The following is a 71,060-nucleotide window of genomic DNA, read 5'->3' on the forward strand; positions in this document are numbered from 1 at the left end:
GGAGACACCTCCTCGCCCCTCTTCCCCGGATCGGGAAGATCCGTGCGGGTCTCCTCTGGTCGGGGCCGTGGGATGTCTCGGGCACTGTTTTTTCTCTCTTCCCCTCGCTTGCAGTGTTTTCGCCGCCCAGCAGCCAGGACTCGGGCCTGGGGTGCCTGTCCAGCAGCGAGAGCACCAAGGGGGACCTGGAGTGCGAGCCCCCCGCGCAGCCCGGCAACTTCGCGGTGAGCCCCGTCCAGGAGGGCGGCGAGTAGTCAGTTGCGGCGGCCCTCGCCCGGGGCAGGGCGGTGCAGCAGCAGCGTTCTCGGTTTGCTTGTTCTGCTTAGGGGTTGCGGGGGGAGGGCGTGGGGGCGTTTGGTTTCTTCTTTCCAGGTGCGGGGCGGGATGACAGCTTCCCCGGGGGCGGCCGTGGGGCACTTCCCGCTGCCGTCCGGGCCGGCTGGCGCATCCCGTGGCCGGGAAGCGGTGCGGAGCCTCCACCGCAGGCCTGCGGGGCGGAGGGCCGCCGTCGGGCAAAGCCGGAGAGAGCGTCGCCGAAATGCGGGCAGGGGCTCAAGGTAGCAGGAGCCGAGATAACCGGGTGTCCTGTGCCAGCCCCTCTCCGCGCAGGGGAGATGACCCATCCCTGGGAAACATCATGCCGTTATGTATTTCTAATGGTTCCTTACAGGCTAGCGCTGCTGCTCGGTCCGGGAGTTTTCTTCTCATGTTGCCAAATTAACATATTTTGCATAATACAGTTGAGTGCCTTGTCTTAGATTGCAGTCTAAACTGTAAGTAAATAAGTCCCTTAAAAGTTGCCACGGATTTTGGTGTTTGTTATTTTGTTAAAAATGGCTTATGGTGTTGTTTTATTGTGTTACCAAAGCCAACCCTAAATGAAACTAGTCTAGAAAAGTTCATTGTTCTCTGTAGTTGCAGCTGTACCTGAAATAAAAATGTTATTGATGACTGAATTTTCTTGTGTGTATATTTGGTGAGCTGTATTAGAACAGGAAAAAAAAATTACTTGTATTTTCTTCGCTCTGTGCTTTGAAAACATCTATTTGATTTCACCCCCATCTGTTGTAATCAATAACCTGACCATCTTGTTTTTTATTAAATGCACTTACTCTTAATTTCATCCACCAGTGGTTTTAGAGAGAATAATGTGGAGTTACCTATATAGGTTTGACATTATAAATCACTTCTTGAGGCTGAATCGTATAGCGGTATCGATTGATCCTGATATATCACAGAAATTTACTGTCACTTCTGTTTTCAATTAAAGATACAATCAGTCAGATAATGACTTAATTGGATTTTACAGAAGATTGAGTTTTATTGCCCAGTGCTTTACGAGTTTAGTTAAGGAAGATCATTTTATCACACTTGTCAGCCTGCTCCCGCGGCTCCGTGCCCTTCTGCCTCTGCCGCCGCCGTGCCGGGGCCTGGCTCCCCGGAGGGCACGGCGGGCAGGACCGGGACGGAGGCGGGTGCGCTATGAAAATTCCTTCCCTGTCAGTCCTCGGGCCTCTACGAAAATACAGTTTCTTAATTTCTGGGAAACGCTTCGCCCCTCTCCCCCCATCCTCCCCGAGCGCAAGGGATCCCGGGGTGGGTACAGTCTGCTGGGGCTGTCTCGCAACCGTCCCGGGCGATGCTCCCGACCCGGGCTTGGTGTGGGGCACCAGGAACGGGTCTGCTCCCGTGCTCGGTGCGCCCTCCGGGAGCGCGGGAGCGAGAGGCTGTCTGGCTACCCCGGGGGAGCGTGTCCCTCGGGAAGGCTCGTGCTGGTGGAGGCTTAGGAGCCGCCTTCGCTGGCGGCCTGGGTCCGATCTGGCTGCAGGGAGCAGCCCTTGGGACAAACGAGTCAGGTTTTGCCCCGCGGTGGCACACGGGGAATGGGGGAGTGGGACAATAAAGCGATGTCCCAGTGTGGGACGTGGTTGGTGACCGGGGCGCTGGGAATAAGTTGTGGGGAGAACAACCAGCATCCTTCAGAAGAGGGGAGAAATCCTACCTGGACCACCAAGTTTTGGGGAATAATGCACATTCAGCATTGAGGGAGCTTGAGAGGAAAAGATCGCCGATGAAGGATGGCTGAGGGACACATGCCACGGCCCGCCAGGAGCGGGGAGATGCGGGGTGATCCTGGCAAGCCTAGGCCCCCTCCTGCGTCAAGGCGGCAGCTCCAGCGACCGGGTGATGGATGCCCGGCGCTGACACGTCGCCCTGGCATGTCCATGGGATCTCTTTATTTGTCCGGCGCCGGACGTTCAGCCCTTTTGACCTCTGGGGCTCCTCCGAGCAGGGCTGATGGGGGTGTGCAGGGAGCCCAGAGAGGTTTCACGGGCTTTTTTGGGTTTTGGGCGGTTTGGGTTGGTTGGTTGGTTTTTGTTTGTGTGTATGTAGTCTTTTTATTGATGCTGTTGGGTTTTGGGTTTTTTGTTTGGGTTGGCTTTTGGAGTTTTTTTGTTTGGGTGCTTTTGGGGTTTTGTGGGGGTTTTCGGGGGGGGGGAGGTAGTTTGGGATTTTTTGTTGGTTTTTTGTTTGGTGGCTTTTTGGTTTTGGTTTTGCTTTTTTTTTGCTTTTTCACCGCACGGCTAGTCCTTTTCTCAAGTATGTTTCCCAAGCTGTTTGGTAATCAGTGACCTTTATTAATGCTATTCCTCTCAAAATGCTCGTTCCTCGCCGCTCACCAGGCAGCTTTGATTGCTAGTTAGCGTGACCCTGTGCGGAATTCGCATTTTCCTCGAAGTCTTCCAAGAAAGTTTCTCGCCAGTCCAGCGCGACGCCCACCAGGCAGCCCAGCACGGCTCCTTTCCCTCCTTACTGTGTGACAGCACAGACGGTCAGAGACACCCAGAGTCACTCTCCGAGTGGGAAATCGTGGATAGTTTAATCCTCTGTCCTTTCCCTGTAACGCGGGCAATGCCTAAAAGCGGTTTGGGCGAGATGTAACTAATTCTGCCGTTCGCACTCGCGCAACGGTAACCAGATTCCCGCAAACGCCCCCGCCCCAAACGCTTACTTTAAAGCTGTGCCAACACCAGTGAACACTCCCCTCCAGCCCGACCCCCGCCCGCGATACCCTGGGAACCGCGGGGCATGCCGGCGGGCAGCCCCGGCGGCCGCAGGTGTCCACCCGGCTGAGACGCAGCTCCCGGCGGGTTGCAGCGGCTGGGAGGCAGCGCCGTATTCTCCGGACGGCTCCGCATCGAAAAGTCGCGAAACACCAGCAGATTCGGGCCGGTTTTGAGTTTCCAGCCAACCTCGCCATCTGCCCGGTCAGTGGCGTTTCCTTGGCACTTTGGCCCAGCCAGGCCCTTTCTGCTAAATGTTATTTGCAGCTTATGTTTCGCAAATTCATTCTCTTTCAGTCTATTCGTCTGGGCACTAACTGCTAACACCTCATAGTCACCTTGAAATTTCCTCTGCTATTTTCCAATTAAAAGCTTAATAGCCCTGGAAACTGGAGTTCATGTGGTGCAGTTTACCATCGCTCCTTCGTCTGAAAAGCTTTCTGCTGGGATCCCATTATGTGCTTGAATAAACCTTTTCGTCGAGCAGAAATGGGAACCGGGGTTGTCAGGTGTTGGGTTACAATGGACTTTCAGGCAGGGGACGTTTTGCTAACATAAATACGAACCTGGCCCTACGGGGAGATGTTGTCAAATACTAAGACATGGAAACCATTTCCATCAAATATAAGAAAAGGATTACAGCACTATATAAATCGGGTATTTCAGCCTAAACGCCCGGCGAGTAGCCAAGCGAGAGGGGCCCCCGGCTCCCAGCCAGCCCACCGCCGCGCCGGGGCACCTCGGCCGTGAACAGGCAGCCGCACGGCCGGCGGCGGTGACGGAGGTGCTCCGCAGGACCTCTCCTGCTAGTGGGGAAGGAACGTTTTCGTCTACCCCTCGCCGGTATTTGCATCCCGCTTCTTCGTTTTGAGGGAACGGATTCCCAAGGGCTGGTGTGCATCACCTTTTACGCGCCCCTTGTAATTTTGTGATAGTGGAGTGTTTGGGTCCACGGAGGCACCGCTTCTTTCTTTTTCTGTCCTGGGCGGGGATCCACGAGTGTGTAAGAGGCCCCGGGCGGGGGGGGGGGATGTCCTGCGAGCTTCAGGGATGTCCGGGTGCAGTGCAGCACAAAAAAGTAGATCCCGCTGGCGCTGCGGAAAGTTCCACTGTTCCCCTCATTTGCTCCGATTCACCTCCCTGCCTCGATTCGGTAAACCGATGGGGTGCTCACCCTCCTCACACCCCGCACACGGAGAAAGATTGCTCTGAATCGCACTTCCCCTAGAAGTAGAAAATTAATAAGAAAAGAGACTAGTATGTAACGTCACGCAAATACCTTCATAGCATACGCCGTGCCTTTTATTCTCTCCAACGAAATAGTTCCCGAGTTTTATATCTAATTTCCTAATTACGTAGCCTCGCTAAATGGGTTATTTCGTGTTGCCGTTACAGTGGAGAGGTGCCTGGAAGAGCAGGGGAGATCGTGAGGCAACGAAATGGGTTCGGGTCCAAGCAGCAGCTCCTGCCAGCCCGCGGACGCTGTGCCGCAGGCAGATAAATGCTTGCATTAAATTTATTTTTCCCCAGCCAATATACCTTTTTTTTCACCAATATATTATATTTGGATTCAAGGTTCTCGCTGCCACATGGGAAATATCCGTGTTTCAGCGAGAAACCTCTCTGCGTCCGGAAATACTGAAGACTACAAGCCCGCCGCCATCAGACACATCGGAGAGGTTTCAAGCAACCTGACTTGCCCTGAATTTCGCGTTCCTTTCTATGGCCATCGTTTGCGTTTAAGCAGCTATCTTGGCGCGGGACGCAGGAGAGGCAGGGACCCCGGAGAGCAGGTGCGCCTGCGGCTGCCCAGCTCCGCGGCGCGATCCCGCGGGGACGCGACCGCAACCCGACTCCGCTCAGCTGCTCTGGGCAACTCTTGGTCCCGAGAAGCTCCTGCTCCGGGCAGCTCTTCGTGGCTGAAAGTTTAGTAAAACTTTGACCTCGACCCACCCCCCTACCCCGCAGCGCTGGGCCGCAAACGGCAGCGACCATTCATCGAACGCAGTGTCCCGTGGGCTTTCGATGCCGGGCCGGTACGGAGCCCGGGGAAACCCAGTCGCCCCCCAGTTCCAGGGGCTTTCGGGCGGGAGGGGTAGTTGGTATCAGCCACACTCCCGGCCCCCTCGGGGACAAACCCCTTCGGCACAGTATGGGCATCGCCGCCGACCCCGACGGCGCGGCAGAGGGCCCCCAGCTTCCCTCCCTTCCTCTCTCCCCCTCCCTTTTTCTCTCTCTCCATCCCCCCGTCGGCGGCGTGGAAGGAGGGTGGCGGTGGGGGCGGGCGGGGGGCGGGGGCAGGCTGAGGGTCTCTGGGCTCAGCGGGGCGGCGCGGGCAGCGGCAGTGTCTCTCGGGCCGGCGGCAGCGCTCTGCCCGTCGGTGTCACCACGGCGGGCGGCGGCGGCTATCCCCGCCGGCCTGGGGCCGGAGCCGCGCCCCCCGCGAAGCTCGCGGGCAGAGCTTCCCGCCTCCTGTCCTCCAGCGCCCCGGCCTCCGCCCGCCCCCGCTGAGCCCTTCTCCGCCCCAGAGCCAGCCGGGCTCCTCCCGCGGGCATGAACGGCTATGGCTCCCCGTACCTCTATATGGGCGGCCCGGTGTCGCAGCCCCCGCGGGCTCCGCTGCAGCGAACGCCCAAGTGCGCCCGGTGCCGCAACCACGGCGTGCTGTCCTGGCTGAAGGGGCACAAGCGCTACTGCCGCTTCAAGGACTGCACCTGCGAGAAGTGCATCCTCATCATCGAGAGGCAGCGGGTGATGGCCGCGCAGGTGGCTCTCCGCCGGCAGCAGGCCAACGAGAGTCTGGAGAGCCTCCTCCCAGACTCCTTGCGCTCCCTCCCGGGGCCGCCGGGCAGCGCCGAGCCCCCCACGCCGCCGCCGGGCCCGCCACCCTGCGCGGCACCGCCGCGGGCCCCCGCCGAGCTGGCCGCCGCCGCCGCCCTGCGCTGGGCCACCGAGCCGCCCCCTGCGCTCCCGGGGCCGCTCCCCAAGGCAGGTGAGGCCGGGCCGGGCAGGGCGCCGCGGTACCGGGGCAGAAGGGAAAGGGAGGGCCGGGACAGACCCCGACGGACGGGTCTTGAGGGGTGGGGCCGGGACGAAGAAAGGCGAGGGCTTTCCCTTCCTCCGGACGGGCGCCGTGGGAAGGGAATGGAGAGGCAACTCGGCGGGTGCACTTTGTCCCTCTATAAAAAGCAAGGAGCCGCTAGGTGCCCGGCCAGGATCGCGGCCGCCGAGACCAGCGGAGGGGGCCGGCGAACGTCGCCGCTGCCAACCGGCTCACCGACGTGCTGCTTTTGATCCCACGTGGATCACAACCGCACGTCCTTCTGCCGCTCCCGGTCCCCTTAGCCGGCTGGAGTCGCTCCCCGGCTTCCCCCACCCCGGACGTCGGGGCTGCGGGGCCTCGTCCAGGACAAAACCTCTAAAGAGTGCCTCGGACCAAAAGCGGCACCGGGAGCCAGAGGATTTCTGTGGAGCAAGGAGGACCGGAAGAAGTGAGGTAGTGGTAGGGGATGAACCGGGCAACCCGGTCCTCCTGCGCTCCGGGTCGCGTCTGGGGCGGCTTGTGGCAGGTCGGGGTTGCTGAAACCACCACCCGCAACCGGCACTTTGTGAGTGCGACCTGTCGGTAACACACACTTCTGGAAGCAAAACTAACGCTCGGGAACTGCTGTCCCATTCCCTGCCCGGTGTCTGAGCGGGAGCCGACAGTCTTTCACGACGGAGATACCCGTCGGACAGGCCGCTGGCAGCCCAAAGCGCTCCGCAGACAAGCGGAGACTGACGAAATTTTACCCGGTGCCCCGGGAGGGAAATGGCGAACCCTGAGCTCCCGCCCACGGGCTGCCGTGTGCGGTATGGAGCCATCCCGGCCACGGAGGCGTCCGTGGGGGCCCCGACACAGGGCTTTGTCCTTCAACACTGGAGGAGACGCAACACCGGCCCCGAGGCGGCGGCACGGCTGAGTCCGTCAGCGTGGCGAGGATGCCGATGGTTTGGGACCCGCTTCTTCTTCTGCGGCCCTTGGCACCGCCTGCCTGCCCTCCGGCCCCCCTGTCCCCTGCACCTCCGCCTGGTCCCGTTCCCCTGGACCGGGCTTTGGGGGTCTTTGCCCAAATTTCCGACTGGCCGTAGCCTCCTACCACCTCGGAGTCTTTTCACCACCCGCATCCGCGGCGGCGCTTCGCCGGGGCCTCCTCCCTGCGTAGAAGTGGGGGCGGTCCAGCCAAGGGACTGGGAAGGGAAGGGGATAAAAAGCCTCCTTGGCTTCTTCCAGAAAGTACAAGTTCCTGTCCGCCAGCACGATATAAATCTGACGGATAGGAACGGTATTTACTTGCACGCCCAACTTTCCTTCCCCTTGATATATGAACTTCCCAGTTTAAAAGATTACAGTAATCACGGAGGAGAGTGTAAATCGAATCTGATAGCAATAACTTTTGGGGAAGGTCAGGCTCAAGTGAAATGTTACCAAGCAACAGGCATTTTGTTTGCAAAATACAATCAAAGCGTATTGATGAGAAATTCTTCCTTGCCAGCCAGTCAGCACTTTCTGCTATACGGAAGAAAAAAAAAGCCAACAAAACAAAAACAAAAACCCAAACATAACGGAGGAGATCTCCATAAATCAAGGCCCTCAGTGCCGCGCCTGCCCCCGCCCCCTCCCGCGGTGAGGCCGGGATGAGGGGACTTGGGCACCCGGCACCGCCGGGGAGCCGTCCTGGTCACCTGCGTGGTTCCCGGTCCCCGACTGTTACAGAGGGTTTTTTCCCCCGCTTTTTATGAACATGTGGATGCGTGACAGCAAAGTGGAAAATGGTTCCTCCTGTCACCACACAACTTGTTTATTTCCAACTATCCTGCATGTTCTGTGCGGCAGGGCTTTCACTTCCTTCTCCCCACTATCTCAATTAAAATCGTCGTCAGAACAGGGGATGTAATTATTTGTTCCCCTTGTTCGTCCCGTCTCTAACATACACACAAACATACACCCACACGCACCCCTTCCACCGCGAGGACATTAATCTCCTGAAAGGTGTTTTTCACTACGGATGGGAAATTTCCCGACGTACGGTAGAATCAGATCCCTCTGCTTTTATTCCTGCCAGAATCGGTCATTTCGATGAGACAGTTGTGAAGTTCTGTTCTGTGCAAATGATGCACATAGAAACTACCCCTGTTGCACCTGCCTCTGCTAACCTGAGATGATCCCTCCTCCTGATACCGTGCTCATGAACTTTCCTCGCCCACGTGAGCACATTTCTCTTAGTAGTAGTTATCCAGGCTTGTAAACAATATAATGCTATATTGGGTCGTCTCTTATTAGCAGAGCCAGCTTCTTAATGCAGCACAGCTGTCTCTGTGTTAGAGAAAAGTGATTAATCTCCTACAAAGTACCTTAGACCTTTGAAGATAGGGATGAAAGTCTGAAGTAATTTAAAAACTCCGACAACCTAAACTAAACTAACATCCCCTTTCCTCCAAACAGATAGCAAAACAAAAAAACCACAACCCAACCAACAAAAAATCCCCCCCAAACAAACAAACCAATAAAAACCCCACCAAAAACCAGCGACCTTAACTTTTCATGTTTTATGCTTGTTCTGGTATAGTCCTTTCTATTAATACAAATAAGGACAACAGCAAATTCTTTTGGGATCCAAGAAAATCTGTCCTAACAATCAAAGAACAAGCTGTTTTAACAGGGAGTCAGCAGTGGGAATATCGAGGAAACAAATTTGTTCCAAAGTATTAGACCAAGTTTTCCAGACAAGTTATTGAATTGAGAACAGCTTCTCTCATCCATATTACTTTTATTTGGCGTCTTTACAAGATTTGACTCACGATCCTTAATGTATAAATAGTCAAGGAGAATTGGGGTATATATTGCTCCAAATTTGTAGCAGCTTTATTTATTAATTTGTATTTTACTGTAAATGCATGCATGATTCTCCCACAGTTCTGTGTTTCATGTGTATCTGTATTTGCACTGCATCTCTGTAGATCTGAGTTTGTATGTGCCTCTGCAAACATATTATTTTATGAATACTTTCCATCGTTTATATCAATAGGAAAACAGTTCCCCTAATTTTCTCCGGGATCACAAAGTGAATACTTGAATGCAGGCAATTTGAAATAGAAGGTGTTGGGGGCAAAAAACCCCAACACACACGGACACACGCACATACACATACACACACACACACACACAGACACACAGAGAGAGAAAAAAGTACAAGCCCCAAAACCAAAGCCACAGAAACATACAAAACCGCCTAAACAAAACCAAAAACCTCACCAAAATCCAGAACAGCCCCCCCAAAAAAACCAATCCGAACCAAACCAACCCACCACCATCAACAAAAAAACCCACAGCAAAAACTCTCAAACCCCAAGCAGAACAAAACACAACACCCAAACCCCACAGACGAAGAATATCCCAGAACGAGATTTCTTTCTTGAAGCCCAGAACATCCTTATGTGAAGCTTACAAGTTATGCAAAAAAAAAAAAAAAAAGCTTTGGTGAAGAGCAGTGGGTTGTACTTTCTAAATACAAAATTATTTTTGTACCTGAAAATATAAACACGTGCTATTAATACACATATGCAATATTCCTACAATTCAGTGCCCACACAAGGACACTTATAATGTGTCTTCCCTAATTTTTGTTTATTTGACGATTGCTATTTTGTGCCAGTTTTAAACAAACGAAAATCGCGGTCGCGGCTGTTCCCGTGAAGGGTTGGGGACAGTCCCCGGAGCGCGCCTTCCACCTGGCCCTCTCCGCGCCCTCAGCGTGTGGCGGACAAGGAGTGTTCCCATGGGGAAAATGCAGTTGGAACACAGCCTGACAGACAGGGAAGCACCGGGGCCGGCCAGGTCGGCGGGAGCTGCCATGCGACCGGCCCCAGCTCCGGGACAAAGCCTCCTGACACCGGCATCCAGAAATGCTCTCAAAAAGGCAGAGGGGAAAAATACAACAGCGTCCATGCTCAGTGTTAGCCAACGGAGCGTAATTCTCCATGCGTTAATAACAGCATTCCGATTTAAATCACCGAAATCTCGTTTTCCAGGTCTGTCCCTGTAAGTCTAACAGCCCTCTAAGATGCGCCGCTATAATCTGTGCTGTACGAGGAGACTGTCCTTGTGCAAAGGCTAAGAATCGGGCTCTGCGCGGTCTCGTGATGATAAAGATGCAAACTTCAGTGGGATGAGTTTTCAGAATTTGGAGAAAATTTTTTAGACAAGCCTCATAAGGATATTTTTAAGAGTACTGAAAATTGAACAAATCTGCAATATCTTGAAAATAATATTTTGTAAGGAACGGGGAATGTATTAGAGAGATCTTATCTGATCTAATTTTTTTTTTTTTATAAAGCAGGTATTTTCTAGTTGTACTTGTTCTTCTGCCACAGAGATACACTGTAAAAATGCGGTAGTTCCGAAATACGGTCTACTTGCATTCAGTTAATTTTGTAATATTGTGTACTACAGTGAAACCTATTGATGTGGAAATTAGGGCTATCATCTCCCCTAACAGCCTCTCTAACTCTGTTAAGACAGGAACCGGTAGTTAGATGTCCTCAGACTGCTCTCTAAGTCTTCAGTGTATAAACTGTGCATTCACTAAGATGTGAATCACTCTTAGTGCCCCTTCTTTTGCAACAAATGCGTAATTATGAACACGTGAAGGGATTAGGAGGGGAAGGTAGTGTGAGCCTCACGTTTTCTCAAATGACGGATGAGCTATGCCGGCATTTTACTTTCTCCTCAAAAGGATGCATGTTACCAGTTTGCCATTGGCAAACAATTCCTGCATTCCACTTTGGCCGCTAAGGCAAGACTGACGCACTGAGCGTATGAGAGAGGATACATACATTGCCTTCTCTGTAATGTAGCAACGTGTAAAGTTATGCTTCTCTGTTTGCATTGGACAAAGAGCATAACCAATATAAAAACAGGTACCAAAACCAGGTTATCCTGCTAAAAGAGATCTTCATTAGGGCGACTGCATTCCTCAGCTACATGCTTATCTTCCACATCCCAAACTACCAGCATCCCACAGCTTTGTAGGATGACCCATCATTTCTGCCAGGTACCACAATCCTCACGAGGAGAACTTTTTGGCATACTCACACTGTTAGGCTGTGCTCTGCCAGGATCTCATTTATAGCTCCCATTCTGGTGAGCAGAGCGGCTTCTGGCTCAGCGTGGGCTTGCTCAGACCTTGACTTCTTTCTCTCTCAAGATGGGAAATTGCATTAATAGACTTTGTCTCAAGCTGATCTGTGAAACACTAAACTTATTCCACTGCATGGGGAGATGCTCTGCCTGTTAATGGGGTGAGAGAGAAGCAGGAGATGGCGAGCAGTAAGGCTAAGGTTCTGGCATACCTCTAACTGGTTCCATCTCACTTGGGCAGGGATGTTCATCAGCACATATTAGGAACCTTAGCTTGCTTCTTATGGCTTCTTTATCTAGTTGGGCTGTTAACCAGGGACTTGGGAAACCAAGAAAATAGTTGCATTGGGGGTTTTTTTTGCAGACAGTTTTTCGCATATGTGTGTTCAAAAGCACTGCCCTGTGCAGTTAAATTAGGCTCTGTCAGCTGCAGCTTGGACAATGATCCTTTCCCCATGCATTGATGCTTCTCAAGGATACCATCATTGTGCTCTATGAGGAAGGCCAGCAGAACTGTGTTCTTGAGAAATAACCGTGAACAATCTCAAGCAATTCTATCCACTCCCTTGTGCATAGGCTGTGAAAGCACTGTCCACCTTTCTTCTTGTTGACAACAATTCTATACTCATGTCAGGCATTACCAAAGTGACCAGAGATGTGGGGCGTCCCCATTTCTAAATATCTACCTGGAGACAGCATGGTCAATGGGCTTGTTTTCAGCCCTGTACTCAGCTCTTATCCTTCTTAGTTTAGCACACAAAAAGCAAGATACCAGGAACAAGCGCTAAGAGAGTTTGTGGGGTCTCTCTCCTTGGAATTATTTAAAACTCATCTAAGCAGGGACATGAGCAACCTGCTCTATATTTTAGGTTGCTTTTGCTTTGAACAGGGTATTGGACCAAATGCCTTCCAGAGGTCCTTCTCAAACCAGATTTTTCTAGAATCTGTGCTGTGGGAGGAACCAATTTCTGCAGAGCCAGAACTTGAATACACTGATTTATTTGCAGACTTTTTATACCTTCAACCAGTAGTCATGATGAAGTGGTTCCACCAATGCTATTGGACTTGCAGAGGGAATTTTGGTCTCCCTAAGTGCCCTCTTCAGCTCACAGACAGTGGGATTGTGCTAGTGAGGAATTATGATGTGAAAGTGCTCAGGTTCCTCTGAGAAAGCTTGCACTTGGCTGGTGTGTTGCTGCCATGTAATCAGTGAGAGACGACTGATACAGTGTATTTGATGCAGCAGAAAAATGACTACAGCTTCTTTCCTTGCACATGTGAAAACGTGACAGATACCTATAAGGCCTAGACCAGGTAACATTATTCTTTTGCAGTTTTATCCTCATGAGATGTTGCAAAGATACCTTAATTTTTACAGTATCTCTGTGAAAAATGCACTTCCTCCCCCCCATTCTTCTTTGTTCACTTTAAGAAGACACTATCCTCAAATTTCTGTAAAAGCTTTTGGCTTCAGTTTTTTATTAACTTCTCTGAATTCTCTTTGCAGACATGAATGAGGAGAGGTTGGGTGATGCCAGTGGAGCAGACAATGCTGAGACCTACAGCGACAAAGACACAGACCAAAGGAGTTCCCCAGATGTGACTAAAGCCAAAAGCTGTTTCACCCCTGAAAGCCCTGAAATTGTTTCAGTGGATGAGGTTGGTTATGCAGTTCAGAAAAATGGTGGGAGCACAGAGAATCATCCAGACAGCCCCAAGTACCACCCAGAGCAGAACCACCTCCTGATAGAAGGTCCTTCTGGGACAGTTTCTTTACCCTTCAGTTTGAAAGCAAACAGACCCCCGCTTGAAGTCTTGAAAAAGATCTTCCCTAATCAAAAGCCAACTGTGCTAGAGTTGATCCTGAAGGGGTGTGGTGGTGATCTGGTGAGTGCTGTGGAGGTTCTCCTGTCTAGTCGGTCTTCAGTGGCCAGTGGGGAGAGAACTTCTGCAGAATCTGATGGTCTTGTTTTGCCTTCCAACGGGCACATTTTTGAACACACGCTGAGTTCCTACCCTATTTCATCCTCCAAGTGGTCTGTGGGCTCAGCATTTAGGGTTCCTGACACACTAAGGTTCTCTGCTGATTCCAGTAATGTCATGCCAAATCCTTTGGCTGTACCTCTGCAACACCCTTTCCCTCAACCACCACGCTACCCGCTGATGTTGAGGAACACTTTGGCAAGAAATCAGTCCAGCCCGTTCCTGCCCAATGATGTCACTCTGTGGAACACCATGACACTGCAGCAGCAGTACCAGCTGCGGTCCCAGTATGTCAGTCCTTTCTCTAGCAACACAACCACAGTTTTCCGAAGCTCACCTGTACTTCCTTCCCGCTCGTCAGAGGATCCTAGGATCTCAATTCCTGATGATGGGTGTCCTATTGTGTCTAAGCAACCAATTTACACAGAAGATGAATATGAGGAAAGGTCTGATTCTTCAGACTCAAGAATACTCAACACATCTTCTTAAACTGACATTTGACGTGTGATAGCTAAGTGATACTCACAGTGCAGCTGAACTACTGGCCCCTAAGAGGAGGGAACATACTCTATGAAACTCTTGCAATTGTTTTAAAAAGTGACTTTGCTTGGTATTATACTATAGCAATAAAGACATAACTTTTTTTAATTTCTTGCACTTCACTGGATAATGCCAAATAGCAATACTCTGGCTTTAGTGCTGAGTCTGTGTTACAAAGGAAGACTTATGGCTATCGGTTATGGGACTCTGGAAGGCTCATAACGGAAACAGAAGCCCAAGGTCTACTTTGTTCCTTAACTCAGAAAAATGGGGATGTTAAACTAGAATACTTGAATGCTGTTTTATAAGAGAGAACTCCTCAGGACATAAGAAATCAAATAAACATAATTCAGTTGCAAATGGACTAAAACAAGGAACTTATAATCTCACGCCAGTGATCACTGTTGCAGTGAAAGAAAAAGAAATATGCACACACAACTAACATGAGCTCCTTCTGTGCCGTTTGAGCTTGGACACTTTTCAGAGAAATGTTATTAAGAGTTATTCTTTTCCCATGGCTAGGTCGAAATGTGTAATGTCAGTGTAAAACCAATTACAGCTGTGAATTGCATGAAGTGTATTGTGAAATGAACACCAGATTAAGCATTGTCAGGTTAATGTAGCATGCTAAGGACTCTAGAAAAATAAACTAAGATCATGATCTTGGTTTATGTCATTTATACTGCGCAAATACATTCTGAAGACAGAGAGCTGATTAATCCTCAGTCAGGGTTAAAATGTCCAGCTCCAGCAACTGCAGTCGAGGGAAGCCTCTTTTTCCAAGTCTGGGTTCTGCTTCCCTGCCTAGTAGCTTGCAACTGAGATTAGGCAAATGTTGTCATCAGGGAAGCTGAGGTCTTGAGTATGTACTGCAGACACTTCCAAGCTCAGCTAAGTAGAGCTTGCTACAGTCACAGAAAGTAGAAAACAAAAGGCTCTCCCAGTGCTTCAGAAGCATCTTTTTTTTCCTATACTGTAGAAGTAGAAAGAAAAGGAAATAGAATGTAATAGCAGGCCTTTCTTTAAAATAATATTTAGCCAAATGGCAACTTCCCTAAATGTAGAAAAGTATTGATTTGAACAATTTATTGCATGATTGCATGCATTGATTACACTGCATATCTTATGTGTGTCTGAGTAACATTAGGAATTGCTTCTGATGAGGAATGCCACTAAGTTAACTGTTCACTTGAAGTTTGTTAAGGTTCTAGTGCCATTTTTTCAACTGCTCACAACTGACAACGTATGCTTGACAAGTGACTTGTACAAAACACAGCTCTGAATGCAGATGAAATGACTGTCAGGCCTTCAGGTGTATGGATACTTCGAAAAAGTGTTGAGGCTGCCCTGAAGTTGAACCCTAAAGCAGATGCGCTTTAAAACTGTTATACATATATCAGGCATGTTATCCAGTGTCATTGTTGATATGAATACCTGTGTTCTCATTTGGCATTTCTTGTTTCACAAGTCTCATGCACACAGTGAATCTTTCATTTCATCAAGGTACTGAACACGCACAAAAAGGAGAATAAAATGATGATTTTATTTTCCTTAGGGGATAAATTCACAGAAAGATACTTTTTCTTGCATAGCTTTCCAAGCTCTTCAGAAAAGCATTTTATTGGTAATGCTACAGAGCAAAGACTTAAAAGCAGGGGAAGGGGGGGAAAAAAATAGATTATTTTATGGAAGTGTAAATGTGAAAGTGTCCAAAATTTTCCTAAATGCAGAATTTCGATTGTGTCCTGACAGATTGCCTGCATTCACATGGAACTCATAAACAAATTCATCTTACAGCTACTCCAGAGAGAAAAGCAATATGCAAAATATATTTGATCTTGCAAACAGAAAGGCATGAGGTAGTGAAATGCTGTGCTACAAGACCGCAGAGAAATTAAGTGTCAAAGGCTAGATAAGAGCAGTTAGGTCCAGGAGCTCTGATTTTGAGCAGATTTCCTTCCTGCAGAAACCTTTGTATAGGCATCCCTGTATATTAAATGAAATCTGCATGGGTTTTAGTTTGGGGGTTTTTTGTGTTTTGTTTTTTTGTTTGTTTTGCTACAGAGGTTGAATCATCTTCAGCAGAAAGATCGAACAGTGGCACCTGAGACAGCTCATAAACACTATGGCCTGGAGGTTTTCAGAGAACAGAATTTTGGCATCTTGGAACTGTGACACATCTTTCAAAGAAAGCTGACCATGGCTGAAGTGAACTATTATCACACTTGTGCTGAAAAATGCAGATTCGGTGGTATGATTTTTAAAAATTTTATCTCTTTTGATAAGTTGTGTTCTGAAAAAGGAAACAAGTTAAAATGATCCTTGTCTGGTATTATAAAATAACTCACAAATACTTTTTTTTTAAATAAAGTAAATGTATCTGTTCAAAATAAGAAATGCAAGTTCTCATGTTGAACAATAATTTTTGTTTGGTCACGCAATAAAATATTGCTAAAATAGCTAAAATGGTATTCAGAAGATTAATTTTTTAAAAAATACCAATTGGCCTGCAGTGGTATTTTAGAGATGTTGCTTTGCTCACCCAGCTGTATTTTCCAGGCTGGCACTACAGGCAACTACGGTTTTTAAGGATCCCTTGGTGTGTTGGCAGGAACTTTTTCTGCCCACACAATGCTGGGACCTGTTCCGCAGACCTCTGCTGTGCTGGTGGGGGCTGCCCACCCACTCCCACCCTCTCAGAGTGGGCAACCGCGGGGTGAGGGAGCCCCCTTTCCGCTGGAGCCCTGTGTGCCCCATCGTCAGGGCCCACAGTGGCCACCCCAGAACTGCACTCTGGCTCAGGCCGTGCCTTCACCGAGGACAGTGACAGCCGTGTCACCGCAGCTGGCAGCGGCGGGGCTGGTCCTGAGCCTGTGGAGCACCTGCTGGGTACAGCATCCCGAGATTTCCACGCCTCCGGGGTCCGGGGGAAGGTCTTCGGGTGGGGCACCCACACCTTGCGTTTCCCAGCTCCATCTTGTGGTGAACAAGGGTAACCTCGTGACTGAGCAAATCGTGCTGAGGAAGGGAGGACGTGGGGGTGAAGCTCAAGGCATTGATGCCCAGAAGCCTCCTGAGGACAAAAAGAATTCAAGCATCAAGAAAGATGGTTTGAGCCTGCTGAGGTCTCTGCTGGAGCCCAGGATCCAAAGAGGTGTTGGGGTATTTTTGTTTGGTTTGGGTTTTTCTGTTTGTTTGGTTGGTTGTTTTTTGTTTTTGTTTTTGTTTTGTTTTGTTTTGTGTGGGTTTTGTTTTGTTTTTTGTTTTTTCTTTTGGGTCTTTTTTGGGTGCTAGAGCAGCTGTGGCATTCTTGGAGCAAGAGATCTTCAGCCTCTGCACAGCTCCTGCTCCTGGCTGAGTAGCCACCTGGGAGCCTCTCTGGGGTGCCCTGGGACTGCTTTTTCTCCTGTCAGATGGGTGAATTCATTGTCTACTCTCTGGGCAATGCCCAGAGCTCACTCTCTCTGCTCGTGGCTCTGCTTGTCCAGGTCCCAGGCCCACCAGAGACCGGTGCGGTGGGCTCTACAGAGGCTGGTTGCTGCCCCAGAGGCACACTGCTAAAACCCCCTAGTTAACCTCTAGATGTGACAACCTGATTAAGGGCCGACAGTGATGTAAACAATAACAATGCCATGGAGAGCCCTAATGCGATGTCCACATTCTCTGGTAGCTCACATAACTGTAGACAAGGGAATAGGCAGAACGGGAGCAGGGGTAAGAAATGGGGATGTCCTGCCCAAAACTATCCCCTGCCTTGCCCTTGCTGGTGGTTGTGATGCTTCCCTGGGGGTCCCTGACTTGCCCTTCTTATGGGTCTGAAGGGCCACCTCTGCAACATTTGTTGTATGCTTGGTGAACAGGCTCACCTCACATTTGTGCTGACATCTTTGAAAAATGACTTTGATTCTCTCAGTATACTGTTTCAGTGATTCATTCTTTATGTGCATTTACTCAGCGGATGTGAGTGGGGAAATAAGATTGATGCTAAATTTATATGTTAATTTTAATATTGAAGCTATCCTGTATTTGAAGAATAAGATCAATTCTTCAATTTCATTTCTTACGTGATATTGCATATTGTCATTACTGGAAAATAAAATTATTTCTGAATGCATACTATCTAAACTTCAATTTTAGTGGACATATAACTCTGAAGCATCATTCTTCTCCCTTCCCTTTAATAAATATCTTAATACAGTATTTTAACATTCTTACAGTAGTCTGCCATGGGAAGATAACACCCTAAATGGTGTTTTGTTAATGTGCTCCCTGCAGCATTCTGCACTGTCACAGGCAGATTTCATGCATGACTCAGCAACTCCCTGCAGGCTGTTGCATGCCTGCTGCAACAGGAATCTTGGTTAATAATTGTGACTCTCACTAGAGATTAATTTCAATGATTTCCACAATAGCAGCAGTGCTTGAGAGCCATAGCCACCGCTAGTTGCCAAGCATGCCTGCATACAGGCTGAATCCTGACCTTAAGTGAAGGATCAAACCCTTAGATCACTATCAGTAACCAGATCATGTAGAGGATAGAATCATATGTACAGAAAGATTTGGCATTTATGGAGTGAGATGTACTTTAAGGAGGTCTACTGCCAGAGACCAGGCTTTCCTGAAGCCGCAACAGAAAAAAGTATTTACAGCACCTTGGGAGTGTGGTTTGGTACTTTATGTCTTTGCAAGCTGTGCAGGAGATTAAACTGAGATAGATAGCAGGAACCTTTGCAAGATTACATCCTTGCTTTACCCTCTAACCCAAGGAAGATTTTCCCCTCTCCTTAAGGGATAAAGTTAAGTGCTACAAGGATTTAATTGCTTTTATCTGAAAATTCTTAAAAAGCGTCAGTGCCCTGTAAATAGGAGAGCAGAACATAGTATTTACCAGAGCATATAGTATAAGATTTTGTTTCTAATTTTTTCTCTCTGAGAGAGAGGCTATAGCTTTTCAACGGCTGAACTGTGACTGCCTTCAGGAAGAAAGTTCCCATGAAAAGCTCAGGACAATTCTGAGATAACCCTGAGCAAGCCACTGTCACAAAAAAATGTTGTGAGACCTAAGGTAAAGACTGCTTGGGTTCTTTCCATCTGTCATATTTCTGAGTCTATAGACTTCATACATTCCAACTTTCTTGTCTGCAACACCTAGACAAAACCAGAAATCTTGTGATAATATTGTACTAATTACCTTTCTTTTCCCTAAAGGCAGTAAATACATGAGTCAGCAAAAGGTTGAGTAACAGTGAGAAAGCAGAATTTCAGACACAATGAAGTCTATTCCTTCTTCCAAGTCTCGTGTAGCTCAGGCAGGGAGGTGGGCAGGCTCAGGAGCAGCTGCTCTCTCCAAGGAAGGTGAGCACATCTGACACGTCTGCCAGCAGTACACATCTCAGCTTGGGGGCTGCAGCCCCCTCAAGAGTGGGTATGTGTCACAGAAGAAAGGCAGTGTGAGAGTGAGCGGTGTGGCAGCAGCATGATGGTGAAGGCACTTGTGGTAGCTGATAAAAACTTTCCCTCTTTGTTGCATGCAGCGAAGCTCAAACCCATTTTCGGAAACATCTTTCTTTGGAGCGCAGTCCCTCTGCCTTGCCTGCACATTGCTGAGATTCCTTCTTGTCACAGTAAATATAAACCAGAAAGAGTGAGATAAAATTTGCTATATACAGAAAAATATAAAAGAGACATCGAAATACTCAGAAATACAGAGAGACATGCTTCCTTGCTACTTGTAAAATGTTGATGTTTTTGTCATTTATAAAGGCTACATGATTGATGTGACAAGGGATGCAGAAGCAATCCTAATGGAGTATTGTACCTGAGAGAGTGCTGCAATAAAAATGTAGGTTTCTGTTTCTCAGCCTCTGCATGTTAATCTCTTGACTCACTGACTAGGAACAGGAGAGTGCTCAAAGCTGTTCCCATTGCACAGCTGGCAGCTTCCGTGGTAACAGAAATCAGTGGGTTTTCACCTTGAACCTGCCTTTTTCCTTAACAAAGTAAGGGCAAGGCTTAATGTTTAGTACAGCTACATATTATACATATTGAAAAGCAACATTTTCTCAAGAGGAACAATTCCTAAACTACAGAAAATTATTCTGCATGGCTCCACACTTACTGCAAAACCCTTTTCAGGAAACTTTAATACCCCTCATAGATTTGGCCCAACTCACAGGCCACCTGTTACATTTTAGGCTACGTGGCCTAGTCCCTAGTAAAGTTATGGTCAACTATGTGTAAGTTATGAATTTTCTTCCTTGCTCTTTCTCCTGTAGTTGCTTTTTTTTTCTAATAGTCTGCAGAGGTATAAACAAAAGGAACATTGGGCCACATGCATTTTTCTTCTATCTCTATTGCCAAATAGTTAATTATCAGGGACAAGGGGTTGTGGGGGAGAAGTTAATTTGTTTTGAATGTTTCCCCAAAATGTAAATAAAATAAAGAATAGGTGATAATATTTCTAAGGCTTCAAAGAAAGAGAGGATTGGTTCTGCTCACTCACACATACCTCCTTCTGCTATTCTCACCTATGTTGGGTGAACACAATACAGGCATCAATCATTGCAGACCTTGTGAAGGAGTGGGAATTGGGCTGGATTTGGGGTTGTTTTGCAGAACTTTGAAACACATAATCAGGGAGGGAGGAGGAAAGGGATAATTTCTGACCTTCAATGGCTTCTGGGGAGTGGTGCTTTCCCATGCTTAAGCCTGAGCTATCAGAGTCTATGCCCACATTGCCATTGCCTTGAAAAGGGAACAGTGTGATTTATACCACGAGTCAGGAGGTGAAAGGGTCTGGTCTCCCTGTCTGGCTGTGCTCATGCCTCACTCCTCTTCCTGAAAGTTCACCACGTGAGATTTTAGCAGACTTGTGTGGTGTGTATTTATGAAAAGCTATGACTAATTCCCAGGTGATTGGTATATTTTTTAACATATTAAAACTCAAGCAAACACCCTACCTGTCAAATTATTGTCTGGCATTCATATATTTCCTGATTTGGCCACCATTGCTCTGTGCTGTTTTAACAGACTTCCACTTTTTCTGTTGTCCCATTGGGCTGGCAGTAGGAGAAATAACTGTGATGTTGGGTGTGGCAACAGGTAGTACAATCACCACCATCCTGCTCGTAGTGGCTCTAGTCTGGTTCCTCACCTCCTTCACAGCACCACACCTCCAGTGTTTTTATAACTTTGAGACCTGAAAATGCAAGCCAACACCTAGTTACTGTGACTTGGTCTTAATTAATCTGCATCTGATTAAAGTTAGTGCCTGAAAGAATGCCAATTGCTTTTTTCTTTCAACAGCACCCCAAAAAAATCACTGATGCTCAAGAACTGGTGACTCCAGTCCTTCAGCCCAGGGCTCCCTTCTCCTCCTTAAACTGGAAAACTCCAAGTTCAGTTGAAAATGTGAACTGTGTGTACAAGATATTTGAGAGTTCCCTGGGAAATGGGCTATATTTTCCCCTTCCAAATGTCTGGAGTTGCAACTGTCTTTGAATGCATCCCTGAGCCGAAATTACAGGAGACAGAGTCGCAAATGACTGTAACATATATTATTCAGACAGTGTAACATATGTTATTCAAACAATTACCTAAAGCAAACGCTGTCTTGCACAACATGACCTGGACCTCAAAAGCATGGCCTAGTCTTCACATAAAATAAGGCAGTCTAGCGATGTTTCAGCCGAATACTGGGTGGATTTATAAGGGCTAAGGAGCGATATTTCATTTGGGACAGGGACAGGAGAGAACGCGACGCTGTGACCCCGGGCTCCTCTCCCCGTCCCAGCTCGGTCCCCCTGGCCGATGGCCCCACCTAGTGTCAGCGCGGTCACGGCGCCGAGCGCCGCTGGAGCTGGATGATGTTATGGCCGCATGACGTTATGGCTGCACATTATAACGAAGAGGGATGGGTCTGTCCTTTCCTAATTCTGCGTGGCTCTGGCAGCTCGGCCAGGAGTGCATTCGCGATCTGCTTTGGGGGTCAGCTCAGTGTGGCAAGGAGCAGGAGGCAGGACAGGTGTCACCAGGACTCTCTCTCCCTCGAACCTGTTTATTCAAAAACCTGAAGGTAGGAGGCAGGCACCACGGCAGGCACCAGCTTCTCCGCAGCCCCTGCCCGCTCCCGGTCAGCACGGAGCTCCCACGGTGTGGTGGGAGAGCCAGCGAGTGTCCCTATGTCTTGCATGCTTATGCACGCACACAGACACACAGCTTCTCTTCGAACTCCTCTCTCACTAAAAGATGAAGATGTCAAAGGTGTTTTGCTTATCCTGTTTGGCTGTGGAAGTGGGTCCAACAAAATAAAGGAGAAATACTTGAGGAAGCCTGCCGTGGTTTAACCCTAGCTGGCCACTAAGTAGCGTGGAGCCGCTCACTCACCCCCGGCCCTCCCTGATAGGGCAAAAAAAGTGAACCTTGAGGGTTGAGATAAGAACAGTTCAAAAATTCAAACCAAATAAAATATTATACTATCACTACTACTAGTAATGATAGTAATAACAATAATAAAAAAAAAAGAAAGAAGAAAGAAAGAAAGAAAGAAGGAAAAAGAGAGAAAGAAAGAAAAAGAGAGAAAGAAAGAAAGATAAAAACTAGCTCAGTTGGTTAGAAAATGGCGCTAACAACATCAGGGTCATGGGTTTGATACCCTTACGGGCCGTTTGCTTAAGAGTTGGACTTGAGGATACTTCCCTTCCAACTCAGAATGTTCTGTGGTTCTGTGAAACTGAAGAGGAAAAAGGGATGCGCAATACAATTGCTCACCACCCACTGACTGATGCTCAACACTCTTCTGCCAGCAGTGATTGACCCCTCCTGGACAACTAACCCAATTTATATACTGAGTATGAAGTTGTTCTATTTATGGAATATCCCTTTGGCCAGTTTATGTCACCTGTCCCTGCTATGCTCTCTCCCATATTCTTTCGTGCTTGCTTGTTGGCAGATCATGGGAACCTGAAAAGTATTTGACCTAGGGTAAGAACTACTGAGCAATAACTAAAACATCACTGTGTTATCATTATTCTTCTACTAAATCCAAAACACCATATCAGCTACTGAAAAGAAAATTAACTCTAGCCCAGCTGAAACTAGGACAAAACCACATGACAAACCTTCGGGTCATCTAGTGTATTAGTGTTTCAAGACACTTGATATTGCCTTTCTCCTTTATCATTCAGGAAAATTATTCTTTTCCTCATTATGTAACCAAAATTTGAATTTTTTCTTGCTACTATACAGTTGAATGATGACAGTGGAGCAAAGTTAACTGGTGTCTGATCTGTCCAGAAATGTCTTGCAATGTCAGTATATATGTGGGTGATGTCTACACCTGAGATCCTCTGTGCCGGACCACAAGCTGCTAGCTGCTTTTTGATATGATGATGTAGGCCTTTTCCCAGTTACCTCGGTCTTGGACATTTCAAGCCCCCTTTTTGCTACTTGTTGTCTTCAGCTCTCTTGGTTACAGTTCATACTAGATTTTCTCAGTGTGCTCCATCAGATGATGAACTCTAAGTCTGCCTAGAAAGTAAGACTAATGCCATCACATTTGTATCACATTCTCCAATGACAAACATCTTGTAGACAAAACAAAACGTGGTAATGCCTGTGGTAATGCCTAGTGTATCTACTAGAATTAAGAATTTCCAAGACTGTCTTTCTCATCATGACAAACAGTCCCTGTTATGTCCTGTCTGTGGAGTAGTCCTCTTGATAGGCTTGCATTTAATCCTCTGTACCTTAAAAATATCGCTACTGCCCTTTTATTTGGAACATGCTAAGGTATCAATTTTAAATTGAGGGACAGGTAACATGGATTTGATTTGCTGGTGGGGTGTTTCCTGGTTTGTGAAACACCGCTTTTTCTGTTTTCTTTACTATGTATAATCAAGGTACCTGCTTAAAAAAGCCAAGCTCCTACTTGCTGGTTTTGATAGCACAGCTGAATAAGTATGAAACAGTAAGTCATGCCCTCTGTCTAAATGAGCTTTTATGTTTAGAAATATGTATGTATTAATACAAATTTTAGAAATCCAGTTTAGGCACTGCTCCTCCTGCTTGTGGACTTTTGATGCTGGATGTGCTTGGGCTTAAATATCATGCTTAAATATCAATAAATGTCTTAGGTTCACAGGAGAAAATGCAACCATGTTATCCACACGTTAGAATACAAGTAGGACTGTGAGCTTTGGCATATCTAGTGCAGTCCACGAGTGCTGGTACATGAGCCAGTGGGGGACTGAGAAATTCCCAGTGGAAGACAAGTAGTTACAGATCTGGACTAAAGCTGTCAGAAAAGAAACAACTTGGACTCTCTGTCATCCTTTCCCCTTCACAAATTATAGCATCTAGTGAAGTAGAATGGAAAGAAAACGTGTGGCATTCAGTTATAGTGAGTCCAGAGGAGGCCACCAAGATGGTCAGAGGGATGGAACACCTCTCCTATGAGGAAAGGCTGAGACAATTGGTTTTGTTCAGCCTGGAAGAAAGAAGGCTTCAAGGCGACCTAATTGAGGCCTTCCAGTACCTGAGCCTGCAGGAAAGCTGGAGAGGAACTTTTTACAAGAGCGTGTAGTGGCAGGACAAGGGGGAATGGCTTCAAACTGAAAAAAAGTGGGTTTAGATTAGATATTAAGAAAAAATTCTTTACTGTGAGGGTGGTGAGCCACTGGAATAGGTTTCCCAGAGAAGCTGGGGATGCTTTATCCTTGGAGGTGTTCAAGACCAGGTTGGATGGGACTTTGAGCAACCTGGTCTATTGGAAGGTGTCCCTGTGCATGGCAGAGGGGTTGGAACTAGATAATCTTTGAGGTCCCCTTCCAAACCAACCCATTCTATGAATCTATGATTCTATGATTCTATATACTGTACTTTTAACTGTCTCTGTGTCTGGAGTAAGTGTAGGGATTGGCCTGTCAGGAGGCAGGGAGCTGTGGAAACTCCGCATCATCCATGTTTCTTGTACATTTCTCTCCAGCTAAGCCCTCCACTCAGTCAGCGCAGGAATTTCCCATCACCACTACTTTTCTGCTGATTCCTATTGTAGCTCTAGATACTGGAAAAAAAAGATTTAGCCCCTTTGGTAACCTCCCTGAAATATGGGAAGAATATGTCTTGGGACATTTTCCCTGCATTCAAGCAATTATCATGCACTTTAACAAATCATTAGTGTTGGCAGAGGTGGCATTAATGTATAATACTTTTCATCTAAATTGCTCTGACTCTTGTGCTTTATGCTCAGGAAATAGGCAGTACAGGATGCTCATGGTGGTCTGCTCTGGCCTTGCTGCCATATACCAGGGCCTTTATGAACCGCTTTGATGCTCAGGCCACAAGTGTTCCATAAGAGGAGAAGTTGGTTGCCTGTCTCCAACATGCAAGATTTTGGAAGGCAGTTAGTTGCATAAATGGATTCATTTTCTAAACTCATATTTGGTTCTTTCTCAGTAGATCCAACCAGTGCTCCTTCTGCACAGAGTTGTCTTGGTCTGGTTTGTTTGAGTTTGAATAGGATGTTCATTTTACTTAATGATTGCTTTGCTTTATGCTTGCCTCATTATGAGGTCTTTGGCTGATCCAGAGACCCATCAAAGGTATATTTAATAAAATAGCATTGCATTACAGTGAAGTGAGTTCACCATGTAACACTTTTCAATGGTGCACATAAAATGAAGACTAAACCAAGGACAGTTAAAACCTTGGATGTGGCCTCAAGTGAATTTCCTTATGGACTTCAGTGCTGAGTGTGGTGTTTTCTGATTTTCCCATTAACAATAACATTTTTTGGAACACATCCTCTTTCCCATTCAGTAGTGATATTGCGCTAGCGTACAACACAAAGTGAAGTTTATGTTACCCAAACTCATTCCTTGAGATGAGTGTCAGCAGGTTAATAGTGTTGTAGAGATTTTCTGGAGAACCCTGGTGTAGATTGTTTTACTGTGAGAAGCTCTTCTCAAAATTTTCCTTAGTGCTGCTTAAAGTATCTGTGTTCACACAAAATAAATCTCCTCACCTGTAAGTAAAATACTTTCTTCATAAAATGTGGCCTGTTCCTGAACTGTCTTTCCTGTGCCCAGATTTCTGACTATCTTTGACTTCCCTGTAGTAAAGCTGCTGCTTTGTTATTCTCAAGGTACCTCAAAAGGATAGTGCTGTGTTTATGACTGAGCATGGTTTGCACTGGTAAAAATTCTGATTCTTTGTCATGAACAACTGAAAATAAAAGTCTGGAAAATGTAATAAACAGATGTTCTGCTTGCCACAGGAGTTCCCAAGTTCTGCAGTATTTATATCCCAGAACTGTCCCTTTCTTCATATGGTCAAGGCTCTTGTTTTATTAGAGATGTGCCAAGCCATAAAGACCATTTCAGCCGCTTTAGCTGTGTCTGTTACCTTTACATGTGAGAAGCAGGAAATGACTACAGAGCACAGCATCCTGCAAAGGATTATGATTGGACTTGCCTGCTTGCTGTTTTGGCATTGCTTGGAAGCTGCTGTAAAGTTTTAGGGTTGCAGTGTGCAAGGTTCAATACAGAATGCAAGTTATTAAGATTGCACTGCTAATATTAAAGAGTTGAAGGAGCATTTGCCTGGCTGTGCAAGAATGGCTTTGCCTGAGAGCAGACTGTGAGAGGTGTTCGTTGTACTCCTGATTTTGATCATTCTTGTCTGATGTACTAAGAGGTGGAAAAGTGATCTGCAGTGCTAAAGTGCCTTGCCACATGCTGATCTGGCTTCTCTGTAACAATAACAAATTGATTATTTATACCAGCACATCTGGCTTGTCCTGAGTGTGTTATTTATGGCAGTTAAGATGCTTGAAAGGTAGACAGGCTATGATGACATGCTGTATGCTGTAGGATCTGACACAGGCCTGAAAAATATCCCTTTAGATGTTGTCATTTTTTGATTATTCCAAATTGCCTCTTAGCTTTGTTGTGGACAAATGTGAACAATGTGAACACTCCTTTTATTCATTAAAAAAAATAATCAGAGCAGTCCTTAGAGTATGGTTGCAGTAGAAACATGGTTAAAAAATATATTGAAATATTCATATGTTGAAAATGTTTTTGCACCCACCAAGTTATAGAGTAGCCACATTTATCTTTCAATTTAAAGTAACTTTTCTTTTTGACTGCCAGTATGACAAGATCACCAAGACCGTGCCAGTTTCACATGGTACTTGTGAATGTGCTGGCATCACTTGGGATACTAAATTGAACATAGGAGAAAGTAGGGTTGTCCATAGATTAGATTATATGACTGGGAAGACAGACAAAGAAATCCCTTTCAGGGGTATGAATATTTAACTCAAATTGTCTCAGTCAGATTGCACAGACACAATTCCCTATGCAATCATGGTCTGTAGAGTGTAAATAATGCAATGACAGTCTGGAAGTGGTTTTGATGTTTCTTTTCTGATTGTAATCATCCATTTGAGTTCACACTTTGAGGCTAGCATCAGGTCCATGGCTCTACCAGGGCCCACTCTGCTAATTATTAATTACTAAAGACTGTAATGATGAAGGGTAATCCGATGCTTATGTTCAGAACACAAAGTTGTTGTAGGACATTTGCCAAAATCAGCACTACAGAATGGCTGCAAAATTGGTGGCTACTGACTGATCTGCTGGAAGGTGAAGATGTCTTTTTTTTTTTTGTTTGTTTTAGTTATATTGTCATACTTGCAGATTTCTGTCATGGAATTTTTAAGACTACTAGTAAGAAAACAAATACTAGTGCGTCAGTCCAGGTTTGAGGTGAAGGAGACTGCGATGGGGAATGAAGGTGTGTGCAAGGAAGGCAGCTGTTCCTGAGAATCCTGAGGTTGCCATGTAATGAGAAAGGAAGATTGCACAAAAAAAAAAGGGAATAGATTTGCTGTTGTCTTCTGGGGGTCACACTGCTTCCTTGGAAGAACTATGTGGGACAGGTGACCTTCTCCCACACTACTGAAGGGCAGGAAACTCCAAAGAATTTCTCCAGGGAGGCACATCATCAGGGAGCAGAGCTGAGGTTTTTATGTTATTCGGTGCATAGAAGGATCATTGTGTTGGATTTGGCAATGGAAAAATTGTATTCAGCATCTCTTGCTACCATTTCTCCTGGGCTCCTTGAGACAAACCAAGGCTCTTTTGGAAGCTTGTGCTGCCATGCTGGTATGGACCTTCAGACTGCAGAGAGGAGAGTTTTTTTGCTGGCTGGTATGGCAGCATTTCTTGGGGAGAGGGGCCTGTTGGGGCCAGGGGAAGGAAACAGACCTATCTTTTCCTCTGCCTTCTCTTCCGTGCAGGAATTTTGCTAAGAGATGTGTCTTACCCATCTCTCACCAAACTCCCTGCTCTTATCTTCTCTACTAGATAAGCTGTGGAGAGAAATTGTCTGCTTGTCCAGGCTGCTGCTTCTCTGTCTCTCGCTCCCTTGAGAGATGCTTTGGAGAGACCTTTGATGTGGAATTCCCAGTGTGACCCTGGGCTGGGCTGCAGCATCTCCCTCAGGATCTGAATGTGGGCTGGGTGTCCCTCACAGCCCCTATCAGGAATGAATTAGAATGTTTCATTCTTGTAAGTGATACTTTTTTGAGTAAACATCCCTGGGTTCCTGTGATGTGTAACTAATGGAGTGCTAAACTCTCAGGGCTGGTTTAAGACTCAGAAAGTACATGTGTTGCCGATCCATCATGTTCCTAATACTAATTAACATAACAGGGACACAATAAAGCCCCAGAACCTGCACACACTACCCAGCTCACATTACCACTCTATAACAGTCTCTCTATTGACCTAACAAAAGCACACATTGGAAAAACAAGACGTGGTCTTTTCTGACTCAGCTAGAACTATTCAGCCAAAGAAGAGAGCTAAGGACTCTCATTTATTATTGTCCGTTATTATTCTGATATATCATGGAACAGAGTTCTCAAATAATCTACAGTGACATTTCTACCTTTGCTATCCGTGTGTGTTACTTGCTGCTTGGCAGGCAGCCTTAACACAGGCAGAGCAGCCACTGACTTGTGGAGAGATGTCCTGGTATTGGAGGGCACATTCTGCTCCTGCAAAAGTAAAAGGGAAACCTTATTTGTTGATTTACATTCATGTTATTTGCAGTTCAGTTACAATGAAAATCTTATTGCTCTTACAATTGTTCCAGGCTTAAAGTAGTTCCTTCGCAGAAAAAGAAGAAAAAAAAATTAAAAATTTTATTAAAGTTTATTCCTGACTAGGTAAACATTTATTTTTAGGTCCCAGAAATGTTTTCCTTTTTTTGAAACACATTGACAATCCCTGCAGTATGTTGTTTTTAATGTATGATAATTTCACTGATTTTAAGAGATGTGTGATGTATAGCCAAAGGAAAGCTGGAAGGAATCTGGACAGCAAGAGATTATCACATTCATGTTCCAGTGATCCCTAATGAGACACGGTCTAGCTTTGTGGAAGCTGGGGGCAGGCTGCCATTTACTTCCACAATTTCATGGTTAGAATTTTATTGTGCTTCTGTCTGAACTCAGTAGAAGTCACTCACCAGCACTTGAGACTGGGGTGCATCTCCTGCTGTTGCACAATATTTAGTGGGCTGACTATAGACAGCACTAGTTTAATCATTATGGCAGGAAATTCTGGTATATTTTTGGAGTGATATAAGTCCACCACTACAAACAACTTGGTCCTTGGGCACGTTCCTTTGTGTTCTTCTTGGTCAAAATTTTAGATGAGTAATTTTTTTCCTGAACCAGCTATTTTTGTCTGTCTTGCTATCATAAATGTATTTGAAAGAATTTTCTCATTGCTATTTAGAAAACGGATCTAGTGATTTATAGCTATATATATCTCCCTCAAATTGTGTATGACCCAGATCTCTAGTATGTGGTTAAACCAAATAGTATCAACTGGATGGACATTCTGGCTGAGATGTTAAATGCTTCTGTCGTACAGTCCAGCACAGGATGGAAAACATCCCCTGCAGACCAAGAAAGTGTGCCCTAAAGAAAAAACCCTTTGAGTGGGAGTCGGAGAGGAGATGAGATGTGCAGAGCAAAGTCAGCAAGGCAGTGCTGCCCCAGTCCTGTGGGAGCAGCTCCTCTCGTCTCTCTTTTGAGCCGAATAGTCAAAGAATAACCAGCAAGAAACTCTTGAAGCTCAGTGTTTTTTGGATCATACTGCCGGTGAACTGGTCGTGCAGTGCAGGCAGAATCTCTGAAAAGAACGTTGCCTTCTCTTTTAAGTCAAAGTGAACTAAATATGGACCTTAACCAATCTCTTCTGCAGTCAGCACAGAAGGTTTTCTGTTGACTTCAGCAAAGCTGGTTAAAGCCCTTTACCCCTAGGGTTGGTTAATTTTATGCACTGAATGGTTTGACACTTTGCATAGTTGATATCATCTTGGATGTCCAAAGACCACAAATTACCTAAGTGTCACAGATATTAAATCACAAAGTAGATGACAGTGTCCTTGCTATGTCATATGATCTTAGTGCAGTTTGTGGGATAGTATTTTTTATTATTGCAAGTAATCATAAGTGCTGAAAAAATACCATAAGTAAAAAAGCATTTTAGAGTACAATGTATCCAATGTTCTTAATATATATATATATATACACATCTGTAATATGTTAAACTCAGACTTATACCCATTTAATCTCAAGGCTTTCAATGGGGTGTCTGTATGGAATGATGGGAAAAGTTTGATTCCAGAATACTCAGTGGCTACACCTCTAAGGAAGACTTTATGCCTTAGATTTTCACCTAGATTTGTGTTTATAATAACAAACACAGCATTTATTAAATATATATTTATAATATATTCCACGCTAGCAATGGTCTGGTCTGTCTACTGTAGGAATCACTTCATGTGCTGTTTGCTTTCTCTTTGATGATTTCAGAAAACAGACAAATCTGACATGTGGGGATGTGTTGAGCCACAGTGCTAAATGCCTGGTCAGGGTGGGCTCTGTCTACAGGCATGACCAGGATATCTATTCCAAAAATCAAATTCAAGCCTGTCAGTGAGGAGGTGAACTTCTAAGAGGAAAGATTTTGAAGCAGTTACAGCTCCTCTGTTACCCTTCACAGATAAGTCAGAACAAAAAAAGACACTTCATTTCAGCTCCCTTCTGCTACAGGACAAATTCATAAGATCAGGAAGAGGTTCCTATGCCTAGTGAGAGTGTTTGCAAAACCACTTAGCACTGCAAACAAGAGGGCACCAAAGGCAGGGCAAGAGAAGCAGCAAATGAGAAGGTCCTAAATATACCTTAGCCGTAGATGCTGCATCCAGCTAGGGTACCATTTTCTCCACCTGTGGTGGCAATGCCATTCCTTCAGAAGGTGACCCTGGTGTCAGCCCTTCATTTGTATTGACTCTGAGAGGAGTTAGAGTTCCCAGTGACAGCAGCTCAGACAAACAGACAAAGGTTGGAAAGAGTTAATTCATCCCTTCTTCAAAATACTTTGTAGGGTTGTTGTGCTGTCCAAATGTGGTGTACTGGAAAAATATTCCAGGCTGTTTGGGGTACTTAAAATATCTCCAACGAAGGGTTCTACTTCCAGAGTCCTAAATATACACATTTCTATCACTGTCCTCTGTGTGCATTCTGGTATTCCCAGTGCTATCTCTGAATCTAGCCTAAAAAAACTAAACAGAGGATGTACAGAAATACTAGCCAAAAATTAAGATAAAAATAATAAATAAATAAATAAAATAATAAAAAGGCTTGAATTTTACTTGTATAATGGCAGAAATCTCTTCCACCTCAAACATCACCTAAAATCTTGTGGAAGGGGACTCTGCACCCTTAAATGTTTCCTTTTAATTATGAGAGGAATTTGAGATACATCAGCATCATATCTGCTGTAGTGGGAGTACATCCCTTGCTTTTATGCTTCCTTAACTGATGTCCAAGAATCAAGTGAGGAGAGTTCTCAGTACCTGCACATACCCATGTGCAGCGTAGGCGGATCGCCTGGTCTGTGAAGTTACGGCACAAGCTTGTCTGATTTTCAGGGTTAGTTCTCAGGTAGGTAGATGGTAAAATCCTTCAGAGCGCTTTTGTGGAAATGTCAAAGTGTAGCCCACTGTGTTTTCTACATAATTTTCGGAGAGGCAAACTATCTCGCATTCACTCCAACATGCTGTGAGTGCTGAGCAGATTCCAATTACCTCTTTCCCCTCTATCGCCTCGGACATCTGTACACTCCATAGTGAGCCAGAGTCTGATACTTGTATTTGCTTGGTGCAATACCACAGTCTATAAATGGTTTTACAAACTTTCCTGCTAGCAGGAGCATAACAAGCAGCCTTTAGTGTGGCCACATGTATCAATACAACCTGAGTCTGTCCAGCTTGTTTTAACTGATATATTGCCAGATTGTGATGTTATTTTTCATGCTGACTAATACCTCAGGTCATCCTGTTAATTTTGGTAAGGCTACTGAGAGACTGCAATGGTACAATCTGACTAGTTACAATTATGGGATTGAATCTATACCGCTAAGCATAGCATAGCCTACCCAAATTATTTGATTTAGCAGGCGTCTTATTGGCATTTTAAATATTTTGCATACAATTATAATGCATCCTGAGGGAAGAAAAAAACAAAACACTGCAAACCAGTTTATTAGTGAGACTCTTGCTGTTCTGCTAAAATATGGCAATCGAAAAGACAATTTGCATTGTAGAGAGTTGACCTTTATTTTCCAGGACTGTAAAACAAACCCCAAACCCCCATACTTTCTGTGTCTGATTGACATTTGAATAAAACTGCCAGAGTGCAAACAAGCTTTGAGAAAACATCTCCAGCAAACCCTGCATTGACTCTAAAAATATTCTTGGCTAAGTTACTTTTTAAGACCATATGTTAAAAAAAATAAAGCCCAAAACTTTACTAGAATTTATTGCAACAAGAGATCTGCCAAACTACTTAAGACATTTGGGAAGATTACAGTGAAGTACGTTAGTTGCTGACTCTACAATTTGCTATGTTCACTGCTTGCATAGTGGATTCTTGATATTCATGCTGAGAGCTGATCCCATTTTCTAGTACATTTTCGCAAGAGACCTGCCAAATGTCTACCGGCTTATTAAATGCTGACAAACCAAAGGTCAGCCTTGTTTATGAGCCACAGCAAAGCTGCTGCGGATGGCACATAAGCACTCTCCATGACTTTTTTTTTTTTTAACTTAAAATTCCAGCGCAGGATTGGATGGAGATGGGTTTGGACTGGTTTTGACTTGGAGTCTCTCTAGGTCTGCCCCCATGCTCCCCAGCCATAAACCTGGAGGCCACAGGAGAGGCAGTTCTAGTTCACTGAGATGTGTTTCTTTTTGCTTCCAGGCTCCTGTGGTCCTGTTTGCAGAGGTGTGGGCCAGATTGTGCCCCCTTGCTACATCCTCGGTGAGCAGGCAGAGCCTTCAGCTGGAGAAGGCAAACCTGTCCTTCCTTTAGAGTCCATTCCTCCCTCCTCCGTGGGAGTACATTCCTTCAGCTGCCAGGGTGAAAAGGATTGTAAATGAGAAAATCTACTGCACCCTGTGTCCAATTCAAAGTTGTCTATGTCCATGGGAAACATTTTGTTGATGACTCTGGACTTCCTGTCGGACTTTCACTGTGTCTGAATTGACAAGTCTCTCCTGTTCACCATTACCGCTTTGATATCATTCCAGTTTTGTATGACTGAAGATTATCCTGATACAATAAGCAAGTATTTCTATAAAGAGGCTAACCCTTGCCCTCCTTGACAAAGCAAACATTCTTAAAAAGGCAGTGGTATCACTGTCACATCCAATAAAATTTCTGCTATGTTACACTGTAGTACACTGTAGTAATGTGTAGACACATTACCTCAACATTTCTTACATCCTTATAATATGTATTTATTATATTTATATGACTGGCACATAGAATATAGAAATAGAAAAATCTCTGACTCCGTACCTACAAATATGTTAGGCAGCAATGTATTTAAAAAGTAAAAAATTAAACGTTTGTTTAAAACAGAACATACTTCTTTCCCATCCCCAACAACCAAGACTTGCTTGTTTAAAACATTCGATGGTGCTATCAGTTCAGAAAGGCCCGTGTCACGGATAAAAATCGTATCCAGTTTTGCTTTACAAGAGAGAGAGGGAAAGGAATGTAGAAGAAAAAAAATCCACATTTTTGTGGAAGTAAACTGCAAAAGAAATCATGGTTTGTACTGATTGGGTAATACCAGAAAAGGTGATCTCTTCTTCTTTTTTCTTTTTCTTTTTTTTTTTTTTTTTTTAATAAATTACTTTTTCCTCCACGAAAATCTCAACATCTTCTCTGGAGCAAATATGCAGTAGCTTTATGTTTTGCCCTTATGTCCGGGCCCGATGCTGGGCTGGATCCCTCTGTTATGGGGCCCCAGCCCCGCCGGTGGGATCCCTGGCCGGGCACCGGGACCGCAGGGGTGGGGAAAGAGGGGGCGGCGGGAGGGGCGCAGGCAGGAGCAATTTGTTTCAGATTAAACGGTAACATCTCTGACCTAGCAAGCGGCGGCGATCTCCCGCGTTTGTCATTGCAATCTGCCCTCGACGGCGCGGGGAGAGGGCAGGATCAAAGCATTCCTCCGGGGAAATTGCACCCGGGGTTGCCGTTTGGTTAGCCTGCCCTAACCTCGCTAATAAATTTCCCGTGAGGAAGGGAGGGCTGGGGAGGCGGGATTGTGGCACTTGCAGCTGCACCTGCACCTGCCTCTGCCTGGACGGCAGAGCCATGATGCAAAGCAGGGCCAAGTGCCTGGGGAAGGCGAGAGTGCAGCCTTTGTAGTGTCCCAGGGCTGCTCCTCCACCCCGAGGGAAAGGGCGCTACTACAAGTGGCACAGCCCCCGCCGCTGCCTGCCCGGCCTGAGGACCCATCCCCGGCCCCCATCGGGGTTTCCACACCCCCACCCCGCCTTGGGCAGCGAGGCTGCTGGTGGCAGCATCACACCTCCTTCATCTCGCCTCGGGCAGTGCGGCTCCCGGGGGAACCCTCGTGGCAACGCACGGGTCGGGAGGGGGGCACAGGCGAGGGTGCGCGGTGGAGGCTCTGAAGGAGTCCCGGAGAATCTCAACAGCCCTGGCCTCGGGTCTCGGCCCCGGGCCCCGCAGACACCGGGGCTGATGCGGCGGCGGGGCGCTGAGCGGGGAGCGCTATGCGGGGCAGGTGGATCCACAGCTGCACATCGCAGGCTTCAGTGACTCCCCTCGTAAGGAAATCAGCGCCTTTCCCAGCACGGCACGGCGGTGCCTCTGCCCGTGTCGGCTTACAGTGGACACGGCTGACAACGCGGACCAAAGCGGAGGACTGAGCGGGAGCAGAGGTCCTTGAGGCCCAAGACTGGGAGCAGCTCTCCTGCTTCTCACTCCGCGGGTGCGTGCCGCCGGAAAACGGCAGAAGCACCTCTCCTTCCCGGCGGGAAAGCAGGGAGTGGCGAGAGGGGAGCGCAAATGCCCTGAGAAGCCGAGCGCAAACAACAGGAGCAGAAGAAAGTTATACAAACACGCTTTAAAATCATGGCTGAGTTTCACAGCTCCCTGTGGATAAAGTAAACAGGAGGCGAACTGTTTTGTAATTTACTCCAGCGGTCGGCAGAATTGTACTTTGTAATTTGGTGTCGGTTTACAGACAAAGGAGACTTCTGTTTCCTAACCTAGCAGGTCCTTTGTCATGCTTGTACCTTTTAAGAGGGACCCCAAGGGAGAAAGTGGAATTCCTTGGGTATTTGCCTTTTAGTCATGCTTGTAAGTCAAACAGTAGCCAGGCTCTCTTTTGGGATGAATAATACCTGCCGTCGGAGGATGCTTTTCTTTCTCCCCGCTCTCCTGGCGGTGCGGTCCTAGAAGGAAAAACTGTCCTTGGGGACAAACTCTCCTTCCCTCCTCGCAGGTGCCCGTAGCCCGCGGGATTAAGGGAAGGGCTGGTGCCGTGTCCGGGCTGTGGTGGAGCTGTGAGCTCCGGGCCGCGGGCGGGCGGCGAACCCTCGCAGCCCCGCCTGCGCCACTCGCCCGCTGGCCTATGTCCCGAAGGGCTGCAAGAGCAGGGATTTTCCATGCCGAACCGGTGGCCGGCAGCTGGTCCATGTGCTTACCGTGAGTGGATGCCCGTGTTCATTATATACATGAATATTATCAGTATTTATTATACACACGCGAGTCCCAGGGAAATAAATATTTTCCCTTTTCGGAATCTAGTTTTGGCCGTATGTTCTGCATATCGTTAGTTTTCGATCAGCACGCACTGGTGGGAAACGGATACTCTCCCGCATGCCTGTATTTTTTGGATTTTCTGGGCATACTCCGTTTAAATTCACCAGCTTTTCCCCTGCCCGGCGCTGAACGCGGCCGAGGTGTATTTTGTCCACTTCTGCCCCTTTGGAATTCCCATTTTCAGCTACGGACGCACGGAGCTCCAGCACGGTGGCACGACTGAGACTTTGTGAGTCACAATTTCGATCGCTCCCTGACTGGGGAGACAAGGGACATAACTCAGTTTCTGAAGAGCAGCATCTGTCAGGGAGCGGCGGGGTGAAGCTTACTCAATAGCTCAGTGGTCGGTGGAAAACGCCACTGAGGAGAGGGGATGCTAAAAAATAAACGAAAACTTTTCCTCGCCTTAATTCCCAAAAGAGAAGGATTTCGCTGCATTTTCAGACTCAGAAAAAATGCTGTTGCTACCAGTACCTTCCACCCGCGGGGCAAGCAACGCGAACGACCGCAAACGAAAAACGCGGTGGCTGCTTCAGGCTTTCAAACCCGCGCCCCCGGCCCGCACGCCGGTTAGGGGGGCACTGCTCGCCCGTGGCGCGGGTTTCTTAGCTCTCACAATTGCACGCTTTAAAGTCTTTTCTCCCTTCCTTGCCCTTCCCACTCCTTTTTCTCCCCAAAACGAAAGCCCACAGCCCACCCGCGTTTCCCGCCCAGCGCAGCCGCCCCCGCGCCCTCCGCGCGCCCGCACCCACGAGCGAGCGGCCGGCACGCGCGCGAGGGGGCGGGGCCGCGGCGGCACAGGCCAATGGGAGCGGCGGCCGCGAGGCGGGCGGCCAATGGGCGGCGCGGGCGGCGGCGGCGGGCACTGATAACGCGGCGGGGCGGCGGCGGCGGGCGCTGCTCCTCGGGGCGGGCGGGGGCTGCGTCGGTGTCGGTGCCGTCCCAGGAGGGCGCGCACCCACAGCCGGGCACGGCACGGACCCGCCGCACCGCGACATAGCTACCCCCCGACGGCTGTCGGGGAGCCTGGCAGTCCCCAGGTGCGCGGACCGGGAGTCCCGTGCCTCCGGCCAGTCTTGACCAGCGGCACCTAGCGAACTGCGGAACCGGGGGGCTGCGTGCTGCCTGCACCACCTGCCTTCGGTAAGTGCAGTGGGCAGGAGGAGGGACGGGGAGGTCGTGTAAGAGAAGGTGGAGGTCCGAGGGCGCAGCTTCCACGGAGATCTCCAGGAGCCCACACTGCCCCTGTGTACCGGAGCGGAGAGCGGCGTGATGTCAAGCCCACCTGTCCTCTACCTGTCTCCCGAGTCTGAACGCAGCTGGCAGGAGGGTTGTCAGTGTCCTGTCGTAAGCAGGCCCCTGTCAAGACTGACATACTCTCAGCCCTGTGGCGCTGGGCATCGCCCTGGGGCGGTGCCTCCCGCATCCTCCGCCGCTGGAGACGAGCTCCTGCCTGCGGCGGGCGAGTGTAGTTTCCCGGCGAGCTGGGGCGGGCACGGGGGAAGGCGTCCGTCGTGGCTAAACTGAGTCTTGTGTGGGACACGGGCAAGAGACTCGAGCAGGCGGTAAGGGGGAAGATGATGTTCCAAGCAGGCTCTGCTGTGACTTCACGACGGGGCGCATCTCAGCGGGGCTGCCAGCGGGCAACTCGGAAGCCGGGTGTGCCCCGGCTGCCGTTCGACCGCGGGGGCGGGAGGCCTGACCCCTCTCTTGCAGCTGTGCCGCTGAAGAGCCATGGCTGAAGGACGCGCCGCCGCCGACTGGGAGATCGACGTGGAGAGCCTGGAGGGGGAGCCGGGCGAGCCACCGTGCGCGTCGCGCAGCAGCACAGGCCTGGAGGAGGAAGAGGAGGAGGAGGAAGGCGAGGAGGCGGCGGCGACTCCGCGGCGGGGCGAGCCTCGGAAGCTGAGCCGCACGCCCAAATGCGCCCGGTGCCGTAACCACGGCGTGGTGTCGTGCCTGAAGGGACACAAACGGTTTTGCCGGTGGCGCGACTGCCAGTGCGCCAATTGCCTGCTGGTGGTGGAGCGGCAGCGCGTCATGGCCGCCCAGGTGGCGCTCCGACGGCAGCAGGCCACCGAGGTGAGGGGGCACGGGACGGGATGGGACGGGACTGGACGGGCCGAGACAGGACGGGCCGCCCCGCTCTGACGGCGCCGCACGATCGCTCTCCTAGGACAAGAAGGGGCTGACGGGGAAGCAGGCGAGCCTGGAGCGCAAAGCTGTCTACCAGAGGCACGTCCGAACGCCCAGCCTCTTGGCCAAGAGCATCCTGGAAGGTAAGCACTTCCCCCATCCCTCCACGGGCTGCCCTCAGCCCTCCGGCACCCGCTCTGCCCCTGGTGCGGGAAGACCCGCACCTCCAGTCCGAGGCGCGTCTGCTGCGGTACGCGCGTGAAATATGCGGCGTCATTCCCGAAATAAGTGTTAAAGCGCGTCCCGCTACCAGTGCCGGGTGGCGGAGAATCCTGCCCTTCGAGACCGGAATCAATGTGGCAAAATTTCAGTTCTTTGCCCTCTCCGCCCAAAATGATGCCTGAAATGCTAGCAACGGTAGTTTGAAATTTGAGAGTTAGTGTTACAAGCTGACATTCTTTTTACATGACTACCCAGCAGCGTTCTGCAGTGCAGGGTAGTTTATTCACAGAGTCATTTATTCGCTCGTGTTTTTATGAGCAAATGAGTAAGTCAATGATTTTTTTTTCTTTTGATCTGAACGCCTAACACAGCAACACCGTTTGCAACATTATCAGTAGTAAGATATGCATAATAGGGTGCTCAAATTTTTTCCCTGTCCAAAGTGTTAACTGTGGAAGAACGATATTTTAAAGATGGAAATTTTATTGAAACGGTATATTTTTTGTTCCCCACTCCCTTTTGGGATTGTGCACAAATTCATTTCTATGTCTGCTTTAATTACTTTCCAAACTGTAGGCCTGTAAAGCGCCTCTCAAATCTATTTTTTTCCCAAAGTAGAAAACTCTTTTCTTTGCCTTTGCAAGCTCAATTAAAATTTTGTCTTCTTAGAAACCTCTAACTTTTGTCTATAGTTCACTCTTTTGAAAACTCTTCCGTAGTCTTTCCTCTGATCTGTTTTGACTGTCTTTTTCTTTTCTCCTAATTTTCCTTGGAATTTTCTACCACCTGTTGCAATATCTGTGCATAGTCATTCATCTTTAGAAAATAGAAAAGACGTCAGCTGTAGATACAGATATCTTCCTTGGAAAAGGGAAAACTGTGTAAGTAGTTCCATTAATTCAATGAGATTACTTGTCTGTAGAGCAAACAGGATTGGACTCCACCTGCTATATTAAATGAATCCAAGTAGCTTAGTAATTGAATACACTGGAAACTGGATTTCTATATTTTATCTTAGTTTTCTTTTAGTTCTGAAGAAATAAAATATTTGAATGCTTTCTGTATGTGTTAAAAGTGAATGGCTATCTCCTTAAGCTGTGAGATGGAATACCAGTCATAACACATCAGGGCTTTGCCTTTTTCTTTTTTTCCACTGCCCCTGATCTGTTCTTTTGGAAACACTTTTTAAAAAGTTACTAATCAATAAGCTTTGAAGGATACTACACATGTCAGAGGAGCAGGGCTTGCTTATCTGCATTGAGGAACTTGTACTGAATGTGCCTGTTGGTAGATTGCTAAGCCTCTGTGTCACGGTGACTTCTGTGGGAGCTGATGGTGTCCAGGGTCTGCGGCGAGTGCGCAGCACCTAGTGGGACTGGTTCCAAATGGAGCTCTTGTACAAACATAGCTTTCATGTTGTTCTTATGTGGCTTCATTCCTAATGCTGCTTTGTTGTTTTAGGTTACCGTCCTATTCCAACAGACCCTTACCTGAGAGGGAATTCACCCTTGCCACCCTCTGTCAGTGACAGGATGAGAAAGAGACGGGCTTTTGCTGATAAAGAGTTGGAGACCATTATGCTAGAGAGAGAGTATAAAGAGAGAGAGATGATGGAAGCTACACAAGCAGCTGCCCTTTTTCTCCCTAACCGCATAGTCCGTGGAGCTGAATACAACTCATATAAAACAGCCTTCAACACTATTCAAGTTGACGGTCCAAACAAGGAGTTTTGCAATTTTTTACCAACCTGCCTTGATCTAACAATGCAGTATTCAGGATCCAGCAACATGGAGCTAATTTCTTCAAATGTCAGTGTAGCTACTTCCTACAGGCAGTATCCCCTGCCTTCTAGGTTCTTAGTGTGGCCAAAATGTGGCCCCATTAGCGATGCTCTTCTCTACCAGCAATGCCTGTTAAATGCTAGTACTGTCCAAGCTCTCAAACCTGGGGCAGGTTGGGATGCCAAAGTCTCACAAAGTCAAGATTGTCCAAACACTGAGCACGACATCATGCCTCCAAAACTGGAAAATTCACTTGTTCTGACTCACACGCAAGACATTCAGCAGTCACGTAATGAAATACTGTGCCTTCCTCAGGAAGCTCGGGAGAGGTCGGCTTTCTCTCCTCCCAAAAGGACTTTCTTGCAGATTTCTGATAAGGATTCTCTGTCTCCTCAGGAGCAGGTATTAAGCAAGATAAGCAAAAGCAGTACCAAACCTCCTCCCCCGCTCAAATACAGCCCATTTCAGTCACTGTTCCAGCAGACATTTTCTGACAGATCAGGGGCAGAGTTAAGAACATCATCTGTGAAAGAGACTTTTGAAGATGCTTCTAAGAAATACAGAGAGTGTGCTGTTAAAGAGAATCAAAAATACAAGTTTACTGTAGACAAATGTGCAAAAGACTTCTTTGCGGCCACAACAAAACTTTCAACAAATGAACCACTGTCATTTTCAGTTGAATCCATCCTTAAATGACCTTCTTGTGCAGGTACTAATGTCTCTCAATGAATAAACTATACCTTCAGAGTAGAGAGTAAGTTTTGCCTTCTGCCGAATTGCCAGTGCCTGCCTTATCTCTTAAAAGATTTTTAAAGATGAATTTCTGCTGTAAATGGTAATTCTTTCTTTTATCTCAAAATTATATACATAAATATGCATGTTTTCTGAAAAAAATTTAAATTTTAAAAATTAAAACCACATGTATAGATTGTTAAATGTTGTTATTTTAAGCAGCACTGCAAACCATTCAATAAAATGAGTTTACTTATAAGCATAGACTGATCTCTGTCTTGTCTCTAGCGTCTCACAGGGAAGTATGTTCTACTTTCAGAATATACTTTTTATTTTATCTGCCATTATAAATGTACTTACTACTTGCATTGCTTTGGTAAGTGGTCATTTTTGCTCTGCACATCCAATAACTATGAGAAGAGGTAACAACTGTGCATGTAGGCTAGTGTGAATTCCGAAGACTTTTTATTTATTTAAGTGGTGTTTGGATCAGATTTCATATGCTGTTCTTATTTTGAAAGGGGAGTGCATGCTAGTGTAAAAGACTAGTCTATTCCACACCTCTCTGTAAAAGCTCCTGCTTCTAAAGCAGCAGAGTTACTACATTGGTTTTGAGGGGAATGGCTCTAGTGAGCTTTTGGATAAAAAGTCATCATTTTTTGAATTTCGGTTTTTGACTGAAAAGTCTGCTTTTTAAAATTAGTTGTTAAATTTATTTTTTTTTATGTACAACTCACTTTTACTCTGGATTTCTACCACCTCAAATAGTTCCCTTCTGAAAACATTTCACTCTTGACCAGCAAGAGCCTGAGATTCTTGTTTGTGGTAATTGAAATGACCCTCAGGCTATAAAAAGGTTGCACAGAATCATCACTGCTAATGAGAAATCAAGTGATGATCTCTCGGTTTTATAATTCTATGTCCTCGTGCAGGCATTGCAGAAATAAAGGAGAGTAACCTCTAGAATTTACCCGAGAACCTGAAATAGGGTATAGCCTCAGGGTTATAGGAAAAAGCCAGGTCTCAGTATGACAGAGCTTGAAGCTTTCTAAATTAATGACTTTGTAAGTTTTCCTCTTTACTTTAATGCTAACACAGTGAGTGCTAACCTGTAATCCTGTGGTTACCTTCCTTCCTTAATATTTTAATCCTGCAGACAGTACTCATCCAGCTGAAAGCAGCTGTGGTTTGTTCTTAATTTTTATGATTTTCTAAGGACAATTTCTGTTTGGTATTTTTAAGCAGAATGTAATATTTTCTAATTTTATTACATTCCCTGCATGGATTAAATACTTATTTTGCCTGTGAATTCCTGATTCTGTAACTATGTCTCAGTGTTTAGTGTTTCTGTTGGGAGTGGTGGTGCAGAATAGCAGGACCCTTTTCACGGATGGGCGGAGTCGTTTGTCCTGAGTGCTTTCCTAAGCCACTCTGTTAAACCAACAGACAGGTTGGAGAAAAAACATTTTATGTAACATGTAATTTTTTACATAACACATCTACAAAGCACATAAAAATGTTATATCAGGGCTGTAAAAAATTGTAATTTAAAAGAATCTTGGGCACCGGCAACAGTTTCACTTTTCAAAAGCATTCATACTAACTAGATTTTTCTTAGTGAAAAATAGGTTTCAAATGAGATGCTTCTCTTTTTTTCAAACTGTCTTTTATCCAGTTGCCATTAGAGGGAGTTTTAACTTGCTTGAGAGCTGTATCTGCTTGTTAATCAGTCTAGCAGTCAGACCAAGCTAAGCAGCTTTTACCCGGAATAAACAGAGAGAAATTCTTCGTAATTCGTATTTGTTTACTTTCACCACTGCTTCCTTCTTCGACTTAGTTGAACATTAAATCCTAACAAGTTGATTAAATTTAAGCAGAGTTTCCTTTGTTTTTAAAATATGATTTGTTTTGTTTTTCAAGCAGCTGGCATAAACTAGGATCACAGATGAAAGAAAGTTCATCAATCTGTGTACTGAACCAATATTGGATACCGGAATTAATCCCGAATAAATATTTTTTTTACCTGACAGTGTGTGCATCTAACATTGTTCAATTTTACATCTGAAATATTTTTACAGGAAGTCACTTTTCTGTATTCATCTCCTAAAAAAAAAGACCAGAAAACCAAAACCCTCTGACAGACTGGTACCTCTTGAACTTTTTAAGAAAAAATTGAACTGAAAAAATCAAACTCTGAACATATACCAAGCACTAAATATATTTATATAAATTAATATAAATATTTATATATATATACACATATGTTGTGGTTTAACTCCAGCTGGCAACTAAATACCAGGCAGCCACTCATTCCCCCACCCTTCCCAGGAGGGAGAGGAGAATCGGAAAAAAAAGTAAGACTCATGCATTGAAATAAGAACAGTTTAATAGTTGCAACAAAATAAAATATAATAACAGTAACAACAACTATTATAATAGTAATGAAAAGGAGAAAGACAGAGGAATAAAACCCAACAGGAACAAGTGATGCACAATAAAATTTCTCACCACCCACTGACTGATGCCCAGCCCATGCTGCAGCAGCAATTAGTTACTGGGCATGACATTCTGTTGTGTGGAAAGGTGTTTTGGTCAGTTGTCCAGGCCATGCTTCCTCCTGTATGCTGGTGCACCTACTTGCTGGCAGAGCATGAGACATTGAAAAGTACTTAACTTAGGGTAAGCGCTATTGAGCAAAATATAAAATATCAGTGTTATCAACATTATTCTTATACTAAAATCAAAACAAACTGTATCAGCTACTAAGAAGAAAATTCACTCTCTCCCAGCCAAAACTAGGTCAACACACTTTTATATCTAGTGTATGTATGCTCCAGATTGTTTATTCAAATCCCAGTCATTAGGAGTGACATTTCTATTACTATTTGAAAAAAATTAGACCCTTGAGATGAGACTTGGACAAATTGTTTGCTTTGCCTAACAAATAAGTTTCACTGCACTCAGCATCTGGCCACCCATGTCACTTGCTCATGTCTTGCTTCAGTTCCATCAGCTATTTCACCCTGTAGTTAGTTTCCTTTAATATACCCTGGGCCTTACTTCTCACTTATCTTGAAAACTTGTTCCATCCAGATTTTTTTCCCCTTCCCCTTCCCTTGCCTCTCCCTTTCCCTTCCCCTCTCTCTTCCCGTCCCTTCCACCCTCCCCTCCCCTCCTGTTCCTTCCTCTCCTTTCTCTTTTCCCTTTTCCATTTTCCCTTTTCCAAATGTATAAAGATGATTAATCATGGGGAGGATTGAGTAGTTTGAGCAACAGAGCATATGCTCAGACAGCGTATGATTTTCCTCACACATCTTTGCAGTGGTTGTATAGCACTATTGCCTCTTAAAGCCATAGGCTTCTCTACAGCAGAAGTAGCCACTTGTCCGCATCTCTTGGTGCTGCTGTGAAAACTCATGAAGAAGGCGAGAAGTCATTGCTCTGAAAATGTCTAGCGCTTACTGCAAGGCTGTGTCTTGCTGGCAATAAGTCAGCTGTTAAAATATCTTATGCTCCCCTATGCTCTCTGCTTCTTAAATACAGTTTCTGTGGCATTTGTTGGGTGTGTGGATGTCTGTATCTCTTGTGCAGCACAACTTGTCTGAGTACAAGATACATATTTCTGCTCTGCTTATGGGTGTCAGGTTGCATTTCTCTTCTGATCCCCTTCTGACCACAATTTCTCTTCTGTGATGGTGGAACATGCCTCTTGGGAAGCTCAGCTTTGGGGTTTGGACAGGAGGCCAAGAACCTGTGCTGGCTGGGGAGCACGAAAGAGTTGTGGGAAGTAGTACAAAGAACAACTATTCATTTGGTCTGCAAAACAGCATGCCCGGGGGATGGCGTAGTCAGAGACAACCAACTACCTGTTGTAAGTGTGCACCATCCATATACATGCTGACACAAAAATTTTTATAGGTGTAGAGAGGTGTATAAATGTAGAGAAATAGAGGAAATGAGAATTAATAGCACCTCAGGCAGTGGCTGGTTTACTGCCCTGGCCCAGGGGAAGTAATGTCCAGCAACAGCTTTCTGTCCTGGCAACTTTTGTGTGACAGCAGTCCCCAGACATATCCAATTCTGGAGCTTGACACCCAATTTCAGAGGTGCTCTCCTTAAAGTGGATGACAGTACCCTTCCTTGGCAAGGGAACCACCTAACTGCAGTGTTGTGGTATAGATGATAGGTTGCCCAAGGGGAGGTAAAGGCCAGAAACAGCTTTCTGTAGTACTTGGACAGTGGTGGATTCTCTTGGAGAAGAGACAGAATATTGACAGATGCTGCAGTGACAGTGCTTGTTCCTTGTGTGGCACATGAAAATTGAGATGGAAGCCGTGGGGTTGGGGGGGAGGGTCCCTACTCTGTAGGGTGGGTTGCTAACTTTCTGTGAGGTGCTGGCTTCTCAGAGGTGACTGCACAAACACCGATGTATTTCACAAAGTCTGCCTTAAAACTGTCCTTTGTCTTTGATGCCTCTGAATCAGCAAATTGAGACCTACCTTGCTTGAGGTAAGTCAAGGCGAGATGGCTGGATAACCAGACACGAGTCATTCAGCTGTGACTGAATGAAAAGCTTGTGAAATCATGTGAATGCCTTTGCATTCTGACCTGAGAATAAGACAGCTTGTCTTTCTGTGATGACAAAGTTTTGTAGTCTGAGCTCCTCATTTCCTTGGGGTCATAAAAGCAAGATCACTTTTTGGCCAGCTGTGAAGGAAGAAGTCCTTGTAGAGTTAATGGCTCTGAAGCCAGAACATTAACCACATCCCAGTTGCTATTGTTCTGGAATCAAAGAATTTGACACTGTCTCAATTTCTTTATTTTAGGTGTAGAACAGGGAGTTATGTTATCATTTTGATTTGACAGCTTTCTTGCACAACCAAGCCTTTCAATTCCTGTAACCAACACTTCCCATTTAGCTGACCTTGATGTGAAAGCTGGCACCAGGTGTCGTTGCCCATCACGTATGAGGTTCTCACTGTATCACTGAGTTCTTTCTCTGAATTTCTGCCAGCTGAAAAGCATAAAGTACACATAATGCCTCCTTTAATTCAGATAGTAGTGACCAAACATTTACTGTTTGCTTGCATTGAAACCAGGACGAACCATGGCTTATGCAAGAAGGGTTTCTGGGGAAGCCTGTGTGGAAGCCAGTGGCAGGAATGTCACCGCGACTGGAGAAACAGGAACCAGTTGGTGTTTTATGGGAGGAAACGTCCCTCTAAATAAATAATGAAAACTTGAAAGCTGGTGAAAAAACCCCAAACAGTTCAATATTGCCACTTCTCTCTCTTCCTGATTCCAGCTCCAGCTCTATGTGAACAAGCCATCATGATTTTGGTTTTTTGTCTAGAAATTGATCAGGAATCATGTTCATGGGCTGCAGCCATCCTTTTTGCTTTCATTTGGAGTTGGTAGCCCAAAGTCAGTGAGTCCTGCTGTTATTGGGACCCATTATCTGAAGTACAGGGACTGATGCTGACACTGCTTCATTGTCAAAAATTGAAAGCAAAAGTCTACCTCTCACCCTGAACTCATCACTCTAATCTTTCCATGGAGTGCATTTGGGTCTCTGGAATGAAAGCTCACCACCTAACCTGTGTGTTACCACAGGACACGCTGCTAGATGTCTAGTTTTTTTTTTTATTCCCTGACAAAGAAGAGCTTCCAGAGTGATTGACAGAAAAAAAATAAAGGAGTGGTTTTTAATATTCAGTTATGTTGGGATATTATGTTGGAAGAATTGGAAGAATGAAAAATGACATTGGAAGATGGCAGTGGCCCTTTTCCCATTTTTATAAATAATAATTACAGCTGAAATCTACCCAAGAAAGAGCAAAAAACTGCATAGGCAAGCCTACTGATGTGTAAACCAACAGGAGCACAATAAGATATGTACTTATCCTTGCAAGATGGAGTCTAGAAGCAACTTTAGGAGAGATAGAAAGATTTTAGGAATGCTAGGATTTACAGTTGCATTGTCTGGCTGAGAGCCTCTGCATTTATACCTTACTGCAGAGGACCAAATACGGACTTAAACTTGTGACTAGGTATTTTACTCATTCCTTGATGATTCAGTTGGTCCGGAAACAGGTAAGTTGAACTACTACCATGTGTGATATACAGTTTCTATATATGTGTATCAAGACCTAATAGTGGCATCCATTATACCCTGCCTGATTTTCATCTACCTGCTTTTCTCCAGGTTGGACAGCCCCAGATCTCTCACCAGTGCCTTAATAATCTTCAAGGCACCTTTTCTGGACTCTCTCCAGTATGTTCTTTTGCACAGGTGAATCCAGCACTGGACACAGGACTCCAGATGTGTCTCACAGGGGCTGAGTAGAGAGAAGGGATCAGCTCCCTCCATAGGCTGGCAACACTCCACTGAATGCAGATTAGGATGTCCTTGGACATACTTGCCAAAGGACATACTGCTACCTTCTGGATAACTCAGTGTCCACCAGGGCGACCCTGACTCAGGACGTGTCATGAAGGGCTTTCACAATACTTCTGTCATCTGCACTGGAATTAAATATACTCTCCTCAATTAAATCGCTGCATACTAGATTCATGATTGAGGAATAGCAAGGAGAAACTACTTCCTGTGACTTTAAGATGGCAAGGTCAGGAAAGAAAATAAAAAAAGGATAGTAGTGAAATTCTAAAAACATAACATCAACCTTACTGCACACCTAAGCAAACCTGAGAGGTTACAGTGATGCTAAAACTTTATCTCAGGCTCAAGATGAAGTAGTTGTGTAGAGCAAAATTAAAAAACCTTATGTTAGGGAGGGCTGAGTTCCCTCAGCTTCAGACATAATGTCCATCTCATCTCTCACTGTACCTTCCTATATTACTCTCTTATAAATGGACTGAGAAAATAGGAGTCATAGTTTAAAATTATTTCCATTTTTACTCTGGTGAACTTGTCAAGGCTTTGAGTTCAGGAACAGAGGGCTTCGTATTGAAATTGCTTTGCCTTTGTTCTGCCTCCAGGATGTGCACGGAAGAAGCTGATATCTTGGTCACTTTGGGAAGCGTCTCTGTATGGTAGAAAGGTACAGAAAAAAAGAAGACCAAAATTGACAAGGAGGACTTTCCCTAGTGGCTGGTGGGTGAGCCCTACCTGACTTCCACCTTCTCCTTGCTGGCCCTTGAGAAGGTGAGGAATGGCAGCAGGACCCTGCTAGAGGTCCAGGACCCGCACACTTCCCACAATGCCTAGCCGGGGCAGGGAGAGCATGACCACAACCTGAGTGCCAGCCGGTTGGCAGAGGGAGAGCCAGCTGCTGCCACAGTTGGTGGTGGGTGGAGGTCAGTTTTGGAGCACACTGATGGAGATTTTTCAGTCAAAAAGCTTTAGTTTTTTCAGACAGTGGAGTATCCCCACATGCAAAACAACTTGCCTACAAAGCTGCTGTATCCTGCATGAGCAGCAGTTCCAGACTAACAGTTTGCAGATGTAGAAGTGAGGGGGGATGCTCTGGTGGGTATGGAGGCTTTAGGCAGAGGCTCTGCAATGCAAAGAAGTGAGAGGAAAAACTTTTTAGGATAAAACTCTTTTCTTCAGTCCATTAAATTCTTTGCTCAGAATTACAGGATAGAGGCTCAGGGATGTGAACTGAGAACAATTGAGAGTAAACCCATGGGGTGGTGAGCATTATTTATAATAATTTAGCCTCAAAGCAGTGATGGTGTAGCTAACCATAAAGGGTTTTTTTGTCTAACAGAGGAGGATATGAGCAGAAGGTTATGCTGAGTGCATGATCTTCTGTAATTTATGGGAACCAGTAGTCAGTCCAGGCTTACATAAAGGAAAGCATACACATGTTAACAATGGGGTCCCTGTAGCAGTGTCTTGATTCAACTTCTGGTGTTACTCCCAGGCAGTCTGCTCAAAGTTGTCTTGTTTGTGGGAGCAAGATAGGAAGAGGCAGGGAGAATCTCTGCATTACAATAATAAAAGACAACTGATCTTTGCACTCTGCCACTTACTGCTCGCTGCACAACAGCTCACGCTTCAGCACCAAAGCATGCAGTTGGTTGGTATGGCTTGATACCATTCCAGCAGACACATGAGAGGTGGAAGACTGGCATGCATTTTCTTAGCTGTCTTTGCTTTCTTTTTGTTTGGCACTCACGTTGACAACTGCAAATATGAATCAAGCCCTTCTGCAAGACACATTGGTTGAAGCCAGGGCCCCAACAGAAGGTTGTCTTTGAGTTGGATCCTCTGTAACCCAGCTAATAAAAGTAGGGCTCCTCCCATCACTTTTTCTCTTGGCATAGAGACATCTGTATGGTGTGTCTTCTTTATTCAACATACTATATCTGTGACATTTCTTGAATTTGCTGTCCTTGAGAAAGCTGCTGTCTGCAAATGAACTGAAATAGTTTCCAAACTGAAGTAATGTAGATACCAAATGTTTTGGGGAACTGGGTTAAAACCACATTTGTTCTCATGTGCTTTCCCTGCTTTTCTACGCAGTTAATCTTATGTCCCTTCCTAAGCTCCTTCCCTTCCTGTCACATATTATATCCTCTTCTTTCTAGGACATACCAATGACTCCTCCAACATAATTGCTTAGCTCCTTGCTTCCCTTTACAAGTGGCAGCAGTTAGGTATCTGCACTACTTGTTATTCTTAGGATTGGAGTGTTGTGCTGCGAAAAAGCCTACCCCAGAGTGACTTGTAGAAGCTTTCTACAAAACAACCAGATCAGCATGCTGGTGTGGAAGCTGCAAAACAAACAAGAAATAATAAACATATCTCCTGCAGCTGGGAAATGCCACATGTAGATGAGGATAATCCATTCATTATGTTCTGAACACAAAGTCCCACCAGAGAGTATCCATGCGATATCCCTGAATGCTGGATTTTTCGTTTGGGTATATGAAGAAACTGAAAAAATGTGTAAAATGAAAATCACATGTACTCCAAAGCAGCTCCATAGCACTGGAAGCTGGTAACATCTGAAAGTGAGTAGGCAAAATTGACACATGAAGATGTGCTAGGAGCCAATTTACAGCAAAGGGTAAAGATCATACTGCATTTGAGTCAGAACAGGGTAGGCACTACTCCCTAGTGACTGTACATCCAAAGAGTCTCTTGTGTACTGATTATACCAGAAAATGTAAGGAATACATTACAATTGTGAATGTTCCTCTGACATGTTATTTCAGAAAAGACCATGAGAGTAGGATAAAATATAAGGCTCAGTCTTTCAACCTGCAGTCATAACTGTCCCAATTTCCATTGCTGTCAAAATGAAGCTGAGATGTTTATTTCCACACAGCCACTTGTTAGAAGACACACCTATTCTGACAGAATGAAGGTTTTCAGCTGAAATATTTGCCAGCTTTTCTTACTCTGCTTTCAGGTACTTCTTTGGAGTCAATGGCTGAACCCAGAAGCCAGGTCTCCAAAATGCTTGTACGGTGCATTCTGCAGTTGCATACTTGTGAATATTTAAATGGAAGTAGTTATCTTCAAACTGTTGTGAACAGGCTTCTGAGAGAACTGGTCACAGCACCAAGCCTGCCAGAGTTCAAGAAGAATTCGGACAATAATCTCAGGCACACGGTGTGACTCTTGGGGATATGCTGTGCAGGGCTAAGGGTTGGACTCGATGATCCTTATGGGTCCCTTCCAACTCAGTGTATTCTGCGATTCTGTGATTGGTTTACTCAAGAGCTTCCAAATGTGGTTTAAATCTTCAAAGTGAAAAAAAACCCCAACAAAACTAACTCAGTCCTTGTCTGATGATTTATTATGCAGCTAATCTGATTAATTCCTTCCTACAGTTATCTTGAACTGTTCTCTCCTTGCTGTTGTTTTATATGGAGGAAGTGCATTCTTCTGTTAAGCAAATACACTACTGTGTTTGGGAGATTAAAACCATGAGGCAAAAAGCTGAAGTATATGCAGAAATTTGGACTTGAAGTTCAGGGAAAATGAAAGCCATCTGTAGTGCCATCCACTGTGCATCTCACTGCTAAACAAGTCTATGAAGAAAATATATAGTGAATATTGGGACTGATGTTTGAATTAAAGAAGTCCAGAAAACCTGTGTTTAGCAAATCCAGGTGACAATACCTGCATGCAAGAGAAAGTCAGCTAACTTCTGCCAAACTATCTTAAGAGCACATTGACTTTGGAAATATCTTTCTGCTTGTTAAATTCTTCTAGATTTTAAATGGCTGAACAAAATATATTACTGGTGTGGAGAGTATCATCATTTCCATCACTGTTTGACATCTCCTTGCTTTGACAGGGAGACTGGTGGCTGGTTAGACTGAGTGAGAAGTAAATACAGGCCATCTGCTCCTAAGAAAAAGGCAGGGCAATTCTGAAGGAGCTGACATAGGTCTCCATTGGTCTCTACCAGCTGAAGAGTTCAAATTCATGGAGCCAGGGGACAGGGAGCATCTAAAATGATAATGTGGGGAAGCACCAGGATATTTTGTTTTTTCTTAAAAAAAACTTTTACCCAAGTGGAAGATTGTGTCTCAGAAAGCCATTCAGGGTCAAGAGTTGGTTGCTGTTGACCACCTATTGCTGGTCATCCAGATCTGGGTAGATCGTGTAAAACTTAGTTTAGACAAGAAAGAGATGGCTCCCATACTTCAACCTGGTTTTTACAGACTGCAGGAGGACAACATCCTATACAAACAGGATTCCTATCTCTGCTTCAGACAACTCCATGGTGAGTTTGTCAGCTGGTCCTTTGGCTATTTGCCATGGGGAATTTGGGAAAAGGGGCAAGAGCTCCCAGTGATCTGGATCAATGTATGGGAGTCTAAAGTGACCTGAGCACTCATTTTGGTTCCCACCAAAGCTCCCACTGAAACTCCTCTCTGCAATCTTCACCTGCTACATGGGAGAAGAGCATTTCACAAACAAGGACAAACAAGATGTGATGAGGTAACATTCTAGTGTCAGGAGCCCTGATGGCATGTAAACTTTATCAAAGGCCTAGTTAGTAACACACTGGCTGCTGAGTGTGGAGAGAAAAGGGTGAATCTGCTGATGGAGCTGCTGTATCAGAGTGTTTGCTTGCCAGGCTAGCAACCTGATGTGCCACTTCTTCCTGCTATGAAGAAGCAGATGCAGACTAATAAATTCTTAGAAGTGAGCATCCTCACCTCTATCTATATAGATAACTGTATTAACAAAGTGATGCAACTGTATTAACAAAGTGATTCACCCAGTACATATACAGGTTTCCAGAGTACTGATAATCTTCCTAGTCAGAGGCAGCAGTATCTTGCCTAACAGGAGAGATCTCCCTGTGGGATGTGCTTTGGGAAAGCTTGTTCCCCATTTTGATTTCTCCTCTACAATCTCCTACTGAGGGTAGAGACACCTTGCTAAGACTGGCAGACTTCAGTGATAAACACTGTGTATCCTTTCTTGCTATGATAACTCAAAGTACTTCATAAGGACACTAGCAAGTCCCATCCCATGAGGAGGTTCTACAGCAGTTTGAGGGGAGAACAGGGAATTTTGGTTGTCCTGATTTTGGGTGGCTTGTGGGGGCAGCGGGGTGAAGCAGGCTGCAGTAGGGTCTCGAACAGATCACTTACCCCAAGTTGTCCTTAAGTGTCTGTCAGGACACCAGAGGCTTTGGTGAGGTGTGGAGGTTAGTCTTGCAGTCTGCCCAGTGCCACAGCTGGAGGCAGAACCACATCCAGACACCAAACCCAGACATTTCAACTCTGTTCTCTCACTGCTAAGCCACACGCTCTGTGATAAAGTAAGCTTAACCAAATATAATAAAAACAAGCTTCCACATGTTGTAATCGCTAGACATATTCCCTCTCAAAAGGGACATGTACATGAAAAGAGAGAAGGACAAGCCAGGGATAAGAAAAGGGCCATGTAAAATCACTTTAGCATGTGGCTGCTAACACCAACACCCTCAACATTTATTACATGATCCTTGGTGATGTAGTTTGGCCTTCAAATGCTTTGCAGAGTTAGCAGAGGGACCCCTGATAAGAGGCCTGGTTTGGAGCTGACTGCAACATGCTGCACAATGTGCAGTGAAATTTCTTCAGGACTCACCTTAAAAGCAGCAGGCTGAACGCTGAACCCTCAATGAACTTTGACTGAAGTGTTTACTTTAGTATAATCAAGTGACTGGAATAATAGTATGATAATCATCATCTTTGCTGTTGCAATATGATTGCAACAAAAACTAGCTAGATACTCTCAAAGCTTCATGGGAGGACTTTCTTAGAATTTACATCCTATAGCTGAAATACAGATCCTGATACACTCACACCATACATCTGTTCTCCTGACTTTTTAACCACAGAGTGCTAGTTTATTGCTGAGTTTAAGGATAAAAGAAGCAAGAAATGAAAGTAAAAAAAAAAGTTTCCTCTCTACTAAGTACATTCAGATGTCAGCCTCCAAAAGCCCTATGCAGTGTTTCATTCTGAGATTATTTTACCTTTCTTTTTATGAGGCACTGTTTTATCAAATGGGTTTAATCACAAAAGAGCTGGGTTTTACAATGGGGAAATGCTATTTGCAGATATTATCAATACAGTAAATTAAAAGTAGCTACAGTGTATCAATGTGTCATAACTTTCAAAAGGATGGATTTGTGAAATAATGGCTATTGAGTCTACCATCAGTCCTTGCTCGGATGAAAGTTTTCAAGAATGTCAAGGCTGGAGCTGGGAAGTCCAACAGTGATTCACTTGAACACACACCTGCTCCAAAGAAATATTGTTACTGTCAGTTGTCTAGAGAGAAATGTAGCTGACCAGAGGACAGAATTTTGAATTTGTGTCATCTACCAGAGAGAAAGAGAATAAACCTTTCGAGAGCTTCCAAGAAAACTATTCACACGTCCATGTCTAGATTTGGCAAGGGTGTCCTTGCTAACAGGGTCCAGAGGCTTCCCACTGTGCGTGTTCCCATCCCAGAAGGTGTTCAAATATGGCATTTATCCGTACCCATGACAGACACTCACTACACAAGAGCACTCGCACGGGTATTTATGTCTTGTTGGGCAACTCTTCATTGAAAGTGATAGAGTTAACCTCCCTTAAATTGGTTTAGTTTAGCCAAAAGAGCATATCTGGGCCAGATTGCAGCTAAATTCAACCTCCTTCTACCAGTTTCAGGGTCAGCCATGATTTTATTGACTCTTGTATTTTCACAACACCTTGCAGTTGATTCTGATTCTACAGGCAGTCTGGGACCATGGCATTTTGCTTCTTTTATGGAGAACTCAAGCATCTCAGCAGAAGCCTTACAATCTCACAGAACACCTAGTGTGAGAACAGGGAGGGTGTATAGATGTTTAAGTTTGAAACTAAATTTGAAAAGCCTAAAATTGTTTTGTGGGCTCTTTTTTAGTATACAGAGCATCTTCTTTCTGCTCTCCTCTCCCTACTCATTTCCTGAATGCCATTTCTTCTAGAATACAGGAATTGCTGTCGCTCCTGTAAGTCACCTGATACAAACACAGGACAATGTCCCTTTCCAACCACACTCCTCAGATTTTATTTGCAATTCAGAGCAAAGATCATGGGGAAACAATTTTGTGCGGTTAAACAACATTTATGTCAGGATACAGGTCAACAAATTCTACCCTAGACTTTGGTTTTCCATCTGCTCCTCTGGAAGCCACTTTCCTTCCTATAGCCTTCTACATTTCCTGGAAGAGTCTGACAAGACAAATCCCTCTTCTTTGCTCCACTTTGTACAGCTACTGTAGCCTTAATGGAGAAGGATAGACTCTGAGGGCTGTCTTTATTAGAGAGCTACATTCAGAAATAATTTAGTTGCTCTAAGCATGATAACAACCAAAGTATAGAGATGGGAGTAGAGACTGCTAAGCTGTCCTTTGCCTAAAAGTAGCTCTTAAGAGCTCTTAAGAGAGGCGGTGCAACAGGTGGTCTCCTGGGGGAAAAAGTGGGAGGTGTTTCAAAGCACTTCTAAGAAAGTTGTATGCACATATATTCTAGCTAGGCACTAAGGGTTCTCTCATGCTTCCCTATGTGATCAGTAAGAGAGTAGCAAATAATCTGTCAAAAAAGATTAGAGAGTCACAAATGAAATGTCTGTGGCAGGAATTTAACTTTTTGATGCCTGCTGACACAAATATCAGGTTGTGGGCTGTGATTCATTTTTCCTGTGGTATATGCTAACTTCAAGGGTGCCACAACATGTGACCAGATAGCCACAGGGAGAGAAAGTTAAACAGGTCTGAAGTGTAGCAGCAAACCTTTAAGCTAAGCTGAAGAGACAAAATAGCTAGGAGAGCGTCCCTGCTGTTACCACCCCTTAACTGCCAAGATAAGGTGTTATATGCAAACTCTTCATGGTCTCTCCCTTGACATCTTCCTGGTCTTCAGAGCCCCTTCTGCACATTGTCAGAGACTATCTAAGCCTGCTGCTTCCCTCTCCTCCCTGAAATATTCTCTGGTCCCTTGTTAAGGGCACACAACTTATCAGGTCCCTCTACCTGAATCAAATAATTTGGTGGTTCTCTTTAGAGTGATTACCAGTAAACTAGACAAATGAAATGATATAAATTGCAATCATTTGGGTTTGTAGTTGGCACCTGTGGATATGGCTCTGGCAGTTAATAATCACAGCAGGGCTGATGAGCCTCTTACTCTTACTAAGTTCTGTAGGCAGGCAGCACCAGAGCAGGATCTGCCCCTCAGGTGCTCCCCCTGCTCATAGTGCTCACACTGCCTTGGCTGACAGAAGAGGGAAATATCAAGTAGCCAGAGATGGTATGTGTACAGTTGACTTCTTAGGTAAATCTGAAACTGTTCTGTACAACTCAAGGCTAATACTGCTGGTCAGTGAGGGGGAGGAAGGAGCACAACCACCTTTCCAAGAGCTGTCTTTCTTGACAGCTTAGATGTGCTTCATACACTGTTTGAGCAATTGCTGTGACCGCAGGTGATGAGGAGGAGTGCTGAGCACTCTTTCTCCAAGTCAGTATGTGGTTGAGGCACCATATATTCCCTTCATTGCTACTACCCTAGAATATCTGTCCCTCCTCTGGTCCTGCAGCCACCCCTTACTCAGCTGTACCCACTCTCAAAGTTGATAACTTGCCTTCTGCTCTGACTACTTCAGAGGATCATAACCTCACCCTACTGCTTTCCAGCTCTCCTCAGGCACATTTTGTAACATCCATCCACATATTTCATGCATCGAGCTTCTTCATCAGAGACATCTTACAGACATCTTTGATGGGAGTTCCAAGTGCAAGGGCTTCTGTGCTGCGGCAAAATATGCTCTTCTACATCCACCTCTATACTGTCTATAGGTTGCTTGACTAATAATCTCCCTAGCCAGTCTTGTTATTTACCCCTGTGACATTTGCACTTGACATCCTTTAGACATAAATTGTTATTGAAGTCTGAGACTAAGATTGGACCTAGCCACACTTAAGTTCCATCAGCAATTTAGAAAGTAAGAGGATCCACTCTGAAATTCATGACTCAATGGGAGGGTCTCAGTTACCCTTTTCTGCCTCTGGTCTCTGTGTAAATCATTCTAAATGGATTCTAATTTGATATGCCTTTGTACATTTCATCCATGCAGGAAGTAACAGAGTGGACCTTGTGATCAAACCTTGATAAGTAATATTTTTATAAATTCATGATAAATCCACTTTTGCTAATACCTGTGAGAGTTATTCTTTAAGTGACCTAACCTATTCTTTTGTGACACTCTCAGTAATATATTTACTCACTCAAAGGCTGCTTCTACCTCTTCTCAGCCCAGCAGTTGAGTTGTGTTCTGTTGAGTTGTGCTCAACTGAGCCTTAAGCCCTCTAAAAGGCCTGTCTATTTGGCAGTATTACTGTGGTTCAAGTTTGATAATGTGTGTCTTTTATAACTAAGGCTGAAGGAATTGAGTTCATTATATCATCATCCTACTGTTAGTTTTTCATGCTAAGTGAGAGTGAGTCCTCTATATATCACAAGTAATCTGACTTTAGCAAATAGAGTGCTTCCATGTGGATGGGCATAGGGTCATAAGGACACATGAAGGCATGATTTGCAGGCTGGCAGTGCTAGCTCTGCATCTGTTTCTTATGTTCCTGCCCAGTGAATTTGCCTTTACCCTGTACAGCTGCCTTTGTGAACCAGCAGGTCACAGTCTGGATGGACTGGTCTGTGTGAACACTGCAGACGCATTCCCAGCCTGATGGCATTCACACGACTGCTTAAAACTCATGTTTTATACAGGGCCACAGTTATTATACACATAAAGCCAGCTTTCAGCCCACAGCCCCTTCTCTAGTGGCATTTTCTCATGGTGATTAATGCCATGATCAGCTTTGCTTGCTGCTGTAATAAAGCTCAAATTTGTGAACAGACAGGCTGCTTCCCTCTGCTGATAAGTGAGAACTGAAGGCATAGACATCTGAATCTTGTGATGACCTTTGGCCAGGTCTTAAAATGTTTTTTGCTATTGCCATCCAATATAACTGTGTTTTGAATAATGATGTCATGATGCTCTAAGGGACATAGATTTAAAAGACAATAATTAATCAACTGCAAACAAAGTCATCCTTTTTTCTGCACAAATGCAAATATGTAAAAAATTTACAAATTGTCTTTCAAACATAAAAATAGTTTGTTAAGGTGATGAACCACCCTCAGAAGCATTGCTTTCTCTGCATTTACTCACCACCTGTGAAATAATAAAACAACAACAAACTGCTAATTCACAGCAACCATAGAGGCAGAAGAGTGGTTTTCTCTCTTACATTCCTTTTAAAGACACCGTCCAATTTTTTTTTTTTTCAAGTTCGTGGTTCTCAGTCTTATGACAAGCATGAATCAGGGCTGACTCCTTATCACCCGCGCAGTTCAAATCGGAGAATCGGCTCCTTTTTATGGCAGCTCCCGGGTGTTTGGGGTGTATGCGACCAGTCTGCAGCGCAGCTGTCGGACTTTCTGCCCTCGCTGCTCTCCTCCGCTGGCTGCAGAGCGGTACTGCCTGCATCCCTGCTCCCACCCTCTGCTTGCGCCTTCCTGAAACATCCATTAGCGGCCTGCCGTATCCCTATTTCTCCCAGTGCCCACTAGATGACGCCTCTGATTTTAACAGGAGCTTGCAACCATAAGAGCTTCGCTCTTATTTTCTGCATTCTGTGTGTGTGTGATGCAAAGAGGGCTCGAGAGCAGGGAAGACCAGAAAACATCTTCACTGCTGTATATTTTCAAGGAATGTGAGGGTGCAGAGATGTATTTTCTACTTTCACACCCTGTCTCTCCTGGCTTGTGGAATACCATACTGTGAAGAGACACAGTTTCATAACCTACTAAAAATGCAATACTGTTGACATGTGCAACCTGAGACCAAACTCAAAAAGGAGAAGAATACTGAAAAACAGCAATAACATCAGCAAAGAAGGTACATTACTGGTACTCCATGTTGTAGTGTATGCCTTGTGGTTACATGCAAGAACAAAGAAAATGGACAATGGAAACATCAGTTTGTGAAGTTCTCTAGCTGGTGATAAGCGTCAGAAATCCATACAGCAGAGCTAAGTCATGCTGTAGTTAAAGAATAGCGAAGGGCACTCTTTTTCACCTACGTGCCTTTTTTGCATTAATATATTTGAATCTATAAAATCAAGACAGGATTTTATTTAAAAAATACTCAGTGCAGTTAAGACTAAGCGTAAATACAGATGATAAAACTACATTGATTAGTCATTGTGACTAGTTACAACAAATTCATTTATTTAAATTATCTTGATTGGTTTATAACAGGCAATTACAATTTCTTCCTCTAGGAGCAGGCACTCCTACTTCATTTTGTTATTTCTACTCTGAAAGCGACATTGTGAATGTGGGTGGAGAATATTAAAAATCATATACAGCAACATGTTCCTAGGCCTGGACAACACAACCTTCAGTTTGTCAAAGGCTAAAGATGAAATCCTGGCACTTGAAAGCTGAAGTGCGTGCTGGCTGTGGGAGGAGTCTGCAGTGAGAAACACAGTCCAAATGGCATGTGGCTGTTTGCTCTGATGGATGTGGGCCAGCCGCCGGAGTGCTTCAAAAAGAACGGACAGGGAGGAAAGGTGGGTTTTATTAAGGAGGAAGTAAACAATCATGATGCTAAATACAATAAGTTACTTATACCATAATTTCAAAGATATTTTCTGAAAGATATTTCTTTCTAATATACTAGGAGAAACTGAAACTCTTTTCAGATTGACCTTCCATGGCTTTTCTTTTTTAGCCCCCGGGACTGTTGAGACTGCCAAATATTGCCTGCCCTGATTTCATTGTTGAACCTCCTAGGAACTTCAGAGATGTCAGTTAGGACCACTATTGGCCAGTAATTGAAGGAGTAACAGTGCTGTTTCATTATCTAGATGCTTTTTCATCTTGGTATGGGTGAATCATACTGAAAATGCCTGAAGAATTTCAGACAGCCTCAATTAACCCAGTTTCACCCCCTATGCTACCAGTTATTGCTACTAATCAGCACTTTTATTGGTATTTATCGCCTCTTTTGTACTGCACAAAACTCTTAATGTGAAAACAGTAACAAGCAGGCAAATCACCCTACATCTCTCTGAAAGGCAAAAGTGTTCAGGACTTCCTTATGCATTAGGAAGAAGCAAGAATGGGCATACATCCAGCATTTTTTCCCTTCTACAAATGCATCTGAGCAGCTCAGGTCACTGTATCACTTTATGTCTTCTGAGTATAGCAAAACATCACAATGCCCTTGCATTCACAGTATAGGCAGGCTCTGACTTATGACTCCTCAGATCTGTCTGAAAAATTTCCCTTCTAAACAGTGCTATGTACCTTTCTCTGCAAAAAGGCCTCAGCGAATCTAAGGATTCATAAAGGGGAGGAGTATCTAGACCATGGCCTGAATTGCTTTTCTTTCCCCTCAGTTGGGGAGAAAATGGATAGAAGTGAATGTGATGTATTAACACCCACTCCCTGTGCTCACTGTCCTGGAACATGACAAGGGCAAAGCAACATTCCAGTCTGCACGTTGTTAAAACATATTGTCTAGTACATTGCTTGACACAGCATGCTTTCTTTGGTTAAACAAGACCTATAAGCAAGCCTGCTAGACATGATTTCCCTTATAATTAATTTTTTAACATTCTTCTGCAATAGCATTTGAACTATTTTTGCCTCTGGCTAAAGAGACAAACTGAATTTCTTGGTCTTGAAGTGGTGTCTAAAATAGAGCTGGACAGCAATAAACCTCTTTTAAAAGCTTGAACTCAGTCATTCAAAGGAGGAAGCAAGTTGTATAGCCTTTATTTTGCTTCCAGTTCATGCCCTGAGCACCCCATGGCCACGTGCAGCCCACAGATGATGGGGAGAAGCATTCCTCTTGCTATGCCAGGCATGAGTGACTTGAGTGCTGGGATGGGTTTGAAGTAGAACAAGAGCTGAATAGTAGCTCTGCTTTGGTTCAGTTATGTCTTCTCTTTGCCAAACATGAGCAAGCCTGAGCACGAAAAGCCTGGTAAAGTTGCTACATATATGCCACATATGGTGCATAAGGCCTTGTCCAGAAAGCTCATCATGGGGCTGTAGTGCAACTATAGAGTTATTTGACTGCAGAAAACGGTACTTTGTTGAACAGAACTCCTCTGAAAAATGGATCAGGTCCAAGGTGAAAGGATGGTGAGTTCTCATCATCATTTTTGTGACAAGTTGTTATGCAAAGGGTTGTCATGAAAATGATTCATTCTTTATCTTATTGCTCCTTTCTGGGGCAGTCACACTTTTACTGATGTGTTTGGTGGCTTAAGTTTCCACAAGGAACACGCTATTCTTCTTGAGTACGCCTGTTTATAGCATACAAGGCTAGTAAATCCCAAATGTGTAAGACTAAGCAGTAAATTTGAGAGGTCATTCTGGAAGATCTGATTAGGAGACCTTGTTACCTGAATGTCCCCCAGACCATCTTTCAGATTACACCCACAAAACCAATCCCACAACAAGCTTGATTCTCTCTTTCCAATTTCATGTCCATTCTGTCATTGAATCTAGAAAGAAGACCAGGAGGACCGTATTCACCAGCTCTTAATTCATGTTGAATATGTTCTCATACGCTTAAGCTTTTTGAAATCCCAGGGGAAAATATGTTGTTCAGCACAGACAAAGTAGAATAAGGCAAATAAGATGAGTTGCGGTGTTTGTTGCACACCTGCTGCCTTCTGCAATGACATTTGATCAGAAAGCATTTAAAGAGGCTTTAAAAACATTAGTTTGGTCAGAAATGACAGAACATGTCCCATACAATACTTTGAAACAAGTGTTATTTGTAAGAGAAGTTTAAATGTTACCCTCAAATACACAGCAATTTGGATGGGGTAGATCCCTTCCACATCTGGTGTTGCAAAGAAAGTCTCTGTCCCTTTTTTTGCTCATTATCAAGCCACAAGACTCTACCTGTGCTTCACAAAGAGAAACTTTCTTAGTGTTTACACAGGTGGGCTAGGCAAGGGGGTGTGAAGGCTGTTGGCAGCTGTGCAAAAAGCTGATGTGAAGCTGTGAGAACATGTACATTTTCAGGGTTGAGCTATTTAAAATCTACATTTTTTACAGTGGAGTGAATTGAATTCCACGCTTCCAAAAGATAAATATAATGCTAACACAACAGGACAGAGACCGCAGTCTGGTATTCATTGCCTGAACACAGCTCAGGGTGGCTCTTTAAACCTTCCCACACAGTGTCTGCAGCCACCGTACCTCCACCATGGTCTGGAAGGATTACTTGAGGAGGGCGAGAGCTTAGCTCATTTCCTCTGCCCTTGCAGGCCTTGGTCTTTCTGCTTAGACTGCTGCTTATGTGATAGCCTGAACAGCTGGTGTGTAATGGGAATATACTCGAGGAATTCAAATTGAGGACTTAGATACGGAGGGGCTGCATCCCCTGTAGGCATTACTAGAGTTGCAGTAGAAGGAACTGAATTTTGAGGGTTCTTTCTGAAAAGAGAGGCAGGGAGGGAAGTATGGCACCTTGTAGGCCACTTGAATCTTACAGGCTGCGAGGCTGGTGGGTCATGGTGAGCAGCAGCAAAGGCACAGTTACAGTGTCCCAGTGGAGTAGAAGCAGAGGCAAGCTGCAGGCAAAACCGGGCAAGAGGCCGGTGCTCAGTGAGTCTTCACAGAAAGAGTTAATAATCACCATCACTGCCACTTAGGGCATTCTTGAGCTTTTGTGTGTTACCCCATTCATGCATAAAACACAACTGCAGGGGAGGAGGTAGGCAGAGAAAAAAATCACCAAGGGAGAAACTGGCTGAAATGGAGATTTGCTGCTCAGAGTGGGGACCTAATTCATGGACCTGCCTGGAGCTGCCCATGGTACAAGTTGGCATTTCATGGTTGTTCTACCGTATATCATTCTTCAGCACAGATGGGCATGCAATGAGCAGTGACTATGCTGGTGAGGCCTACAGCTGATGCTCCCTATGATTTGTACAGTAAGATTCTCTGAGGTAGCAATCAGGCTTTTTTCATGGATCAGGTATCGAATGGAACACTGATTACTGTCTCATGTGAACTACATCTACATCGGGCTCAGCTCCTCCAAAGCTTGCATCATCCTAAGAGAGATGCTTTTCCTTTCTTTCCCGATTTTGTATCCCTGTAGTTTTCAGAGCCTCAGGATCAGCTGATGAGTTTGAGGGGAGGGCATCCCTGCTCCCTACTTAGCAGTGATTAATGATGCCATTTGTCACTCTCTGCTGCCCTGCCGTGGGTTGGATATGTTCTTTCTCTACAAACTATGCTCATCTCTGAGCTCCTCGGTTGAAGCAAACATGCTGAGAAAGAAAGTCTTAAGTGAGCCAGCCAAAGACACAAGAGCAATCCGTGTCAGGGATCCAGCGTAGCATTGAGGATTTCCTGGCCCATGGATCTGTGCTCCAGCTACAAAGATGCATTTCTCATATGGGTAGTCGTATGTTATCATCGTCACTTCAAGATCACAGTTTGCCACACTCACATACACAGACATCATCTTTGTTGTTCATTTTCAGTACCTGTTAAAGCTCAGATTCACAAGAAGTTTCAATCCTACTCTTCCTGCATTCCCCAAGCTGTTGTGGTGCAAGAAGTACCTACTCCTGGGGAAGGATCTTGAGGTATTTTAGTTTGTGATCAGCATAAAAAGATTTACTTTCCATCCAGAGCTTCCTGAGCAAATAACCTGTTTTCTGGGCAGTCTCTCCCAGCATTGTTTGACCTCTGGGATAGGTGGGCAGAGGAACGTGAAAATCCTGCTGCATCCTGGTGCCTGCACCCATGCCAGCAACAAAGCTCTCAGCTGGGGACCAGAGCTGGGTTTGCCTCAGCCATCCCCTCTGAGGTGTTTGCAACAGGCGCTTGTTAACCATGTTTGGGCTGCTTAGTGTCAGGGCTTTTATTGTGCCAGTTCTGCTACCTTTATAGGCTGTGCTAGTTAAGCTAACAAAAAGTTTGTAAAGGAATAGGATATGAAACACATAAATAAAAGTATCAGGTATCCCTAAAACATGTGTGGATTAAGCTGGTGAAAAGGTGAAATTTCTCTTCCCTTTGAGTTAATGTCTATTTTTCTTGAAAACTATACTTTGAGGGCTGCCCCTCCTTTTGCCAAAGTGATAAAAGATACGTTTTCTTATCTGAATGTAATGACATTTTAAAAGGCTCCCTTTGTTGTTTCTAAACCTGCATGTCAACAGTTATACCTCTTATACAATTTTCTTCATATTTACTTAATATAACTCTACATTGTGTTGATATAAAACTAGACAGCATACTTTTAACTTCTCAGTACTTTTGTTGGATGAAAATCTTTACAACGCCAGACTAATCTTTCAGGGCTGACAGCATATTGGCATGGCATGACAATTTAAATCCATGTTGGAATACGTTTATCCATCACCTGGCATTATGATTTTTTTTTTTTTTTTACTTCTGGCTTCTAGGTGCTCTAACTTTTGTTTCAAGCTGAGTGTCTTTAAAGGTCAGGTGTCTCACTTCTAACTCCTCTTTACAAAAGAGTTTTGAAACTGTTTATTCATAGGTATCAGGAAGGTATTCTCAAATGAAATAATAAGAAAAACCCTTTGGACATAATTTGTCTAGCCTTTGTTAGGTAACTTTCTGTGTTAATAATTTACTCGTGAGTTTGAACAGAAAAGGTTTATTCTGTCGCTGTAAGGATGAAAAATTGGACTGTTACTTTCTGGTAAATACAAAAAGAACTACTTTTTCAGAAAAAAGACCTCATTAAGATTAGCTATATTTAGTGTAAAAGTGAGGGAGACATTCTAATGTGGAAAGAGAAAATAGATTAAAATTAAAATTCTAACAATTTTTTTTCATCAATAATCATCATCAGAAATTATGTCTATCATTCTGCAAAACTATACCTGTAATAGTGAGACCCTTTCTGCATGTATTAGGAGACCACGACACTTGACCAGCTTTGTTTCATTTAAAAACCGTTTAGAAAATATCACACTTTCTGCTCCTCTGGGGCCATCTGAATACAGGGTTTACTCACAGGATCTACCCACTCAGTTTAAATCTCCTTTTTGGGATGCTTATAATGGTTCACTGTCTGGCACCACTTGTCATGAGCAGCACAGCAAATGAGCTGTGGTCAGAAAGGGACAATAGATTTAGCCTGTGGCTAAAACTGAACAGAAAGACTAGCCAGAAGTGGTAATGAATGTTATATGGCAGAAGCAGAGGGTAAATCCTGTGACATGTGCACAGATGCCGGCCTTCATTGAAGGGTTGACTCACCTTTTTCCTCCACTTCTTCCGGGTTGTCACTTGGCTCCTGGAAAAGGACCAAGCACACTGACACTCTGTTACTTTATCCTGTGACAGAGCAAAGCTAGGAATTTACTTTTTCCTTTTCCTTCACTTTGAAGAATTGAAGTGCTGGGGCACAATTTTGGTACTAACTTTGAAGAAGCAAGTCAGATAAAAACCAGCACTAAGCAGGATTTTCACCAGGAACTAAGGATTCATGGTCACACAGTTAGAGAAGAATATGGGCTGAAAACACTCAAAATGAAAAATACTATGTAGCTATCAAGACGGGTGAATACTGAAAGAAAAATGAAAAGGAAAATACAGTCCTTTGTTTACAATAGTAAAAAGGAAGAAAGGGGAAAAGTACAGCTATTCAGGGAAGGTTATCAGGTAAGTTTCCATGCTATGGGCTATCTAAAAATGAAGTCAGAGTGTTATCAGGATTTGTTTTGACTACAGACAGTATGAACTGTATTCACCAATATAATAATGGAAAACAGTTTGTGTGTGTCATTTTTGCTCACCCATTTTCAGGGACAATAAGTTCCTGCTGGATTAGTCTGCTCTACAATTTCTACCACCACTGTTGACTGAAAACAAACCAAAGAGAAGTTAAAATCCTGCTCTTTACAGCCAGCCTTGAAAAACATTACCAAAAGCAGCTAATCCTGGATTTGAGTGGCCAGTTAAAGCCTACATGTGAACTGAACCACAGATAGAAAAACGCACTTGCATCTGTGCCACACTTCAGAGTGGTAGTCCTTGACCCTTTAGCTCTTTTAGCTGGACAATTAACTTAGTACAGCTCAATGTCTTTAATGCCTAAACAAGATGTTCTAGGTACTAGTCTTGCAAATAGCCCAGGGAACTCAATTATACAAGTGAACGTGAGCTGCGATTGTTTGATGGATGATATTTCAGAGAAAAATAAATTCTAGTCAGGTGAAGAGAAAAAGATGCAAATGTTTCTGTTTCCTCATTGCTAATGCACCTGGAAGAGAGTAGGAAGGGGTCAGAGGAGAAAAAGGCTGAGAGAGGAAGGGAAAAGGGAGCAGAGACAACTTAATATGATTTTCAGGTGTCATAAAATAAATCGTCTGGCAATAAACTGTTCCAAAGCAGTGATGTGCAAGCATCACAGCTGGAGACTGGAAGGACTTCTCAGATCACAGAGACCACCTCCCTGAAATATCATAGCCATGATTTAGGACATATCAGACGTGCAGCCAGACGTTAATTAGCAGTGAATAACTCTCTGCAGCCATACTAAGAAACCACTGTAGCCAACGTCTGCTGAACTTAACAGTGTTCACTGTTGCAATAGTGACCTGAGCAACCTCAGCCTTTCTGGCTTGTCAGTTTTGAAGGGTGTTTAACAGGTCATTCATTAAAGCAGTGGATTAGTGGGAGATGAAAAATGTATCATTTCAGTTCTTCTATCCCAGCAGAAAGCAGCTGATGCCATGGCATGTTAAACATGTCTATTCAAGCAAACTCTGTTGCTTTTACTTTTGCTGAATAAGAGCAAGTTCACCTTTGCAATATATAAATGTTGCTAACATACTGACTGCTCAAAAAGAAATGAGTACTGTTGACTAGGATTGAATGGCTGTCCAACAGTGATGAAAACACAGGGAACTGTGGAAAAGGTCTTACAGGTATTAGGATTTCAGCAGCCATTCCTGAGTTCTCCTTTCCAGTTGCTCCTGTTACACAGGCAGTGACATTTGCCTTAATGATCAGCAGAGTGACCACCCGTTTAAAACCTTATTCAGCTGGGATTGTCCAAACAGTGCATGTAGCGGTGCTGTGGTAGTTCAGAGGGAACCTTGACTTGCTGTGAAGTGTTTTTCATCATTCATTTCAAAGGACTGTTGAAAGTGGGAGATTATATGATCTCTGTATATGCTGCAGCAATGCAGACTAGTGATTAACTCACTGTTCTGGGTGCAAATAGGAGACAAACTCACTTCATCACTTGGACTCAGTAAAGCACAGGCTATTCCAGGTCTGGCAAAGACAGCTTTTTTGATGTCCTCCTCTTACTTTTGCGTGGTTCAGGCTATGGTTGTGGTTTCAGTGCGGTATAATGATGATTTTGATCCAAGACAGCAACATTTATTCATGCCTAGCTCAGAATTTGCTCCAGGATACACCTCAGAAAGAAAATATGTTTTCTGAAAGCTGTGTTAATATGTTACAGACTCTTTAAAAATATTTAATACCAAAATCTCAAGTAATTTACAGATGATTTTTTACAAACACCCTTTTTATTTTTACAAACACCTCTTTTTACTCACCCATTTCCAGTTCACTCTCTATTTCTCCTTATCATCAGTGACTTTGAAAAAGACTGTAGCTAGCACCATCCTTGGTGCCCCCTATGCGTAGGCAGCTGGAAATATACAACTTACAATTCCTTGCCAGTGCCTGTTGATTATGTCAATCCATGTGGATCTCCCAAAACTTATACTCCAGATACACCAGTTCTGTATAAAGTATCTGGATGACCAGTAGTTTGTGTAATGCCAATGGAAAGTACAATTATTATCTCTGTAGTTTAGAAAATCTCCCTTGAGATATGTATATTTACAATTATTTCAATTACATTTTATAGCCAGGAACAAGTACAGTGATTTGGAGATAGGAAATTTATGTGTTCAAGATGGCTTCTGTGATGGCATTGACACTTTTATCTTTTCTGCTTTGATGGCATTGATGAAAGTATTGAGATGATGGTGGTGAGACTGAGAGCTAAGTAATTTGTAGTCTGTTGTCACTGGGATTGCATGCTTCTCCTCTCATTTTTAAAATGGGGGAAAAACCCCCACCAAGATTGTAATTAATTCTGCCTGTGCTTGCTAATAAGAAGTATTGAGGGAACTTTTTATACATGCAAAAATTTGGACTCCCACATCCCCATAAGAATGAAAAACACCCAGAAACTGCAGACCTTTACCCGATATCAAATGAAATGCATTTGTGGTAAAATTCACAACCTTCAGTGGCATGACAGGGAAGATCTCGGTAACTGTGCGCCAAGATTTTCAGGACTCACTACTCTAATGAGCTGCCTCAATATGTGCCTTGGAGCTTTTGCCAAGTATGCTTGTTCCGGCCAGGATGGTTAATTTTTGCACTAGCCAGGAGGAGGCATGGCCGGGACCCACAGGTTATTCTATACTACCTCATGTCATCACTGGGGGCAGAGGGGAATCTCGTCTGAGGAGAAGAGGTTTCTTCTGGTCAAGTAAGTGTGGTGCTGGTTCTGAGCTGGAGGGAGTGCGTGGATAATACTGGTGGATAATTCTGGAGGGAGCAGTTGGGTGGTGCCAGTTCCGAGCTGGATGGAGCAGTTGGGAGTGGTGTGGCTGCAGTCAGGTCAAGCTCCATGGTGAGCATTTTTGCATATGAATCATTCTCTCTTTTGTACACTTTGTTATTAATATTGTTGCTGTTATTGCTCATTTTCTTATCTCATTGCTGTTTCCACTAAATTGTTCTTATCTCAACCAGTGATCTTTACCTTCTATGCCTCCAGTTCCTCTTTCCTTCCCACCAAAGGGGTGGAAGGGAAGGAGGAGGGGGAGTGAGAGAGTAGCAGCATGGTTTGGAGAGTCTCAGTAGGAGCACTGAATTGGGGAGTACCATTCCTAAACCACGACACAGAGCTTTACCTGACCTGTGCTTATAGTGCTGAAAGCCTCCTCACAGAAGGTGTGTGGTGTGGCCAATGCCCTACACTGGCCCCACAAGCATGTGAGCTGGTCTGTTTTTGGAGAAGGGCTGCTGTCAGGAGTTGTGGTGGGTAGTCTCCTAGTCACTGCCCTTCTCCAGTTGCTGGGCCTCATGAGCTGTTCACCACTGGAGGAGAAAAAAAAGCAGGGAAGGCAGGTGTGATCAGTAGGAGTGGAAGAAGAGTATGAGGCAGGAGTGACTGTGAGAACTGAAGATAAAGCAAAGAAGAGGCAAGGGAAGGAAGCCCGAGGAGCTATGTGCTCTGCCAGCAGGAGCTGTGGCAACCTGTATTCAGGTTTGCGGCTGAGTCCTGCCAGCCATGCTCCAGACAAGTCATCCTCTCACCCCCAAGACAGGAACAAAAAGTGGGTAACATCAGTAGTGGTTAGGAACTCAATGCTACTATTTATCAGCCAGTTTCCTGACCAGGAAGAAAAGTAAATGGCCCTTCAAAGGAAATTAATGTCTTTCCCAGCTTGACATCCCTTCAGACTCACAGAGTTTCCATGTAACATCTCTGGAAGGAGACCAAGAGGCAATACAGACTATGTGAATGTAAGCCAAACCCCATCTCTAAGCAAAGATTTTGCTCCCTAAAGTGAGAAGTGCCAACCTCATGATGCGTACTGGGTTCATGGCTTGAAATGTCTTTACTTTTTTTTTTTGTTTTTAGATAGACTCTCTTTTCTTCTGCCTGAACACTCCACTTCACAAGAAAAAGAAGGCCTGGTCAAACTTGTCTCTGAAGATGTCTGACTCACTTCTGTTGGGCTCTCTCCACTTTGGCAAGAGCCTTCACAACCTTTGTGCACACTGTAGACATGAATAGAGTGGGTGAGGTGTTTAATATGGGAGACAGTTTCCCTTTCAGGACAACAAGGTGGTGAAGAGGAGTCTGTGTGTTTAAGGAAGACCACAGTGATAGAATTGACACACTGAAAGTGTATGCTGAATTTCTTTCAAAATAAATGAGTTGGATAACTCTTACTGTTGTAACTGTTTAAATATTTAAATTCTTCAAGGGTTTTTGGTATTCAGATGTGGACTATGAACAACAGAGTAGAGGAAATAACATTATCAAATCTTTTTCTCAGATTGAGATGCTGTGACAAAAAAGCCTATAAATGATCTATGGTCCATTGAACCTTACTACTTTGTAACTTTTAATGACCACGGGCTTCAAAACAAAAATTGTTGAAAAGAAAATTCTTTGATTTGGAAGGGAAAGAAAATCTTAGTTCCACAGGGAGTCTCAATAAATTGAAGAGAGACAATACAGAGGGAAGATCATACAACTGTTTGTATGGCTGAATATATATTATTTTCCTCAGGTGTATTGACTTCTTTTCAGTCCGGAATAGGCTACCTTTTAGGATATTAGTGCAATAAATGTACAGAGTTAGACCTTCACTAAAGATCTCTTTCCCTAAAAAGCTAAAAAAGAAAAGGAGTATTAAATATTTTATTATTCAATATTAATATTTATTAGTTATCTTTTAGAAGTGGCATTCAGATATATAAGCAATATATTACATGTAGAGTCTTCATGTAAGAGAAGACGGTTAAAGTTCATACTGAGAAAGACTTTTCTGCTGACAAGTCATTAAGTCATTCCATCTAAAAGATTTCTTGGTCTTGGCTCTGAATGTGACACCATAAAAAGTCAGTCACCTTAACTTGAAGGCTTTTTTCCCCCTCTAATTTTGCACTGAAGCAGAACCTTGTCAATGTATGAGTTTGTATCATTAGCATGAGTGTTTTGTTTCCAGAAACAGAACAGAAGACAGTGCTGTCAATGGGAGAACAGGGAAGGAGGAGTAAAGACAAGGGATGGCTTCTGTGGGATTTGCTGAAATAGAAATGCAAACAAGAAAAGAGACAGCTTGCTTACTCCACGTGGGAAATCCACGTGTTTTTGTTCCTGCCCCATTACCCAGTGACCATGTCTCTTTATTTATGCTTTTAGATCAAATTGTACTTGGCGTGTCACTGAGAATGTATGGATGCAGATTCTACTCGATAGTATGTATTTTGCACTTGTTTTGTTTGCTTTTCAGAACAAGAAAATAGAATGTCTGCTGTTCTTAAGAGACATCTTCCACTACCCAGTATATGTGCTAGTGAAAACTGTGTTAATGCTCATAAGCTGCTTTCTGAAGTGTCCCTCTCCAGGCTGACATTTCTTGCTTGCATAAATTCCCTGCACTCTTATAAAGGAAAACACTTTATCCCTCTCACTTCAAAACATGGCTTTTAAAACTGCTCCTCAGCCACCATTAGTAGCACTTAGTGATCTGGGCAGCCACTAAGGGCTTTTTTTCTTCTACTAGGTCTGTTTTTCGTGTTCAGTATTTCACTTGTGAGTGACCATGGCAGAATGTGATCCAAGCAAAAATTCAAGAAGTTACCCATCAGCTGACACTACAATGTACATGGGCATGTTCCCAGTGTCCCCAGTTGCAATCTAATTTGACATAACCTGCACTTCCTTCATTGCTTCTTACTTGTGATTTGGTGTTCCACCACAGCTGGCATCCCCCTCATATCCTTCAACTCCTTTGACCTCATCCAGGGTGACCCAGAAAGCCAGCACTTTCAGTTCTCATTGATTTCTCCCCTTTTCGGTTTAGGTGTACACAGTTACAGTTTCA

General features: G+C 44.8%; 3 protein-coding genes and 1 long non-coding RNA gene across 4 annotated transcripts in view; 3 read left to right on the top strand and 1 right to left on the bottom strand.

Moving 5' to 3' along the window:
• Positions 1 to 956, top strand: part of DMRT1 (doublesex and mab-3 related transcription factor 1) — a 64,558-nt gene extending 63,602 nt beyond the window's left edge. Inside the window, exon 5 of the mRNA XM_027709626.1 lies at positions 115 to 956. Within this exon, the coding sequence (XP_027565427.1) occupies positions 115 to 254 (140 nt within the window). The 3' untranslated portion in view covers positions 255 to 956. The remainder of the gene's footprint in view (positions 1 to 114) is intronic.
• A 4,644-nt stretch (positions 957 to 5,600) lies between these two features.
• DMRT3 (doublesex and mab-3 related transcription factor 3) lies at positions 5,601 to 14,925 on the top strand. Its single transcript, XM_027709628.1, has 2 exons — positions 5,601 to 6,057; positions 12,752 to 14,925. Exons 1-2 carry the CDS (start codon positions 5,619 to 5,621, stop codon positions 13,714 to 13,716), a joined length of 1,404 nt encoding a protein of 467 aa, XP_027565429.1. The 5' UTR covers positions 5,601 to 5,618; the 3' UTR covers positions 13,717 to 14,925.
• A 3,634-nt stretch (positions 14,926 to 18,559) lies between these two features.
• On the bottom strand, positions 18,560 to 21,568 carry LOC113981919. The gene is made up of 3 exons (XR_003538566.1): positions 21,363 to 21,568; positions 20,727 to 20,965; positions 18,560 to 18,915 (listed from the first exon to the last, which is right to left on the bottom strand). It is a non-coding gene; the product is annotated as an uncharacterized LOC113981919 (long non-coding RNA).
• Positions 21,569 to 36,928: 15,360 nt separating this feature from the next.
• DMRT2 (doublesex and mab-3 related transcription factor 2) lies at positions 36,929 to 41,125 on the top strand. Its single transcript, XM_027709657.1, has 4 exons — positions 36,929 to 37,135; positions 37,709 to 38,074; positions 38,169 to 38,271; positions 39,812 to 41,125. The coding sequence occupies exons 2-4, from the start codon at positions 37,727 to 37,729 to the stop codon at positions 40,825 to 40,827; spliced, it is 1,467 nt and encodes a 488-aa protein (XP_027565458.1). The 5' UTR covers positions 36,929 to 37,135; positions 37,709 to 37,726; the 3' UTR covers positions 40,828 to 41,125.
• Positions 41,126 to 71,060: the final 29,935 nt, after the last annotated feature.

This window comes from Neopelma chrysocephalum, unplaced genomic scaffold (genome assembly GCF_003984885.1).
Source record: "Neopelma chrysocephalum unplaced genomic scaffold, ASM398488v2 Primary Assembly neopelma1_96814, whole genome shotgun sequence".
NCBI classification, from domain to species: Eukaryota; Metazoa; Chordata; class Aves; order Passeriformes; family Pipridae; genus Neopelma; species Neopelma chrysocephalum.

What these genes read in the sequence shown, in the direction of transcription:
- DMRT2 (XM_027709657.1), top strand. Translation starts at nt 37,727, where the DNA reads ATGGCTGAAGGACGCGCCGCCGCCGACTGGGAGATCGACGTGGAGAGC. An exon ending in GACGGCAGCAGGCCACCGAG is followed by an intron (nt 38,075 to 38,168) that starts GTGAGGGGGCAC and finishes TCGCTCTCCTAG; the next exon opens with GACAAGAAGGGGCTGACGGG. An exon ending in GGCCAAGAGCATCCTGGAAG is followed by an intron (nt 38,272 to 39,811) that starts GTAAGCACTTCC and finishes TTGTTGTTTTAG; the next exon opens with GTTACCGTCCTATTCCAACA.
- DMRT3 (XM_027709628.1), top strand. Translation starts at nt 5,619, where the DNA reads ATGAACGGCTATGGCTCCCCGTACCTCTATATGGGCGGCCCGGTGTCG. An exon ending in GGGGCCGCTCCCCAAGGCAG is followed by an intron (nt 6,058 to 12,751) that starts GTGAGGCCGGGC and finishes TTCTCTTTGCAG; the next exon opens with ACATGAATGAGGAGAGGTTG.